At 37.8% G+C, this 72,089-nt stretch overlaps 3 protein-coding genes and 2 long non-coding RNA genes across 27 annotated transcripts; 2 read left to right on the top strand and 3 right to left on the bottom strand.

Annotated features, from left to right (window-relative positions):
• Positions 1-16,740: 16,740 nt before the first annotated feature.
• LOC110921928 (coiled-coil domain-containing protein 90B, mitochondrial) lies at positions 16,741-18,986 on the top strand. Of its 2 annotated transcripts, XM_022166254.2 has the most exons (7): positions 16,743-17,033; positions 17,722-17,853; positions 17,925-17,984; positions 18,053-18,129; positions 18,206-18,262; positions 18,523-18,589; positions 18,716-18,986. In XM_022166254.2, exons 1-7 carry the CDS (start codon positions 16,884-16,886, stop codon positions 18,833-18,835), a joined length of 663 nt encoding a protein of 220 aa, XP_022021946.1. In that variant the 5' UTR covers positions 16,743-16,883; the 3' UTR covers positions 18,836-18,986. The 2 variants fall into 2 exon arrangements, with proteins under 2 accessions (XP_022021947.1, XP_022021946.1); XM_022166255.2 differs by lacking the exon at positions 17,925-17,984 and having other exon boundaries at positions 16,741-17,033.
• Positions 18,987-27,768: 8,782 nt separating this feature from the next.
• LOC110920892 lies at positions 27,769-33,237 on the bottom strand. Of its 22 annotated transcripts, XR_002581961.2 has the most exons (13): positions 32,958-33,222; positions 32,651-32,732; positions 32,499-32,547; positions 31,897-32,092; positions 31,711-31,828; positions 31,561-31,640; positions 30,943-31,055; positions 30,731-30,861; positions 30,521-30,664; positions 30,260-30,445; positions 29,387-29,420; positions 28,271-28,373; positions 27,769-28,143 (listed from the first exon to the last, which is right to left on the bottom strand). It is a non-coding gene; the product is annotated as an uncharacterized LOC110920892 (long non-coding RNA). The 22 variants fall into 22 exon arrangements; XR_004885966.1 differs by having other exon boundaries at positions 29,387-30,445; positions 32,958-33,234; XR_004885980.1 differs by having other exon boundaries at positions 29,392-29,420; positions 30,260-30,664; positions 32,958-33,225.
• A 4,447-nt stretch (positions 33,238-37,684) lies between these two features.
• Positions 37,685-40,119, top strand: LOC110921111 (NADP-dependent D-sorbitol-6-phosphate dehydrogenase). The gene is made up of 6 exons (XM_022165381.2): positions 37,685-37,864; positions 38,457-38,551; positions 38,853-38,970; positions 39,036-39,168; positions 39,270-39,489; positions 39,760-40,119. Exons 1-6 carry the CDS (start codon positions 37,732-37,734, stop codon positions 39,988-39,990), a joined length of 930 nt encoding a protein of 309 aa, XP_022021073.1. The 5' UTR covers positions 37,685-37,731; the 3' UTR covers positions 39,991-40,119.
• Positions 40,120-41,567: 1,448 nt separating this feature from the next.
• Positions 41,568-42,796, bottom strand: LOC110922117. The gene is made up of 2 exons (XR_002582893.2): positions 42,505-42,796; positions 41,568-42,007 (listed from the first exon to the last, which is right to left on the bottom strand). It is a non-coding gene; the product is annotated as an uncharacterized LOC110922117 (long non-coding RNA).
• A 909-nt stretch (positions 42,797-43,705) lies between these two features.
• LOC110924758 lies at positions 43,706-61,576 on the bottom strand. The gene is made up of 2 exons (XM_022168750.1): positions 60,712-61,576; positions 43,706-46,140 (listed from the first exon to the last, which is right to left on the bottom strand). Exons 1-2 carry the CDS (start codon positions 61,574-61,576, stop codon positions 43,706-43,708), a joined length of 3,300 nt encoding a protein of 1,099 aa, XP_022024442.1.
• Positions 61,577-72,089: the final 10,513 nt, after the last annotated feature.

Raw genomic sequence — 72,089 nt, 5'->3', positions numbered from 1 at the left:
TAAGTTCTAGTTTAGTTAAATATCCAAAAGTCCAAAAATAGTGTCTGTTTAGTTTGTTCGGTTTTCTTCGGATTTACGTGAGGTTTTCTTGTTTTTGTTTGTGCCGGTGATCTATTAAGTGTATGCATTATACTCGAAATTCCGGGAAGTCATCACCATTAGTGTTCACAACCACAACAATTCTCGCCAACACCTACCCAACCTTCACCAAACACTACCATACCAGTTCCACCACAACAACCGCAATCTACACAACCTACCTCTACATCTCCAGTACCATCATTCTCAACCTTTTTCCCAAACTTTGATAACAATCAACCAACTTCCACCCAAACAACATCTCTTCAACACCCAACTACAACCCAGACCGTCAATTTACAGCAGTCGTATCCTTACGTTAGAATCATTCCTGATGACACTCCATCACCGATTCAAACTCAAGCACCTAATGTAACATCAATTCCGCTAGCCACTCGACCGGTTATTTCACAGCAAAGTCAGCCAATGCCAAATCTTTATAGATCAACCATCTATGATCAAGGAAATAACTCAGGTGATTTTGATGATGGCTATGAGGAATATGATAACTACATGGGTTAAAACGAGAGACAAGTGGTTAACACGGGTAGCTATGAGAGGCAAACAGTCGGATTGGGTGTGGCCGAGAGAGTCAATCAAGGGAACGTAGGGTATCAACAATATGTGCAACCAACGCCAATACAACAACAGATACCACAACAATATCATCAACCTGACCCACTCAATCAGCAGCCTGCTCCGAGAAGGCCGGTAGTGGACATTCCATTACCACCGCCGGCACCTCAGATGCAGGGTCAGGCAAGACCGCTGCCACGAAACTTACACCGACCGGTGATTTTACCAAAAGGAATTTCACATCGAAATAATCAAGGTCCAGTTCGAGGTATAGAGAGCCACTTCAGGCCTGCTATAGTTAACAACCCATCACCGGTTGTGATCCCGCAACTACAAGGAGGGCGGTCATTCGAAGTACGAACACAATCAATATCTAGTCTGCCTAAGTTTCATGGTCACGCACATGAAGAACCATATCTACACATTGCTGCATATGATGCACGCTACAACACAATCAGCAGCCAAGGTTTCTCAGTTGATGATGTGAAATTGGTACTTTTCTAATTCACACTTGAAGACAAAGCACAACAATGGTTTCATTCGCTACCATCAGCTTCGATCTTCACATGGGGCGAAATGCAGCAACAATTTTTAGATGAGTTCTATACTCATTTGCGTACTAACAATGCAAGGAAGGATATTCGAGCGTTTCGACAACAGCCCGGTGAGTTATTTCACGAAGCGTTCAATCGTTTCAAAATGATGCTCAAGAACTGTCCACATCATGAGATATATTTGTGGGAGCTCATTAATACATTCCACGAAGGCCTAACAGATGAAGATGCCAGGGATGTAAATTCAATATCCAATGGAACTTTTGGAATGAATTACGAAGAAGATGATTGGGAATATTTAGAAAGAACCGCAAGGGCATCAAAACGTAAGGCTCAATCTTCTAGAAATGCACGACAGTCGACAGTGAGAGCGGTAGAAAATCCACCGGAGGCAAGTGGTCAGTTTCCATTGTGTAGACATTGTGGAGTTCTAGGGCATATAGCGGATCAATGCCTAACCATTCATGGTAAAAGTGAGGATGTGAACTATGTGCAAGGTGGGGGCGGTGGAAGAAATTTCAACATGCAATCCAACACATATCACCCGGGCCTCATAAATCACCCGAATTTTAGCTATGGGAATACAAATAATCAGCTAAATCCGGGGTTTCAAGGCAACAATCAATCTGGTGGTCAAAGAAATTTCAATCAGAACCAATTTCAAGGTAACTTTCAGGGTGGCTACCAAAACGATCAAAGAGGACAAGTCGGGTCTTCTAACACTTCGGGGGGTAAAGATATGATGGAGATGTTGAAATCAATTCAGCTTGAATTACAAAATCAAAGGCTTGAGCTGCAAAACCGTGCTCAAAAGGATGAGATGCGAGATAAGGCCGTTCAATCATTAACCACACAAATGGCCCAACTTGCAACCGATGTGAAGGAGTTGAAACAGCAAAACGGGAAGCTTTCCAGTGACACTCAAACGAACCCCAAGCACGGGAAGAATATACCAGTCAGCGGGGTAAGTTTCGTTCCTAAAAACAATTTGAATGATAAATTTTTAACTTCTTCTGTTTCCCATGTGATTGCAGGGTTAAGTGGCGCAAATGAGGATGGAGATGGGTGTGATCCAGGAGAGCCGTCGTCCCGATTCGAGTTGGAAAGCTAAAAATCCACAAGGCGTTGTTGGATTATGGAGCTGGGATGAGTGTTCTTCCCAGTAGCTTGTACGACCAGTACGATTTTGGTCCCCTACAAGCTTGTGATAGTATGGCCATGTTTGCGGATGCGAGTTTAAAGCAACCTCGAGGGGTTGTAAAGGATGTGGTAATTTAGCTCGGCGAGTTCTACTACTCGGTCGATTTTATGGTGGTTGATTATGCACTCGCACCGACCTACGCACAACCGAAGGTAATTTTGGGTCGCCCGTTTCTGTATACAGCAAATGCACAAATCGACTGCAAGAATGGGATGGTAATTTTAAGTTACAAGAATCGTAAGCTGTATTTCAATGTATTTTTAAAATCTATTGCTTATGATCTTCTGAATGATGTGAGTCCCACAGGTGCTACTAATGAGATTGGTTCGAGTGGAGGTAATTTTTGCAGGTCGGAGTTAACAAATGGTAGAAATCAGGTAGATAAGACAAGTGTGAGAAAGAAAGCTGAGAAGAGGGAACCACCTGATGGTAGGTTTAGATGGGGTGACCAAGTTGAGCGAAACCCCAACCAAAGTGAGGCTATGATTCTCCCGAAAGCCTGGATGGATATGTACGAAGAGACATGGGAGGGGAAACGTGCAGCTGAACCACCCTGAATGTCAGGTATGGTCTGGCTGAAGACCTAAAACTTAGCGCTCTCGGGAGGCAGCCCGAGGATGTAGAGTATTGTACTTTGGTTTGTTTCGTTTTGGTGTGGTTGTGTTTTGACAGGTTCTTGATTCAATCATCACGGATGCAACAATTCAAGTATGGGGATGTTTTGCAACATCCCCGGTGAGATATCAAAGAATCTATTGAATGCATCTATTCCGGTTAAAGCACAACAGCCACATCACTACAGACACATGATCAGGTGCATGTGTTTATCTATCTTACTTTGTTTTTGGTGTGTTTTGTTGTTTTTGGTGGTGTGAACCTTTGTTTTGTTTAGGGGATGCGTTTGGTTTGTTTTGTGATAAGTCAGCCGCTCATTTAGGATTGTTGGTTTGTTTTCCCGAGCTATATTTTAAAAGCACCATACATTGGGGACAATGTATCCCAAGTGTGGGGATGTGGGAGCCCGGGAAGGGATTTGTGGATAAAGCTTTGAAGAGATTGAGAAGTGGTTGAAATCGACGAAAATGAAAAATATTGAAAATTTTGAAAATTTTAAAAATTTTAAAAATTTTTCATCGCCTTAAACAAGCTAATTGGATACGAAAACCTGAAGTTTCAATCACTAATAGGCTTCTTACCGGCAGTAGACTAGATTAGTCCCTTGTCATGGTTGTCCCTTTAAGTTTCATGAGAGTAGGTTTGACAAGTGTTTTATAGGACACGAGTTGAAAGGAGATGTCTATCTAGGGGCAACATGTTTTAATTGCATATGCTACATGTCGTCAACCTTTTTACCTTTTCTTGGTGAGATCTTGAGCCTGTAGACGGATATGATACATTATATGATGAATTCATTTGTTGAGTGCAGGCTACATGTTATTCTGTGTTAGAACTTGTGTGATTCGATGCATGCTGAGATTGTGGATTTGACATGTGCATGTATATGATAAAGGCATTAGGATTTTCCTGTTACACCCTTTTGTGTTTGTGTTTCTTCCGTGTTATTCAACAATTTCCCTTAGTAGCCCTGTTGAGCCTAACTACCTTTCGTTTGTTCGCCCACTGTTTATTGTGAAAAACTGACCGTGATGATATTGTTATGAAAAAAATGAAAAAAAAAGAAAGAAAAAAAATCGTTGTTATGTCCGTGTTCAATAATTGGGTCGAGAATAACCCAAAGTGTTAGTAGTTATTGTGAATAAAGTTGTCATGGTTTGGTATTCTTTTGTGTTCGCCAAATAAATATAAAAATCCAAAAATATATCCCTACCTTTACCTTTAACCCAAAACCCGAAAAGTCCTTTTGATGTGTGCCATGTTAGATGATACAGTGGAGGTGTGATTGTCATACAAGCATATGATTGCAGGATTTCATGTTTGCTTATTGAGTGTTTATATACTAGCACATTACACGCTAGTCCAGATATTAACCAGAGAGGAGAGTACATTGTGAGGGGTGTGTACCATGTGTTAATTGTAAACATGTTAGTTTTAGATAGACAAGTCTTAAGTTTTTAAAATTGCATCATTTGCTTGTCAGACTGTCAATCTCGATTGTGTCAATCTATGGGATGAGTATGACTTGGGACTGAACAGGTTGAATTGGTTAAGAGGTTTAAAGGTGGTGTTGCTATGGTGACTAGTTCTAGTTGGTTTGCTTGGGGACAAGCAAAGGCAAGTGTGGGAATGTGATGGAGAGGGTGAAACCCGAGCTTTAGAGTGTCTAAATATAATGATTTATGTGTATTTGATGTGTTTATTTGCTTCGAATGAAGTGACTACGAGAATTTGGTGTTTTGCAGGTAAAACACATAAATCGGTGTATTTACGATGGTTAAAGATGAAGTTGTGAGCATAGGATGGGATATTGCAGCTTGAGGATGAATATTGGAGTTTGTTCGGGTGATATGAAGGCTCACGAGTGGAAGGAGTATGCAAGAACAAAGTTCAGGGACCATTCGGTACTTAATTGGAAGTTGCTTTGTGCCTTAATATGCATAGAAACACTATACCATAGGCCACAGTGTACACCGTGACCCACAGTTCAGGACATCTGTTCATCAGTAACACTACACTGTGACCCTCAGCATACACCGTGACCCCCAATTCAAGGTCCCTGTGGTGCACAGCAACATTACACCATGACCTACAGTTGGGAACCGTGGCCCCCAGTTCAGAACCTCTGTTAGCGCAGCAAAGGTAGACCTTGACCCACAGTGTGGAACCGTGAGCCACGGAACGACGTCAACATCATGCAGTGGTGGTCGGGTCGGGTAAAACTTGAAAACCGGAACACAAATAACATCACATCAATTTTATCATTATCCTTTAACATGCAAGACTTGAGAGTGGGGCAGACTTTGAAGGAGACTTTTAGTCTTCGATTTTTAGGATTGGGCCGATTACAAGGTTTTAAAAAGTCAATTACATAATCATCATACATCACGCAGACTAAAGTTCTTTTGGGGTTTTGACATTTGGAAACTATCAACAACAAGTTGGACTTGGGGAGGCACAAGACAAAAGCCAAACTCACGTGAAGAGTGTGACAACTCGTAATTTCGAGGTTAGAACCGTTCGTTTCGTATTTATAGATCGAGTCTTATACTTATTTTTGACGAATTAGTTATACTTAACTAAATTATATTTTTAGTTCATACTATTCAAGCGATTAACTAGATACTAAATCTTTATCCATTTGAAACCGACTCGAACCATAGCCCATGTCTCGCTAGTTGACCCTAACCGTTTGAACCAAAACAACTGTCTTGCTTTCGATCAAACCCTCGTGTAACTCGAAATCCATGAGGTCGGAACCATAGCAAATATTATGTATTTCTAGTGTTTATTTATTGTTCATTAGTTTAGTAAAATAATAATAATAATAATAATAATAATAATAAACACAATATATCATAGTTGTAATATAATAGTTGTAATGTAACAACAGTGCCGACCATCATGATCCAGCCCAATCTTTTCAATTCTCGGCCCACCCCCAGCCAAAATTCCTTGTCTTTCGGCCCAAGCATTAATCAAACCGCCTCCATATCTTGAATTATATATTATGTACGTAAAGGCTTGTAAGGTTGATAACTAAAACCAAGAGGAAAAAAAAACCCTACACGCCCCTCCATAGAACCCTTTGTCTTCCTCACCGCTACTTTACTCGGAATCCCGCAACGAACCAGCCATCACCACCTTCTTCTCCGGCGAGTTCAGCCTCCACCGAACGCCGGTAAGATCATCTATCTCTCTCTCGTTCATATTTAAAGTTAGGAGACTTGTCACGGTGTCGTTTATATGGAGCCTACTCATGCGATCTACATGCTCGATGATATGTATGTGAATCTATATGAAACTGTTGGTTATGCAAAACATGTTAGGTGGAATCGTGAATGATTATATATGTATATACCTAATCGATGTATAGGTCATAATTAACTTTTTTTACGTTGCGAGTGTTTGTATATATATCATGATTAACTGTTCACGTTACGAGTGTTTATATACTTGATCATCGTAATGCCATAACTAACTGTTCTTGATTATGAGTGCTTGTGTATTTGATTGTATAAGAACTTCGGTTCGAATTCGTGCTAAATACATGAAAATCGCATGCGAATCAGTGTGTTAGTTGTAAACAGGAAGGGATATGAGTTGTGCAAGTGATGATATGGACATCGTGCTCGGTCGATAGTTGGTAGTTATAAAGTGTCTAAGACTTAACAAAAACATGGATATAATTGTGCATTACATACGATGAGAATATATATTTTTAAACATATAAGCTGCCTAATGTATACGTATGAATGGGTGTGCGACAGTGGGTGTACATTGGCTTGAATTCTTGTGCATGCATGTGTAGTGGGGTACTAATTGATAACAACGATTTAATGAGAATTCAATGATTAAACTGGATTGGGTACAGTTATATGTGTTTCAGTAATTATATAGCTTGTTAGCACTATCATAAACTTATATTTTTAAAAGTATTGGGTGTAAACAGTTTCTGCGCAGAAGGTTACAGCTGACTTGTGTCGACTGTAACCGGCTAATAATCTAACAAAAACTGAATATTCTTGAGTCTATAATGTGATATTTCGAAATATGCTTCAAATGGCGCTGGAATCATGATTTTTGGACATCGTTTACTATTTTAAATAATTTATTTCGTTTCAGCAATTTAAGCTGCGTTTTTTGCAGATTTCACGCGATATGTTTTATGACACAACTTGCTGCGTACTTAGATTTAGACCATGAAATTTATACTGTAGATGCTCTTAAGTGTTCGTGCAAACCTCCATCCGGAATTTCATCAATCGGACTTACGAGGAATTTTTAATGAATTTTTCCGTGGACTACAGTCAGAAGTGACGAATCTGACTGCAACCCAGTAAATGAATTTTATAAAACAATTGGTGATGAATTGGATCCCGAAATTTTGACACAATAATATTTGGATCGTTTAACACATTCTATAATTTTTTGGGAATTTTGTTGTGCACGAACTATTCCGGATAACAATCCGGAAACTGCCGAAAATACACTATATTGCTGAATTTTATTGAATTGTATTTTGAACCTTTTATGACACTTGTGTCGTCGCTAAACTATGTTGTGATAATTAGCATTGTATGATTAAATGTGCTACGTGCTAGATACGTGTAGGAACTTTGTGCCCTATTTGAAACTACTAATGGAATAACTGGTAATAGTACTAGGACGTGATTGACCGACCTTGACTGTTAGCTATTTTTAAGGGTTCAACCGAGCAATCAAAGGTGAGTTCACACTTTCCACAAGGCATGGGATTCCCAAGGGTTGGGAATGTGTAAAGGATTTATACTGAAACTGCGTGATTTCCTGGTTTGGGACACGTACCCACCCTCTTTATTGAAGGGTGACAACACGTGATGAGAATATAATCGGAACATGCGTAATCTCCTGGTTTGGCGATTGCGTACACACCCTCTTTACTGAAGGCTGACAACACGGATACTAGACCAAAACTCTCTATCATGAAGTCCCTCCTTTTTATATCGACTTAATCGCCGGGCCAATGGCGAGCGGGTCATTAGTTAGATAGCGCTATTTAGGTTTGACAAGCCTCACACCGTGCCGCAGAGGACGGGCGTGAACTAATGGATCTGGGCACTAGTCAATGATGATAGACATTGACGTCAGGGCACCAACTTACTTTAGTCAGTGGTCGATATGGTAAACGGGTCTAGTGGTTCACATGGGGAAGCCCCACTGGTTACGAATGCGTTTGGGAAACAGGGAAAAATGGGATAACTATAAATTACAAACGAACTCATGGTTTTTGAAACAACTTAACAATGAACACCAACTGTGAACTCGCTCAACTTTGTTGTTGACTCGTTGTTACATGCCTTGCAGGTCGTTAGGTGCGTAGATGGAGCTTGCACGAGGAGGAGAGGTCGTTGTGGGACATGGACTGTTGAGTTCCATGTTAAACTTATGAACTTTTAACTTATGTTTTGGGTTTTGAACTTTATGCTTCCGCTGATAACTTTAACTTGGTCGAATTGTTTTGACATCAATTATATTGATTGGATTGGACTTTTATTTACTTAATTTATATTATTCAATATGATTGGTGGCTGGATCCTGGTCAGTCATGCCTCCAAGCCGTGATACTCCGCGTGTGGATTTTGGGGGTGTGACAGATTGGTATCAGAGCCATTGGTTATAGTGAACTTGGTTTTAGTAAGGGAAAAAGTTTTTATTAAAATCAGACTATAACCTGTACAGTGCTCAACGATCCACAATGACGCTTCGCTCCACGTGCAAGACTCAACACTATAGGTGATACTATTCATGTTTACATTACCTACTTGTTAGATACATATTACATTGCTTATGGTATGCTTAGATAACGTAGCAACTACTATTTGAAAACCCTGTTAGCTCACACTCTTCTGTCATTCCACACTTGCGTATTGATACGACACACTTCTCACTTGTGTTCTCTTACTTGTGAAGATCATGAGTGGACGCGTTAACATGACACAAGCTCAGCTGACGGCTCTGATTAACCAACAAGTTGCTGCGGCACTTGCAGCCGCACAAGCAGGAGGTATACCCTGCAGTCGTAACTCACACTAGGATCTTTAGATCCTACACTCCTAAACCAACTCTTGTGTTTAACCTTGTCCTGCTCTTATGTACAATAGGTCAGATCGCTCAGCCACCTGCATGCACCTTCAAGACTTTCATGGACTGTCGTCCTAGTACTTTCAGTGGCACTGAAGGGGCAGTTGGACTCCTCCACTGGTTCGAGAAGCTCGAGTCAGTCTTCGAAATGTGTGAATGCCCTGAGGCTCGTAGGGTGAAGTACGCCACTGGTACTCTCAAAGGCGTTGCATTGACTTGGTGGAACGCACAAGTGCAAATGTTGGGGCTGGTAGCTGCCAATGCCACCCCATGGAACGACTTTAAGGAACTGATCAAGCGGGAATACTGTAGTCGTGATGACATCCACAAGTTGGAAGTGGAGTTCTTTAACCTGAAGATGACATGGTCAGAAATAGAGGCGTATACGAAAAGGTCAAACGAGTTGGCCATCTTGTGTCCAACTATGGTTTATCCTCCCATCAAGCGTATCGAGCTGTATCTCAGGGGTCTTGTGCCAGAAATTCAAAGCCATGTGACTTCGGCTAACCTTGCTACCATCCAGGATGTTACTCGTCTTGCTCATCGTCTCACTGATCAGGCAGTCGAGCAGAACAGGCTGCCCAAACGTATTGGCACTACCACTACTACTACTTCTGATACCCCCAACGACAACAAACGTAAATGGGATGGAGTCTCAAGCAAGGGTTCAACATCAGCTCAGTATCAGTCTCAGTAGCGAAAGACTAACGACTACAAGAGCCCTGGTCAGCAATCTTCTGGTAGTCAAGGGCGGAGTGGGTACAAGGGGAACCACCCCAAATGCAATCAATGTGGTTTCCATCATAGCGGACCATGTACTAAGGGCACTTGTCAGAGGTGTAACAAACCTGGCCACGCGGCCAAGGATTGCAGGAGTCTCTACCCTGCAAATCAGCGACGACAGAACCAGCAGCAAACTCCACAGAATCAGCAGCAGCAGCAGGGTAGCAACAAAGGATGCTTTCAGTGTGGTGCTGAAGGCCATTTCAAAAGAGACTGCCCCCAGCTGAATCATAATCAGAACAACAACCAAGGAAATGGGAACAACAATGGGGGTAACAACGACGACAATGGTGCTAGGGGACATGCCTTCGTGATCGGTCAGGGTGAGTTCCTACTTGACGACTTTTATGTTACTGTTTTATTTGATTCGGGTGCCGATACTAGTTACGTGTCTTTAAAAGTTTGTCAAATGCTTAATCGTACCCCAACACTTTTGAACACCTAGCACATAGTAGAACTAGCAAGCGGTAAAAGTCTAGAGGCCACACACATAGTTTAGGGTTGCAATCTTGTTCTTGCAGATTAGACCTTTTCTATCGACCTCATTCCTATCGTTCTGCGGAATTTCGGGACGAAATTCCAAACCAACGGGGGGAAGATGTGACACCCCAGGAAAACCAGGAAACCACGCAACCTATCTAGCTTCCTCAGTAACTACGTGCTAAATTTCGTGACGAAATTTCTTTCAACTTGGGGATGATGTGACAACTCGTAATTTCGAGGTTAGAACCGTTCGTTTCGTATTTATAGATCGAGTCTTATACTTATTTTTGACGAATTAATTATACTTAACTAAATTATATTTTAAGTTCATACAATTCAAGCGATTAACTAGATACTAAATCTTTATCCATTTGAAACCGACTCGAACCGTAGCCCATGTCTCGCTAGTTGACCCTAACCGTTTGAACCAAAACAACTGTCTTGCTTTCGATCAAACCCCTCGTGTAACTCGAAATCCATGAGGTCGGAACCATAGCAAATATTATGTATTTCTAGTGTTTATTTATTGTTCATTAGTTTAGTAAAATAATAATAATAATAATAATAATAATAATAATAATAATAATAAACACAATATATAATAGTTGTAATATAATAGTTGTAATATAATAGTTGTAATGTAACAACAGTGCCGACCATCATGATCCAGCCCAATCTTTTCACTTCTCGGCCCACCCCCAGCCAAAATTCCTTGTCTTTCGGCCCAAGCATTAATCAAACCACCTCCATATCTTGAATTATATATTATGTACGTAAAGGCTTGTAGGGTTGATAACTAAAACCAAGAGGAAAAAAAACCCTACACGCCCCTCCATAGAACCCTTTGTCTTCCTCACGCTACTTTACTCGGAATCCCGCAACGAACCAGCCATCACCACCTTCTTCTCCAGCGAGTTCAGCCTCCGCCGAACGCCGGTAAGATCATCTATCTCTCTCTCGTTCATATTTAAAGTTAGGAGACTTGTCACGGTGTCGTTTATATGGAGCCTACTCATGCGATCTACATGCTCGATGATATGTATGTGAATCTATATGAAACTGTTGGTTATGCGAAACATGTTAGGTGGAATCGTGAATGATTATATATGTATATACCTAATCGATGTATAGGTCATAATTAACTTTTTTTACGTTGCGAGTGTTTGTATATATATCATGATTAACTGTTCACGTTACGAGTGTTTATATACTTAATCATCGTAATGCCATAACTAACTGTTCTTGATTATCAGTGTTTGTGTATTTGATTGTATAAGAACTCCGGTTCGAATTCGTGCTAAATACATGAAAATCGCATGCGAATCAGAGTGTTAGTTGTAAACAGGAAGGGATATGAGTTGTGTAGGTGATGATATGGACATCGTGCTCGGTCGATAGTTGGTAGTTATAGAGTGTCTAAGACTTAAAAAACATGGATATAATTGTGCATTACATACGATGAGAGTATATATATTTAAACATATAAGCTGCCTAATGTATACGTATGAATGGGTGTGCGACAGTGGGTGTATATTGGCTTGAATTCTTGTGCATGCATGTGTAGTGGGGTGCTAATTGATAACAACGATTTAATGAGAATTCAATGATTAAACTGGATTGGGTAGAGTTATATGTGTTTCAGTAATTATATAGCTTGTTAGCACTATCATAAACTTATATTTTTAAAGGTATTGGGTGTAAACAGTTTCTGCGCAGAAGGTTACAGCCGACTTGTGTCGACTGTAACCGGGTAATAATCTAACAAAAACTGAAATTTCTTGAGTCTATAATGTGATATTTCGAAATACACTTCAAATGGCGCTGGAATCATGATTTTTGGACATCGTTTACTATTTTAAATAATTTATTTCATTTCAGCAATTTAAGTTGCGTCTTCTGCAGATTTCACGCGATATGTTTTATGACACGACTTGCTGCGTACTTAGATTTAGACCATGAAATTTATGCTGTAGATGCTCTTAAGTGTTCTTGCAAACCTCCAACTGGAACTTCGTCAATCGGACTTACGAGGAATTTTTAATGAATTTTTCCGTGGACTACAGTCAGAAGTGACGAATCTGACTGCAGCCCGGTAAATGAATTTTATAAAATAATTGGTGATGAATTGGATCCCGAAATTTTGACACAATAATATTTGGATCGTTTAACACATTCTGTAATTTTTTGGGAATTTTGTTGTGCACGAACTATTCCGGATAACAATCCGAAAACTGCCGAAAATGCACTATATTGCTGAATTTTATTGAATTGTATTTTGAACCTTGTGACACTTGTGTCGTCGCTAAACTATGTTGTGATAATTAGCATTGTATGATTAAATGTGCTACGTGCTAGATACGTGTAGGAACTTTGTGCCCTATTTGAAACTACTAATGGAATAACTGGTAATAGTACTAGGACGTGATTGACCGACCTTGACTGTTAGCTATTTTTAAGGGTTCAACCGAGCAATCAAAGGTGAGTTCACACTTTCCACAAGGCATGGGATTCCCAAGGGTTGGGAATGGGTAAAGGATTTATACTGAAACTGCGTGATTTCCTGGTTTGGGACACGTACCCACCCTCTTTATTGAAGGGTGACAACACGTGATGAGAATATAATCGGAACATGCGTAATCTCCTGGTTTGGCGATTGCGTACACACCCTCTTTACTGAAGGCTGACAACACGGATACTAGACCAAAACTCTCTATCATGAAGTCCCTCCTTTTTATATCGACTTAATCGCCGGGCCAATGGCGAGCGGGTCATTAGTTAGATAGCGCTATTTAGGTTTGACAAGCCTCACACCGTGCCGCAGAGGACGGGCGTGAACTAATGGATCTGGGCACTAGTCAATGATGATAGACATTGACGTCAGGGCACCAACTTACTTTAGTCAGTGGTCGATATGGTAAACGGGTCTAGTGGTTCACATGGGGAAGCCCCACTGGTTACGAATGCGTTTGGGAAACAGGGAAAAATGGGATAACTATAAATTACAAACGAACTCATGGTTTTTGAAACAACTTAACAATGAACACCAACTGTGAACTCGCTCAACTTTGTTGTTGACTCGTTGTTACATGCCTTGCAGGTCGTTAGGTGCGTAGATGGAGCTTGCACGAGGAGGAGAGGTCGTTGTGGGACATGGACTGTTGAGTTCCATGTTAAACTTATGAACTTTTAACTTATGTTTTGGGTTTTGAACTTTATGCTTCCGCTGATAACTTTAACTTGGTGGAATTGTTTTGACATCAATTATATTGATTGGATTGGACTTTTATTTACTTAATTTATATTGTTCAATATGACTGGTGGCTGGATCCTGGTCAGTCACGCCTCCAAGCCGTGATACTCCGCGTGTGGATTTTGGGGGTGTGACAAAGAGTTTATTGGACCAAGAATTTCTTTGGGGATCTCTTAGGGGCCCATGAGTTTGAGGAATACACGCATATCTTCTTTTGACGGCAGCTTTAGGTTTAGAGGGAGTTGGACTTGGGAACCATCAATCACAACATCAAATCCATCATCATCACCTTTCAACGAATCATCATCAACATTGACTTTAGTGGAGCCGCACACATCATCCAACATCACACAATTGAATCAATTACTAATTCATGTGGCTTGGAGATTGAGATTGGAGTTTGATTAATATTATCATTAATTGTTATATTATTATTACAAAGAGATGATGCTAATCATTATTGAAGCTTTCCCCAGTCAACCAACCAAGATGAGCGGCTAACTTTTTGTGGTTTCCTCCGGATGGAGGGTTTTGTAAGTTAATGAATATTATGTGTTTGATACAATCGTTTAACCTGGTGATCTAAGCATTCGATGCTTTTCACCATGGATTTGATTTATTGGTTGTAAACAGTTACGTTTATTTAAACCTTAATTTCTAAGCATTCAGTTCCCGAGAGTTCTAGTAATTGGGATATATTTGACATGGGGTTAGGGTTTGTAAATTGTAATTGATAATCATTCGATAACCTCCCGTTATGTATTGACCGGAGTACTTAGTCGTTGGTTATCACAATTAATTAATCAAGTTTAACACCTATGTAGGTCACGATTAAACACATAGTTGAAGTTAACTGCAAAACCTGAAATCTGGAGGAACCATCTTCCTTCCTATTGATTTAAATCTCAATTTTTATTTGTTAATTTAGATTCCTAAACAATCAAACCATCAATTGAATTTTACTTTTTAGTATTAGTTCATTAGAACTTAGCATCATAACACTTTCCACAATCCTCCTCTGGTTCGATATCCGACTTACCCTACCTACGTGGTTTAGTTGGTTTTCGCATGTCCTCAACGACATACATTACCTAGCATACCAAGTACATTATTTCAAAGACATTTACTTTGTATGTTTACCTATCATACCAAGTACATTATTTCAAAGACATTGACTTCGTATGTTTACCTAGCATACCAAGTACAGTATTTCAAAGACATTGACTTCGTATGTTTACCTAGCATACCTAGTACACTATTTTAAAGATATTTTACTTCGTATGTTTACCTAGCATACTTAGTACTTGGTTTCAAAACATTTTCATGACACGCTTACATTGTTCAAGACATATTGGTGCGTTGAATATACAATGATACATTCATTAACATTGATCACGCCGATCGGTAGTATGTAATGGTACCATAGGATTGGAAATCCCGTTCCCGCTTCCTAGGTTTGTTTGGAAGTGAACCCTAGGGAACGACAGAATTCGATGAACATTGATAGACTTTTGTCTTTATAAGGGTCTATCCGACAGTCAACAAGGCTTGAATGTATTCGCCAACAATCCTAATATATGTTTTTACAATAAAAGTAATGGTTTATAAGACATAACTTTTAATTTAAACAAAACCCTTGTTTATTCAAAGACATTGTTTTATACAAGACATTTTGGCTATTCAAAACATTATTTCATGTGGCTTAAACAAAGACCTTTTTGTTTACCCTACAAGACATTGGTTTATACATGACATTTGGTTTACACAAGATATTGTTCATACATAACATTTTTTCATACAAGGCATTGGTTTTAGTAAGTGACTTAGATAACGAGGCGTGTGTAATATGATAAAAGCATGGTGGATACGCCGCTGGTACTTTCTATATATAAGTGCTTTTATTATATTACATATCATAGCGTTATCTAAAGCACTTCAACAAATACACGACATGACATGGTTTTATACAATACATGACACATTTATACACAACATGACATACTTTTATACAAGACATATCATATTTTATACAAGTCATTTTCATTTGGTTATTTATTTAACCATACATCATTTCTTTTAAATCATTTGATTTTCATATGATTTTATAAAAGAAAACACTTTTATAAAGGTTCATGGCTACTCATTAGTTAAACATTTCTTTTAACATTCAAAGCCATGAATCTTCAACACGAAATCTATGTATCTCACAGGCATTTTTATGCTGCCGTACCTATTTTCACATTTGTTTCAGGAGCTAATGTTTGATATTGAGCATGCTTCACTTAAGCGGACTTGGGCCTTAGTGACTTAAAATTAAGAAAGACAATTTAATTGATGTTATGTTTTCCGTTTAACCCAAGACAATGTAAACATTACTTCTAATAATACTAAACTTTAAATGCCATGTGTTATGAAACAATAATTCTGTTACATGACTCCCCGATTTTTCCGCCGTGGTTTGTTGTTTTACGCGGTCGGGGTGTGACAGTCTTCTTTCATGTTTCCCAAAATAATTTGAAGGCTCACAAATTTCAATATCATTTTAGTGATTTTCTGAGTGGTTGTAACCTTCATCTGATTTTGAAGACGATAACTCGTTATATATATTTTTATGTATCAGCCTGCGATTTCTTCTAGAGGGTTCAACGATATGTTATAATACCCGATATTAAATTAAAAATGTGATACGATACACCACGATATGCTATAATACGTTAAAAAATAATAAAGATCATAAAACTCACTAAAACAAAAATAACCAATAATAAACACCAATAACAAACCCAAAACACCAAAAACCAAACACAACACACCAAAAAATAAACTTCAAAGATTCAGGGTCATAATAGCATCGTATAGACCTATACAATGCGTATTAGGCCAGCTGCCAAACAACACCTGCAAGTCTGCCATGTCTTTTACTTTATTCAACACGTATCGTACAGTGTTATACGATACGTATTGAAAAAGTAAAATGTGCGAATAGATAATCAGTTGTGCCAATAGAATTCCTCTTTATTTATATGAAAATATAATTTGTTGTTGATAATATTTAGTTTTATGTTATATAATAATTAATAACTTGTTCTCCAAACAAACCAAGGGTGAGATTGATCGATTGTTTATTATTCTGACAGAAAGAAACCCTAATTTTGTAATTCATGTCGATGGAAGTTACAAGTACCTATTGATTGATTAATCCAGGGAATCGGCATTGAAAATGAAGCAATTAGGCATCATCATCATGAATTCAGGATTCCAATGGAAAAGCATTAACACATACGGTGTGTTGTCGAAACAGAGGAGATATCTCTCCCAGATCGTAAACCCTAACGGCATACGTGTCTGTCTCGTTGACACATTGGCTTTGGTATGTTTTTTGGTTGTAAGGAATCAGATTAGGGTTTGTGCTACTTTATGATTGATTATTTTTAATGACATTTCTCATTTTAATTAGATTAGATTAGATGCCATGATGTAGTAGCAGTAGCAGTGTTTGGCTTGTTGTTTCCTTGAAATCCTCCTATATCTAACTTTGGTAAATACAAGCTGAAGCTGATACCCCCTCCCTTTCTAGACCATGTCGGCCTAGCTGATCACATAAGGTGCAAGTGCTGGCTTCGTTTCAAGTAGCATTAATATCTGTCTTACGATTATTTCGAATCTATTAGAGGCTGTTTGTTTACATCTTAATGAGGCTCTTAATGGTTCAGACTTCTTACTGGTTCAACACTACATGCAGATGTCTGAATGGTTCAGACATTTGCCTCTGAATAGTTAAGCATTATACAGAGTTTGAATGGTTAAGACCTCTAATCTGAATTGGTCAAACATTTGTCTCTGAACAGTTAAGCATTATACAGGCTCTTAGTGGTTTAGACCTATTACTGATTCAATACTTAACCATTCAGATGTTGCCAAACAGCCCATTCGTTGTCAACTGGAGGTGAAACGGCCGCCCTTTTGAACTCTTACCCATGAGCAAGTTTAGACTCAATTTGTTTGGCTGACATATTGATTGTTGGAAATGACTCTTTAGAAATGGGATGTTGTTGTAGGTAAGGAGTTTAGAAGCGCAAGGAGTCCCTTCCAAACAGGCGGAAGCAATAACATCTGCCATTACCGAGGTTCTTAATGACAGTTTAGAAAATGTGTCTCATACATTTGTCTCCAAAGCTGACATGCAAAAAGTAAGAAATTCTTCCATTTTTTTTAGATTTGAGATGTACCATGTACGTACATGTTTAATTTCTATATGTAGACAGTGATGCTTCAAGAAGCACATCTCTCCAAGTTTAAATCTCAAGTACAAAGTTCCCAGGTACTAAGTTTGATCTATCAGTAAAGGGGCTGCTGAATCTTCAATTTTTTTAAACTCAAATGATGCAGGAGCATCACTTCTCGATGTTGCAACGTGAAACTGAAAAACTGCGGACTGATATAGAAAAAATGCGCAGTGAACTACGGTTTGTTCTTTAGATTTGTATCATACTTACTTTTTTGCCCGCAAAGTTGGTAACACCGTTACTCTCATTCTTGTAGATATGAGATCGACAAGGTGACTGCAGGTCAACGTTTGGATTTAAATCTTGAAAGAGGGTAAAGCTTCTTGAATTCTACGATGCATCCTATTAATTCCTTTTTCAAAAACAACTCTAGTGCAAACCACAGCTTTCACTTCACCATAACAATATTGCTTTTGATTTGCAAACGGAAATGTGAAATCGCAGATTCACTCATTTCCTCTGATAAAATTTTAATATGACCATTAAATTTCTTTTCTTTTTTTACACTCAAAGCTCAAGCTTCAAGGTAAGGGTATAAATTATTTGATATTTCCATTTTAACCATACGTGCAGGCGTATTCGTGATGAGCTCGCCAATCAGAGTGCTGAAACAGCTAACCTCACTAACAAGCTTGATCGGGTAAGTATTCACAAATCACATCTATGCCTTGCAAAATAGGTTAAGACCAAAACCGATTGGGTTAAAACGGGCCGTTTTAGGAAGAAAAAAAAGTATAAAAATCATGAATATTTATATTGTAAACAGGAAATTCATGGATTAAGAGCCCAATTAGAAGCAGCAAAGTATGATGTCATCAAGTATTGCATAGGAACCCTGATATCCATATCTGCGGTTGGTCTTGCTGTCATTCGTATTTTGGTGTAGCCAGTTATTTGTTATCTTTTGAACAGGGGTACCCTTGCTTTCTAAAACGGACTTAATTGATAGTTTAGATTACCCGATTCTTAAAATGTATGCTTATGGAACCAGATATTCTTTCGTAAAGCATTATATTGTCATGACATTTTTGTACAAAGATATTGTGAATATTTTATCCAACTTTACCTATCAAATGCCCTTTTAAAACTTGGACCATAACTGCATATTTTAGTTATTCACATTTGCATAACCGAACAGACCACATGGTTTCGGTAATTAATTTACTTTCCTTCAATTTATCAATCCCAAGCAATAATATGCACCTTTTTTGTGGGGATTTAAACTATTACTTGTTTCTTTGCTATATTTTTGTTTCATTGACAAACTCATCGTACATATTCCCATCACACTACTGATATGGGTGTGTGTAAGCTCAACGAAACAAACAAATATAAATAAGGCTTAAACATGGTTTAATATTTTCTAAATTCAACTCTTACCAATTATTATAATAAATCATCATCATCATTATCATACTCACTATATCCCACCAATAGCAAAGCTAATGTAGGGTCTGATGAGGGTAAGATATAGACAGCCTTACATCTACCCCGTAGGAATAGAGAGGCTGCTTCCAGTGATACCCTCGACTCGATAGTAGTTTTGCATCAAGCCTTGGACATAAGGCACATAACACTCAGCAATTAGGACAAAAGCCGATTAATATATAAAATTAAATTTACTCAACCCGTACAATACATGGGGTTCTTAAAGATATAACTTTTTTTTATTATATAAGAGTGAATTTCAAGGATTGTCCTTTATCTTTATACTCATTTTCAAGCGCTGTCCTTTATGTTCAAAATTGACGAGTTTTGTCCTTTGTGTTTTCATATCATACACGTTTTGTTCTTTAGGCCTAACCCAGTTAGTTTTTTCAGTTAAATTTGGTCATGTGCTTTGCACATGAGGGCATTTTTGTCAATTCAAAGGTTGTAGAAGCTTTGAGCTGTAAATCTGCCGTTGAACTTACCTTTGAATTGACAAAAATGCCCTCGTGTGCAAAACACATGACCAAATTTAACTGAAAAAACTAACTGAGTTAGGTCTAAAGGACAAAACGTGTAAGATATGAAAACATAAAGGACAAAACTCGTCAATTTTGAACATAAAGGACAACACCTGAAAATGAGTACAAAGATAAAGGACAATCTTTGAAATTCACTCATTATTTAATATATAAAATTACATTTATTCAACCAATGTAATAAACGTGGTTTTTAAAGATATATTGTTTTATTATTTGGTATATAAAATTACATTTATTCAACATGTGTAATAAACGAGGTTTTTAAAGCTCTATTTTTTATTATTTAATATATAAAATTACATTTATTCAACCCGTGTATTACATGGGGTTCTAACCTAGTTTTAATTATAACCACATCGATGCTACGAATACGAAACCTAACATAAGTACTATAAAATATATTACGAGATAATTGATAAACTAACAGAAAACACGGTTGTTGCGCTGTAAATTATCGCCCCCTCCGAATGGCGCGGGAAACTGACCAGTTTATATAAATTTGTATACTTATAATAAAGAGTTAAATGCTTGGTTGGTCCTTGTGGTTTGCAAAAATTTCAAACTTGTTCCTAGTGGTTTACTAATTACACGCGTGGTCCCAAAAGTTGTCAAAAATGAACTCGGTTGGTCCCCTGACCAAACCTCTGTTAAATTTCTCAGTTAACTATATGTGAAATGACTATATTACCCTTGAACAATTAAAAGAAATAAAAAAAAGACTCATCTTCTTCAACCTCCCATCCCCTGTTCTTCCCCCTCTCTTTAAAAACAACAATACATACAGCCTACAATCGCATACACTTAACAATCAACTCAATACACACAAACTGAGTAATAATAATGCCATTTTATAACCGATATGTATACCCAGAGTAATATAAAATGAAAACGTGAATAACGAAACCCTAAATTCGAAATCCCGTCAATCGAGTAACACAAACGAGCAATAATTCAAGTTCTGAATTGATTCAATTAGAGAAACTAAGTGATAATCGAAGAATTGAATGAATTGAACGATAGATCGGATCTTACTCTCCATTGAAGATGTTCTTCTGGAATGCCGGAAACGGTGCCGATTTCTCCGGCTTTCTACTCGATAGATAAAGCATCTGTGGAGAATCGATTGATGAGTTGAGGAATCAGTGATAGGTGAGCATTGGTTGTGTGGATTCCGATACGACGGAGAGAAGTCGCCATTTCTGTTCTCCGTTTAAGGTTTGGGGGCGTGATGGAAATATGAGGAAATTATACCCTGATTAAAGGTGTTAATGGTGGCATGGGATGGGCTGGGTTGGAGTGTGATTGTTAATTGAAGGGTGGGGGTTGGTTGGGTTGAAGGTGACGGTGGAGGTGGTGGTGATGGATTGAAGTTGGAGATGGTGGTCTGGTGGGTTTTAAAGAGAGGGGGAAGAACAGGGGATGGGAGGTTGAAGAAGATGAGTCTTTTTTTATTTCTTTTAATTTTTCAAGGGTAATATAGTCATTTCACATATAGTTAACTGAGAAATCTAACAGAGGTTTGGTCAGGGGACCAACCGAGTTCATTTTTGACAACTTTTGGGACCACGCGTATAATTAATAAACCACTAGGACCAAGTTTGAAATTTTTGCAAACCACAGTGACCAACCAAGCATTTAACTCTATAATAAAAAAGGTATAAGGGTGTAAGGGGCACTCCTCTAAGGGGAGAGTGACCTCTCTTACACACACCCAATTAGCACGCGCCACGTCAACTCCCCCCACACCCTCAATTTGATGGCGGCACTCCTCTCTTGGGAGACTTGTTTTCTTATTTTTTTAATTAAGTTGAAAAAATCAAAAAGAAAAAAAAGAAAAAAAAGGAAAATACTTGATTGGTTGAATCAATGGTGGGCCACCCTCTCCCTCTCTCCCTTCATGCGGTGAACACCCACCGCTCCTCACTCTCCGCTTACGCTCCCCGAGGGGTCGGCGGCGGTGTTCCCGCTCGGGGACTCGCCTCACCGAACCCCTCCCCGCAAAACGCCCCGGACACCCTAATGTGTAACGTGTAAAGATGATATACAAATAGAATAAAAGGTTATATAATAATAATAATAATAATAATAATAATAATAATAATAATAATAATAATTATAATAATCTACTACTCCTAATAAAGCAAAACAAGCTTAAGCCACATGGCATTAGCTTAAGCCATTACTTGCCACGTGGCATTTGCTTAGACCACATTTTTTTGCTTTTTTCGCCAAAACCATCCTCCTTAGCTTCTTTAATACGCTTCACTTCACTCCAAAACCCTAATACCCATCTCCTGCATCCGGTTCTTCCTTCTTCATCGATTGATCTTCGAAAAACATAGGTATGTTATTTTTTTCCCTCTTTGATTTTTCTTTGTCATTGTTAAACACTATCTATTTCTTCCTTAAACCCTAGATATCTTCTATCGATCTTTAATATGTTATTTGTAATCTCCTGAACCCTAGATTTCTTCATCTTCAATCGCGAGTGGAAGCAACCAGTCCTTATTATGCGGCGTATAAGGTATGTATCCGTGTTTTCAATTTACTTTTTGCGGCGTTGTTGGTGTCTGGAAGACCTAGCCGCCGCCTCTTCTTAGGGTTTCAGTGATTTCTAACTTATGCATTCATCAATACCTATATTCATTTCTTGAGTGCTTCTGTGATATTTTTCAAGATTTATTGCTTTTTGAAAGATGAGATCCATCACTGTTTTCTCCAAACGATTCAACAAATAGGTAACAATTCTTCAAATATCGATTCATGTTTGATAATGTCGCTTCCTGTTTGATGTTCTCTATCATATGTTCATCTTTAGGTTTTTCGATTAAATTCACGTATTGAAGTAGATTTTGAGCAGTTGTCAGAGGTGACGTTGTTTGCTGACACTATTACAGTTCAACAATTGGGAGTGATGATTTGGCATACCAGAAAGGTTATAGTACAGATTATTGTTTAAGCTTAAGCAATGTTTCATCCATCATTCTCTATTTAAATCCTTAAAATTGTGATGTCTTTGTTGACAACAGGTCCTTTAGAGAGCTGATCATTCTTCCAATTGATTGCAAGCAGGTTCGTTTTCCATAGATTTGGTGTTATTTTGAGTCTTCTTTATCGTTCTTTAGGTAAATTGTTTTGATTGATTATTTCAAAATTTGAATTTTTGAAATTTATATCAATTATGGATACTTATCAAAGTTGTCTAAATTGTAACGTATTTCCAAATTTATCAAGATAACTTATATTAAAGTTTTAATTGCTTCCAAATTTTGTGTTAGTTTCCATAATTTTCGACAATCACATTAATTTTCAAGTTTCTCAGAATTTGTTCTTCTTCTTTTTTTGTAGATCATTCCACTTATTCTGCAGGTATGTAAACTAGATTACATTGTTATGTATTTTAAATGCTTAATCACACTTTTTTAATCATTTTTCTGTATTTTTTGTGATTGATTTTTTTTTTCACAATCATTTAGATATTGATTATATTATGAATATATTAACCTTATTGGTTTTGAATTTAAGTTTGAATAATATTTAATTATTTAGGTAAATTGTTTTGACTGATTATTTCAAAATTTGAATTTTTGAAATTTATATCAATTATGGATACTTATCAAAGTAGTGTAAATTGTAACGTATTTCCAAATTTATCAAGATAACTTATATTAAAGTTTTAATTGCTTCCAAATTTTGTGTTAGTTTCCATAATTTTCGACAATCACATTAATTTTCAAGTTTCTCAGAATTTGTTCTTCTTCTTATTTTTTTTTTTTTTGTAGATCATTCCACTTATTTTGCAGGTATGTAAACCAGATTAGATTGTTATGTATTTTAAATGCTTAATCGCACTTTTTTTAATCATTTTTTTTTTGTATTTTTGTGTTGCTGGTGATAATTTAAATTTTTCGAATCTAATCTTATTAATGGATCTATTCTTGATGTCCTTGAAAGAGTGATGCTCTTACTGATTTTTTTTATTTTATTTTTTGTTTTTTTATGATAAACCCTAATTTTTATGCAATTGCAGGAGTCTGAATCTTCTTCGAACACAAGAGGTAAGTTTAATGTTATCGTAGTTTTGGTGTTTTTTGATCCGGTATAATGATAGTTTTCATCATTTTTGCTAATCTCTATAATTTTTAAGTTATTTTGTTTTTTTTTTTTTTTGGCAAATCAAACTATGATATTTTTTGAAATTTGAAAATCTTTGTTTTTTTACTAATAAATTTTGTATTGTATTAATATGTATTAATGATTCTTTTGTTTTGTTTTTTTTTTTTATTTTTTCATGGTTAACCCTAAATTTTATGCCATTGCCGGACTATTAAACTTCGTCGGACATGTTAATCAAAAATTTTAGTTTTATTGTTTTTTTTCCTATTTTTTATCCGGTATAATGTTTGGTTTCATACTTTATGCTCATTTAATTTTGGCTGTATTTTTTAGTTACTAATAAATTTGGTATTGTATTAATTTCCGGAAAATTTGTAGTGTTTCTATAAATAAATTCATTTACATTTTTTGAAACCCCTCCTTTGTTTGTTTTATATTTTTTTCCCTCTCTTATGAGTTTGTTTCTATGTCGGTTGGTTTTGTTTGGCAAGTTTAGACTTTCCTAATAAGTTTGCTTGATTTACGGGATTGGATATTAGTGATTTGATTTTCAGATTTTAAATTTTAAATTTTGAAGTTAATCATTATTTTAAATTTACATTTTGAAGTAAACCATTATTGTATTTGATTTTAAATTTTCAATTTCGAAGTCAATTATTATTTTAAATTTAAATTTGAAAGTTTGCCATTAATGTGTTTGATTTTAAATTTCGAATCTGTAAATTGAATTTAAATTTGAAAAGTTAGATTTTCCTAAGAAGTTTGCTTGATTTACGGGATTGGATATTAGTGATTTGATTTTCAGATTTTAAATTTTGAAGTCAATCATTATTTTAAATTTAAATTTTGAAGTAAACCATTATTGTGTTTAATTTTAAATTTTGAACGCTTTGAAATCTTGATGTTTTTTTATGAGATGCTTTGACTATATTATTTGTAATTTTAGGGATGCTTCGAGTCTTCTTCGACTATTGTTTTTGTACTCGAGTTGCATATCTAATTCAAATTGTGTTTTGTAATTTTAGGTGATGAGCTTCTTTCAGACTCCTTCCCCTACAAGGAACTCTTGAATGGGATCCTATGAGAAGTTGAAGGAAAGGTATATCTTGCACCGTTCTTTATCTATATCTATATCTATATCTATATATATATATATATATATATATATATATATCTTAAATGGGATCCTATGGGAAATTGATCTCTATTCGATTAACTGATGTATATTCTTCTCCTCACCATTTTGTTCCATTAATCAACTCATGTGTGCTCTTATGTTTGATACCCGATCTTATTCCAGTGATTAATATCCGCTTGAGTAACCCAATCCGAGTCTGATTTTTTTCGTTAACGATTCAGGTAAACTTTCCCGATTTGGATTTTCTGCAGGCTAATCATCTAAATTAATTTGTTATTTTTATGGTTTACATCCTAAACCCCAGTTTTACAGTATCTCATGATAATCTTTCTTCGTTTTTTAGAATCTGATCAAATTGGGCCATAATATGAAGAAATGTGTTTAAGCTACGACATGGTGTGAATAGCATTATGATTGATATTATAAAAAAAATAACCATAACAGTTTCTCTTCCTGTAATTTTGTATAGCATTATTTATAAAATGATTACAGGTATGATAAAAAAATACAAAAGCTGCTCTTCCTGTCTTTTGTTCGCTTCACGTATCTTCGCTAAATCAATATGTTGGAAGGTTTGTGTATGTAGAATTAGTCTGGAGACGCCCATGAAAAAAAAATGTCGATTTATATTGTATTTCTCATGACAGTATGAAGGCTATGGTTAAGGATAAATGATAAGATCTTCAAAGGGGTCGATGCTTTTCAGACTAAAATAGTGCAAGACATTAAGGAGGCTACTCTCTGGTGGATGATTAACATATCGATAGGCGTCAATCTCTCAATCTGGTCCACTTTCTCTGGTTTAGACTTTGGTTAGTGTATGTGTATAGATAATTTTTTTAAAGTGATTGGATGTGTAATGGGGTAAAACTATTTTGGATGTATCTTAGTGTGTTTTTTGGAAGCTTAATTGTTGTTTGTATGCCTCTTTTGGTGATTAATAAAGTTTGGTTTACTGAAAAAAAAAAGCAATTTCAACCGTTTTTAACTAACGGGTGTTTGCTTTATATTTATCTCTAATTGCTCAAGTAGGTAAACTTTGAAAAATTGTTTAAAGACGGACTTATGATTAGTTTGTTTGTGTTTATTTTATCTATAGATGTCAAAAGATATTTAGAGGATAACCTGTGATTAACTCAATTAAAACAGGTTGTGATGAAATGAGTCTTTTTTTAAAAATGGGTCTTTTCAAAATTGGTGAGGCTGTGGTATAAATGAAGTTTTTCAAAATCATATTAGATATTACACACTCATAATAATAATATTGAGGGTTGAATGTATGTGACCCTATAAATATAGAGGTGTACTTTACTTTAATTTTTTTTTTCTAGAGTTAATTACTGTTTTCGTCCCTGTGGTTTGTCAAAAATCACTATTTCAGTTCATTAGTTTAAAAATTGCGATTTCAGTCCTTGTGGTTTCACTTTCGTAACCATTTCAGTCCACCTCCGTTAACCCCATCCATTTATTCTGTTAAGTACATGTGAATTGACCATAATGCGCTTATTAATAAAAAAAACAAAAAGATATCTAAATGAGTTAATTACTGTTTTCGTCCCTGTGGTTTGTCAAAAAATCACTATTTCAGTCCATTAATTTAAAAATCGCTCAGTCCCTGTGGTTTCACTTTCGTAACTATTTCAGTCAAGTCTCCGGCATCACAACCCCACCCTCTTAATGTCCGGCGACCCATTCTTCCACCCCAATTAATATCTTCCTAGCAGCATCAATTAACACAATAACTTTGAAAAATAATGCTTAATTACCTAGACATTTTCTCTTTCTAAAATACAAAATTAAAATTTTCGAACCATATATGTAAAAATAGTGCCAGACTTCTACTTCTACTGAAGCAATGGTAGGTCGAACCCTACAATCGAATTTAAGTCCATATGTCATACAAGAATAAAATCATATAAATCCAATAATAAAATCATATAAGTCCATATTTAATTAACACAAAGGTAATTTAGGTATTTCATTAAAAACTTAACGGTAAAATAGAGGGTGTTAGGAGACTGGACTGAAATGGTTACGAAAGTGAAACCACAGGGACTGAAATAGTGATTTTTGACAAAACACAGAGACGAAAACAGTAATTAACTCATTTAGATATCTTTTTGTTTTTTATTAATATGGGCATTATGGTCAATTCACGTGTACTACTTAACAGAATAAATGGATGGGGTTAACAGAGGTGGACTGAAATGGTTACAAAAGTGAAACCACAGGGACTGAAATCGCAATTTTTAAACTAATGGACTTAAATAGTAATTTTTGACAAACCACAGGGACGAAAACAGTAATTAACTCTTTTTTCTATTATAGAAATTCCAATGTGATGGTATTTTTGTTGTTTCCTCTATTATTTTCTCTATATAATATAGAATAGAGGTTCCAATGTAAATGCTCTAAATATTGACGTTTATTTTACACTAGTGCTAATACCCGCGAATTTCGCGGTGTTGAAAAATGATATGTTTTTTACTTTTAGAAAAGAAATTACATTACTTATCATAAAGAAACTATACACGTGAACTTATTATCGAAATGAGGATGAATATTAAAATAAAACGAAGCATCGAACTATATATGTAACAAAATCGAAAAGATAAATAAATGAAAAAAAATACTTTTTTCTGGTTTGACATATAATTAGTCAAAACCTTCTAACATTCATGAGATTCAAAGACCTTTTAGTGTTGCTCCTTTTAAGTCAAAGATAAAAGTAATAAAAAACATCTACCTCTCTAGTCTTGTTTTTTTCCAGCAAACAAAATAACTATATTAAACCACAAGGCCTAGCAAGCTGATATACAGAAAAAGACGGCTTGACACAAATATCCCAACAGATATTAGATTAGACTGCTAGCATCTGTTCTTTATCCAGCCAAAAGATCTCGCGACAATCTCTTCCACAATAACATTGGTCGATCTCTTAACCTTTTTGGAAATCCTGGCGTTTCTCTCCTTCCAAATAAAACAAAAAGACTTGTAAAACAAAAAGATCTTCCAAAGTTGGTTTAACGGAAAAAAAAGGACTCAAAATTTTGGAGAATATGTAACTACCCAAAAAAAAAAAGAAACAGATACTCACCGTCTAGACTGATTGAATTAGGTTGATTTTTAGGTGGATTAGGCCTATGTATTGTTACTTATTTGACATCCACTTGTAGGTTCTTGTTTCTCCGGTCATGATCCTGAAAAGATTAACCATACACATCAAATAACCATATTTTATGTCCATAATAGTTGAAACAATGAAAAGAGCATGATACACATTACTTTTTACGGTTAAGGGCTCGCTTTTACGTATCTTTCCAGTAATTCGTTTTAAAAAATAGTTCCAATTTAGATCCAGTTCAGAACCTTAAAATAGTTAAACATCAGTACTATTTCTAGTAGTTACATTTACTTCAATCCTAACTACGTACAATTTTAGTCTTTTAGATAAACAAACATGATCTTTAAACAACCAAGCCCACCCATAACTATAAACATGCATGCAAATAAAAAAAACCCTAAATTTCATGAGAAAAATACTATTTTCAGCAACTTCTCTCTCTATACATATTATATGGTTAATTGTTGGTCTTAGCGTTATGATAATTTAAAGATTGATGTATATAACTGAAAATGAAAGACCCATGTTGGCGAATCAAATCAAACCCATAAATAAAGCTAAAAATGCCAACTTTTTTTTTCAAACAGAAGTTGAAGATTACAACTATAGATTGATAAATATAGCTGAAAATGAAAGATCCATATGAAAAACATATAAAATTTGTGAATCAAATCAAACCCATAAAGAAAACAAATACTAAAAAAACAGTAATAAAAATTGTAATCTGAGCTTGATTGCGGCCACAAAAGCAGAGAGCAAAGCAAAGCCCTTAACCGTATGCCACACATTTTCTCTTATAAATGGCATTTCATAAGCATTAATCACATCTAATATGCACAAAAGAAAAGACCCACTCTCAGAAAGCCCCAAACCAACCCATTAATATCAATAATCCTATAATTCGTGACTGATATACTTCAAATCAAGACCAAAGAAAAAAAACCCCAAAAAAACCATCAAGATCATGGCTAATTGATACTAAACGATGATAAAGCACTCAAGATCAACTAACACATTAGGTTAACTGGAAGAATCGAAAAATAAGCTTACTAAAAAGGATTAATACTTCATCTAGAGATGGAATCGTACCTGACCTTGATGGATTTTGTGTCATATTAAAAACCTACAAACACAGATTACATCAAAATAGCATATCAGATGATATATAAACAAAGATCGAAGAAAAGAACGATGAGATGAAGTTGTTTATTACAAATAAATCGAAGAAATTAACAGGAAATCCGAATATTATTCGATGAACATATACCTTGGATCTTGGATTGTTTGATTGGAAAAGAATGATAAAACCCTAATCGCCCTTGGCGTCTGTGAGAATATGAAGAATAGGGAAAGAAAATGGCCGGGTTGTTTGTTTATATACGAAAACCCATTTGACCCGGATGGATGTAAACGGATCCCGTGTGACCCTTCACATAATCCATCATATTTTTACATTTATAAACTAAACGGATCAACCCGCGAACCCGAACCTGACCTGTTAAGCTAAACGGGTTCGCGGGTTCGACCTGAAAATGACCCGAACCCATTTAGGGTAAACCCAAACCCAAAAAAATTCGTGTTCGTGTCGTGTTTTCAGGTTGTGTAAGAAATTCACACCCCTAAAAAAAGCTGAAAGAGTATAGTTTTGACCCACATTTAAAATTACCCTTTTTAACCTATATTACACTCAAATCTTTATAAAAAAAAAATAATATTCTAAATTTTTAGAGAAAAGAATTTAACAAAGTGTTTGTATGTTGGCCCAACTCAAACCTGATCATTTTGAACCACATCTAAAATTATTCTTTTGACCGACTCGTTCATTTTTCCACCTTTATGAGGATGTATTTGTGCATTGAAAGATTACCCATATTTGGAAAAGTATTGAGACTAATACTTAAGATAAAAATAATGCAAAACGCTTTACAACCATCCTCATAATATGATTGAGACAAAACTTACATAATTTTAAGGCTAATTAAGCCATCTAGATCATTGCCAAATGACGTTAGCTTATTGAAACTCAGATTCTTGTCCTTTTAAGTACAAAAAACTTCTTGATTCTTGGTTCTTAGATTTGAGTCATCCAATTCTTGATCGCTCCAATAGAGACTTTGGTAAATAGCCAAGTTCCCCTTAAATCCCAAGCTTACATAAAAAATAAAAACAAAAACTTGGAGATCATTTCTAGAAAGAATTTGAGCATACTTGGATAAGATATACCTATGGGGCCAATTCATTAAATCCTCTCCAGAGGGTTTAAGTAACAAATCAATAAAAATTGGCATTGGCATTACGTAGAAATGTAGGGGCCAGGTTCTATGGTCTATACTCTGTCTCTAACAAATCCATGTGTTTCAATAAGGCCTAAAGTTGAGAACTGCATCAAGAAAGCATGTATGTGAATTAAATAAAGAAAAAAGAAACACATACCTGCAAGAGCATAAATCAACAATCTCTAGCATAAATCAACAATCTCTTTGCTATTGACAAAAAAACAACTCTTCCCCTTGCTCATTTTATGAAGAAAGTTAACCAAAGCAATTTTCCATAAAAATGCAAACCTATAAATATGTGTACCTTTAAATAATTATGATCTACAAATGTTAGTTATTTCATCTTGAATTATGTTCCTTAAAACTCACTTTTCTATCAACTTTAACTCTTTAAGGATAGGTTTATTATCCATGTAAAAAGCTCCCATTAGCTAGAATACAGGGATCTCTATAGCAAAATTGAATGGTGTGCGTAACGTGACCTGCAATTAAAAATATCATATTCATAAAGATATATACTAATATAGTGATACATTTAACAAATAATGAGGCAAGCAGGGTCATGGGTCAGGACGTGTTGTTTCAAAACACATCTTGGTTTGGGTGAGAGAACGTGTTTCAGCAAAAGTCAGTACGCAGACATTCAGTATTTTTCACAAAATCATCAGATTTATCTAAGCCAAAACTCTTAAAAAATCAATTCAAAAAAATTTACTAATATAAAAGATTAAGTTTACAGATTTCAAGTTGAAAGTGTATAGTTTTGACCCACATTTAAAATTACTCTTATTAAACCTATATTACACTCAAATCTTTAAAAAAATAATATTCAAAATTTTTAGAGAAAAGAATTTAACAAAGTGTTTGTATGTTGGCCCAACTCAAACCTGATCATTTTGACCCACATCTAGTATTATTCTTTTTGACCGACCCATTCATTTTTCCACCTTAATGCAATTCTTACATAATAAAAGGACAATAAATTACCTAATTGCGTTGCTGTTTTATCCAATCCAACAATTTCAATTCCATCTCGCTGTTCAAGTAGTCCCTCAACTCTTATACAACTGCAAAAACCAACTAAGCATTGAATCAAACACCTTACCTACATAAACATGAACTTCTTTAACTTCTTACTTTGTTGCGCCTTGCTCATACTTTTTCATGAATGCTCAATTTAGGCTTCAAATTAACTGTTATATTCTCAAATTGATCAAAAGTAATCCTTTTTTTGCACAATTTCGCAATCAGAAACCTAGAATTCCATCAATTAACTGTAAAACTAAAAAAATGTATAATAGGAACATAAATGAAGCAACTTACGTGCTCCCATTCAGAGAAGGACATGGGTCACGGATCACACAAATTGCTACAAAATGAACTTCCCAACCAGCCGTAGTGTTGAACCAAGTAATCGAGATTCAAGTTTTGAGATAGTGTGGAGTAGAGAAATGTGATGCATTCAATTTATGCCACAGTGGTTCTGGTAGGTTATGAACCTGCTAGAAAAATCAGAGATCTGTGGAACTAAAATCATCAGCCGCGCCTTTTTAAACCAAAATAAATAAAACCCATTTTCTTGCCCTAATTACAAAAACATAGTTTTAAAGAAAAGATATATTATCTTATAAATGCACTAAAACACCCCCTTAATCCCAAATACATATACATCAAAATGATCTTTGAGATCAAACCTAGTATTATTCTAACAAAAATTGATCTGGACTTTGTTAATAAATCATAAATTAACAACAATTTCTCACATGTCACATACTTGCTGATAAATTTTTCAATGCAATGATAACTATTTTCATATAAATTATAAGTTGAAAATAACACCAAATCACAGCAATTCAACATCAAAAACTGAAAATCCACTTGAACTGATCTCGAATTAAACAAATAGGTCAAAAGTGTGTGCATACCTTCCATAGCTCTGAATTAGGTTTTGTTCGCTAAGCAATCTCAATCCATCTTGCGTTATATATGGTGAAATTCAATGTTGTAAAGTTCTAAATTAAGAAAAATCCAAGAGATTTGTGACGAAGATTTTGTAATTGAAATCATATAAACTCACCTTGATAAGATTTTGGCAGCGCCATTTCAGACAGAGGATAATTTTTTGGATTAGGTTTTGTGAGGAAAATAAGGAATCGTACCTGCTAGTGATGTGTGCTATCAGAGATTGCAAAATAAACAAAAATGTTAAAAAAACATACACAAAGATAAGTCTAATCTGAGTATTATTAAGAGGTAAATATTAGGGTTTACATGAAGACGGAAAGAGGCAAAACATATCTGATTATCAATTGTTAAAATCATATCGATGAGATACAAAAGTTTATGGATGAAATACATAGAACAACATATAATTAAGCAGATACCTGAATAGATTAACCTGATGGAACATTGGATTTTATAGGCTTGGATGGAACGACAGATTGAACGACTGAAGGATCCATTAGGTTTTGGAAGACATCGGCAGAATGAAGTGCGAATGGATGCGATTGGATGAGAAGGATAGGTGCGAATAAAGTTGCAGAAACCCTAGGATGTGAATGAAGATTAGAGATCGAGAAGAGACGTATGATGGAAGGAACAATAAGTGACCCGAATTACTTATTCGGATCCCGCGTCGGGTTTCACATCAAAGAAATCAAGAGATTAGAAAAATGGCGGGAAAATGAGAAATTGAGGCCCTAGTAGGTGGACATGTGTCCCCTAATTAAGGCTTTTATTAGGTTGTATAGATTCTTGCTTTTGTATGTTTTTATGGCTCTTTACAACAAGAAAAAGTTTAAGAAACCAATTAAAAATTTATGATGGAGAAAAGGAAAAGATGATACTTTAGATCTTAAAGTGTTATTTTTATACTTTTATTTGTTATAAATTAAATTTTCCTACCCGGAAAATTTTCGAGTTATAACCTTAATTTTTTCTATAACAGTAAAAGGGATTTATAGCAAATCAAGTGTTGGAGGGTAGCCAACCAGTTGATATCTCTAAGAACCCGTTTGAGTTGTTCTTTGTAACATCTCGAAAATTCACTAGAAATTTATTTAGATGAACCCATTACTTAAAATCTTTTTTCCCGAATGAACATATTGACGGGTTGCGCGGGTAAGACTTTACTTTTAATTAAGATGATAAATAAGTTGGATACTTACAACTCAGTTTAAATGAAGTAAAGGGGGGTCGTTTGTTATCATTAAAAAGATGGTTTATGTACTTTGGAAACTAATCGCCTACATGGAAGAGTCTAGGGACCCAGGTGCAAATGTGGACTTTTGAAATGAGATAAATGATAATGACCTAGGGTATTGCAGCCGCAAAAACAAGAACTAGAGAGTGAGAGGGAGTTCGAGCGGAGAAAATGCGGTTAACGAAGAGAACTTGGCTTCCGATTGATTCTTTATTCGGTTTGTTTGCATGGGTTGTTGGGGTGTTGTTCGGAGGAAACTTTTAGGTCGTGTGGGTGCATGATGGTAATCAACGGGGATCGCCGGTGTAACCGTTGGTGATCGTAAAGTGGTAGTGGTAGTGCTAATGGTTAATGACGATGATGATGCTCGGTGATGGTGGGTAGTGTAGCGGTGGTGATGATGGGTTCTAGTGGCAACATAAGGGTGTCGTGGGATGGTTGTGATGAGGATGGTTGAGGTTGTGAAAGTAATGATGGTGGTATCGTGTGGTGGCGGGTGGCGTCAGATGAGTTGGATGCGGACCGATTTAGTGCCTGTGAAGGTGTGATGTGGTGACGACTATTTTAGACGGAATGGTTGACTCGAAAAGATACCATCACAAGATTCGTGATTAAGGTTGAGTGCTTGGTGGACGCAACAAGGGTTTTGAGGAAATGATGAACATTGTTGGAGAGCCGTACACGATTGATGTTGATGATGATTGTTGGTGCGGTTCCGTTGCTCGGTGAACCTTGTCGAGTAGGCGAATACGATTAGAGTTTGCATGGAAATTGTAAGGTCGCACTCGAAATATCGAGATGTTATCAGTTGTGCATTAATTTGAGTATGATGATTTTGTATGGGGATGAAAAGTGGCTCACTAATGTTGATGATGTGAAACTGTGGAAGTTACACTAATGGTTGGGGTATTCGACGCATGGGTTTGTGATAATGTTTTAGTTTGGGTCGTTAAGGGCAGGTTGTACAGGATGTATGTGGTTGTTAAAGGGTTTCGTTAGGGAACGTTTTGCATGAATTGATGTGTGTGCATAGAACTTCGATAATTAAAATAGGATGATGAGGGGCAACGATGATGGTTAAAAATGGTGGTGATACATGTACACACAGAAACTATTATGGCTGGATTTAATTGGTGTCTAACGTACTTATGGCCAGAGTTACGGCTTGGAATGATTTTATTATAAAGTTGAATTAGTAGGTTGAGCTGTGTGTGTGCTTGCTTCAAATTTGGAACGAGACAGATGTGAATTTAGTTTTAGGAAGCAAGCTACCACACAACTTAATTAATTAAGCACACAACTACACACCTCAATTCTCTCACCTATATTTTTAAGAATTTAATTTGCGAACAACGTTTGGGTTGTTACTATGTTATCATATGGGAGAGTCTACTGGGTTTTAGTAACGTTATTCGCGTGGCGACTTGTTCGTATTCGAGTACGTGATTGTGGGACGCCGGCTTACGGATGGAAAGCTTCGCCACTGGTGAGTTCTAATCCCCTTTCTCTTAAATATTTTCGGGGCTAGCATACATGCTTTTCATATGTTTTCATACATGTCATGAGTTTATATATTAAAGAGTTATGCGACAAAAATGTTTTATAAACATTTTTTTTCACAAACAATATTTTTGTACGACGTAGTGATTAATCTGGCTTCATTAGTCCTGCATAGGCGTATGTTGTTTTACTTAGTGATGTCGAGGTCGTATAGGTATGGGGCGTGGTAGATGTTGATATTTAAAGCACTACTTGTGTCATGATAAATTTTATTCTATCATAGGTTTCTAACCTTAATGGTAGTGAGATTGTGAAGGTAGTAGTTGTGGAGTAGTTGACGTGCTGTTAACATTGTATGTGTACATGTGTCTTATGTGAATTAGCATCCTTGAGGTGCTTAATGTTGGTTACTCGTGATGGTGGCGTTACCTTTGGGGTGACGTCAGGTCACGAGATGTTGGTTACTTGTGATGGCGGCGTTACCTTCGGGGTAGCGTCAGGTCACGAGATGTTGGTTACTTGTGATGGCGGCGTTACCTTCGGGGTGGCGTCAGGTTACAAGATGTGGGTTACTCGTGATGGCGGCGTTACCTTCGGGGTGGCGTCAGGTCACGAGAAACACCCTTGTGGTGTTTAGATGATTAGCCCTAGTGGCAACGACGGACCCTTCGGGGTTAATATGCTGGTGACGGACTCTTCGGAGTCAAATTGGAGGAGACGAAACCCTGATGAGGGTGCCCTGACGAGGGAAAATGATGATAGCCTACGGGCAACAAATGATGTGTTAGGTTCCCACCTTATGTGCTTATGTGTTTCACGCTAGTTAAATGGTGGGTATGTGATATTATTTGTGTAGTTGACGAATGATGTCAAATGATGCGGGTGACGAATGATGTTAAACCATGTAGTCGACGGATGAGGTTAAGTTACAATTGAGTTTTAGAACATTAGTTGTTATGTCCTAGATACGAATCGGTTTGGTTAATCGTCCTATGAGTTAAGATGCATATCGGGTCGTCTTTTGATGTTTAAGTGATCTGATCCAAATCGGAGAGGATTACATGTAGGATGATTAGGCCTAAGATATGGTTAGAGTTTTGGTTACGGGTTGGACCCGTTAAACTTTAAAAATGATGTCAACGTAATTTAATAAACGCTGGTGTTTTTGCAAAGGTGGTGGCTTGGTTTTCAAATAAATCATTTACGATGTGTTTTAAAATCCTTAACTTAAACTATTAGAACCCACTCAGCGTAGCTAACTTTTGCATGTGTGTTAGATTGTTTTGCAGGTGTGTGATTCGAGTCAGTGTTGCTCTTGTCCAGCGGATGAGATTACTTGTGTTAGGGTGGAAGGCATTCGATTTGTTAGAAACTAAATAACATTTTGAGTTTTTATTTAATCATGTACTGTTTTAATTAAAATTTTCCGCTGCGTATATCGAGTAAAGTCTTATTTTTAAACAGTACACTGTGATGTGACCCGACTATAGGGCACCCGGTTTGGGGGCCTTACATTCTTACACTTAAGTAAGAATCTAATTTTTTCAAATTAATTTCATGTATATAAAACAGTAATTAACTCTTTTGAGTTAATTACTGTTTCGTCCTGTGGTTTGTTAAAAATAACTATTTCAGTCCATTGGTTTAAAAATTGCGATTTCAGTCCGTGTGGTTTCACTTTCGTGACCATTTTCAGTCCCTGTGGTTTCACTTTCGTAACCATTTCAATCCATTTATTCTGTAAGTACAGGGACTGAAATGGTTACGAGGTGGACTGAAATGGTTACGAAAGTGAAACCACAAGGACTGAAATCGCAATTTTTAAACTAATGGACTGAAATAGTGATTTTTGACAAACCACAGGGACGAAAACAGTAATTAACTCTTTTTAATAATCTGGCAATAGAGCTTTAAATTCTAAGTCGTCCTGATTGGAATTTGATAATGTCAGAGGATGAATGCGATAGTGGAGTTCGATAATAGCATACCTTGTACCTACAATCAATTTAAATTAGATAGTTATAAAAGACTCCAGTTCGGTATGAGACGATCATGAACATGCAGTTATACATAAAGAGAGATGTACATCCTATAATATAAAGAAGACATCATGAAAACATCATGAAGGTTTAGTTGACAAAAACTTAATTTGTAACGAACATTATGTAGATGTACTATTGGGACGTGCTCAACTGTCTCAAAATATTAGGCTTAACAAATCACACTTTAACGCTTCTACGTTTAAATTATTTTATGTGTTTAGTTGGTGTTTAGCAGCTCGCGGGGTCTTAGGCTAGTAATAATAATAAATAATTACTAAGCCAATCTTGTTCCGATGAATCTCTACCGTTGGATGAAGGAAGAGCGGTATATAAAATGAGGCAGCGGCAGTCAAAGCTCAAGGACTCTCTCTCACTCTCTCTCTCTCTAATAGTAGCATCAATCACATAGAAGAAATGGCGATTACCCTTAACAGCGGATTCAAAATGCCCATAATCGGATTGGGCGTCTGGCGCATGGAGGGTAAAGATATCAAAGAGCTCCTCATCAACGCCATCAAAATCGGCTATCGTCACTTCGATTGTGCTGGTCTCTCTCTCTGTCTCCTCCGCAATCATCTTTCTTTTGCATTCTAATTTTATAACATCTGATCTGTAGTCCCTGCTTCTTAATTGAGTTAGGGATGGTATTCATGTCAAAATTGGTTCTTATCCTTTAAAACAACTTCATCTACTGTATGTATGTAATTCATTAGTTGTTTTGAGGGTTTGTATTTGTGTTTATCGTCTAAGTCGATTTGAATTTGAAATCCGATCAAGCATGCTTTCTATTTACTTTTACATCTATATGATTGATTACCGTGTGTATAATATGGTAATAGTATATTTGTTGATTACTGTAATAAAGCTTTTCAGTTTTGCATAAATGATGTTTAAAGCCAAAATGTTTCTCAATATATTATACAGAGTCAGTCAGGGGTGCAATTGTCTAGAACTAGAAATCAAGACATATTGTGCTTTCAGATTATTTTAAAGTAAATTTCATTTTTGAGAAGGTTGGATGTAAACTTGTTTTGTCTTTTATATGTGGTATTCTTTTTTTTTTTTTTTTTACAATACAGAGCATTTGAATTTTGATACAACAGTTATGTGTTTATTAAATTGGATTTATATTCTTGCAGCTGACTACCAAAACGAAGGGGAGGTTGGGGAGGCACTAGCTGAGGCATTTAAGACAGGATTGGTGAAGAGGGAGGATCTTTTCATTACTACAAAGGTATGCGCTTTGTTTCATGCAATTACAACTCATTTATATCAAAATCAGTTAAATACGTAATGTTCTTTTGAATACGGGTGGTCAAAGGAGAGCTGCCAATTATCAACCTGTTTATATCAAAAGCAGGCGAAATTACAACCGGTCGAACAATGTTGAATGTGTATTCAAATCCTAACTTCTAAATTGTTTTATTTATAAGAAAATGTAGTATTAGTTTTAAAATCACCCAAACCATACTCAAATGTTAAGTTGTTTAAATTTAAAAAAATGGTTACGGATTTTTTTTTTTTTTTGAATTCAGTTGTGGAACTCAGATCATGGACATGTTGTGGAGGCTTGCAAAGCCAGCTTGAAAAAGCTTCAACTAGACTATCTGGATCTCTTTCTTGTTCACTTTCCCATTGCAACAAAGCACACTGGTATTAATCATGATGCTCTTTGATAAATTTTATTAAAAATAAGAAAATGTGGGTTTTGTTTATAGGAGTTGGTACAACTGCAAGTGCATTGGATGAAGAGGGTGTTTTGGATATTGACACCACAATTTCGTTGGAGACTACGTGGCATGCCATGGAACAAACGGTTTCCATGGGATTGGTTCGTAGCATTGGGATCAGGTTAGTTATTATTATTGCATTCTTTTTACCATTCATAACTTGGTTTATCAGTTATTCATACAATGAAGGGAATACTGTTTTTTTTTTTTTAAATTATGCAGCAACTATGACATTTTCTTGACCAGAGATTGCTTAGCTTACTCTAAAATAAAGCCAGCTGTAAACCAGATCGAAACACATCCTTATTTCCAGCGCGACTCTCTTGTTAACTTCTGTCAGAAGCATGGAATTGCAGTTACAGCCCACACTCCCCTTGGTGGCTCTTTGGCTAATACAGAGTGGTTCGGTTCGGTGTCTTGCTTAGATGACCAAGATCTCAAAGTAAGTTTGATTTTCAGCTTGAAAATTGATCGTGATTAGTTAAGATTTTGAAAAAAAAGTAAAATGAGGTAGATGCAGCAAATACAAGTTGAAACCGTCAAAAGTGATTGATTTTTGTCAGCTCAATCTACCATTTTTCAAAACCATTCTTATCGCTACAGGCCAGGGCTTTAGTTGAAATCTCATATAAACTGTCATAAATACTACCACGTCAAACAAGTTTCTAAAAGTCAAAATGGTGGTTGACAAATTGGTTTTGTTTGTGATCAGGGCTTGGCTGAGAAGTACAAGAAAACTGTTGCGCAAGTGGTTCTGCGATGGGGCATACAACGAAACACCATAATCATCCCTAAATCATCGAAGCAAGAACGACTTGAAGAGAATTACAAAGTGTTTGACTTTGAGTTGACCAATGAGGATATGGAGTTCATCAAGAGCAAGGATCGGAAATACAGAACCAATAACCCTGCTAAGTTTTGGGGGCTCGATCTTTATGCTTAAATCGTTAGTCCAAACTCAACCAAACTGGATTGGAACTTTTGTGATCACTTTTCTTCTCACCTCACCGTCTAAGATTTGATAATACCTAGACCCTATCTTGCAATTTCTGACATAGCTACATTTGATCTACTTTATGCCTGGGCAGGCCTCAATTGGCTTGAATTGGTTCAGGTCACATTGGGTTTGCGGGAAAATGATTTTGAGTTGGTTCGGGCTAAAATCACTTTGGTTTGGGTCAAAAATGGTTGGACTAAAATTAACTTGAGTTGAAAGAAACTGTTTTTTATATAGACTGTAGAGATCAAAATACGTTTACTTACCAACCTCGATGGTTGTGGTTAGGGTGGTGTCGGTGGTGCCCTAAATTTGATAGGTGGCGTCAACAAACAATGGTTGTTGTTTCTTGCCCATTCAGATCTTTTTAAGTTATCATCGTTCTAACAAAGGCTCATCTCGACATATTTAACCCAGTCATTGGCTATGAGGGTGGGTGGCAACGACGTGGTGGGTGGGTGAGTGGCGGTGATGGTGGGATAGATGCCAATGAGGGTGGGTGGCAACGAAGCGGTGGGATAGATGCCAATGAGGGTGGGTGGCAACGAAGCTGTGGGTAGGTGCGACGCGGTGAATGTGAGGGTGAGGGGGTGTTGGGTGGTTCAATGGGTGGTGGTCGGTGAGGCGGTAGCAGCGTTAATGGTGGACTATATGTCTATATATGGTGGTAGTGATGGTGGGGTAGTTGAGGTCGGCAGCCAGGGTTGTAACAATTAGGGGCGTAAACGAGCCAAGCTCGTATAAGTTTGGGTTCGGCTCATTTAACTTCGAGAGTTGGGGCGCAAACCTGGCTTGCTTATGTTTATTTCCGTAGCTCGAGTTTGACTCGTGGTTAGTTTTTCAAAACTTTGACTTGTTAATTATTTTTTAAATGTTTTGTTTATTTAGTTATATTATTTAAAAAAGAAATAATGGATTTTAATAATCCCAACTATTGTTCGTTGGCCGGTAACGGTCTCAACTTCAAAAATTTCCACTAGCGGTCCCATCTTTTTACATATTGGCCCTTCAATGGACCCTGACTAATACAACTCTAAAGCTGTTAGTCTCCTTTCGCCAGAAAAACGTTTTTTAGACGACCGACGACTAACAGCGTTAGAGTTCTGTTAGTCAGAGTCCATTGAAAGCCAATATGTGAAAAGATGGGACCGCTAGCGGAAATTTTTAAAGTTGGGACCGTTGCCGGCCAAGGAACAGTAGTTGGAATTATTATTAAAATCCAATATTCTTTTAAAAAAATTCAACTTAACATGTTAATTTTTTTTTAAGTTTTGGCGTTTTTCCTTATAAATATATGTAGAAGCATTTTAAATAAAAAAATTATCAAAAACTAAAAATATTTAGAGCTTTTTCTTATAAAATGGGTATAAACTATTCCAATAAAAAATCAATTTTGTAAAAAGAAGTTAGCCTTTTTTAACTGTTTTTTAAACATCTTTTCATATTTTTAGTTTTTGATTTTTTATTAAAAACTAGTTGTAGGATCCGTGTGAACACACGGGTAGGTTTAATAACGATCGAAATCAAACACTAAAAAACAGATTATAATATATCATTTAAATTGTTTGCGTTTAGTTACATATCTTTATAAAACAGTATGTTAAAGACAGTTTAATTGAAAATTGATTATAAAGAATGACTATACATTGATCTTGCTTTCACAAGGTCTTCTAAACCATGTCTTCCCCTTCTTCTCATCATCTAATAAATCCTGGAGGGGAAGATAAACAGCTTGATTGTAGAGCTCTAGAAGACCTTAGAGTATAACCTTCACATAATGCAGCTGTACAGTTAAGATCAATGCCTTCCTCTAATCTCTTGACTTTTAATCACCTTCAAAATGCTAACGCTTTCTTTCCGGTTAGGTAATCTATCTCAAATGGTTGAGGAAGTCGACTAAATATTGCTTTTTCAAGCTCTGAAGGACGATTAGTTGCACCAAAAATCATCACTCTAGCATTCTCTACATAAACCAAAAATCCCAGATTTAACCAAAAAGCTACATGCCTAAAGGGATACAAAGGACTAAATTGCGTTAAAAAGCTACAATCCATCTGTAGAGCACCTTTAACTTAACCTAATCCCGAGTAATATATACACATCAGTTCATCAAATCAGTAGTAATCCAAACTAATATACATCAATTCATCAAATTCGTACTAATCATAACTAATATACATCAATTCATCAAATCGCCGTAACTAATATACACATCAATTCATCAAATCGGTACTTCTGATCTCAAACAACGCAAAACACTAAAAAAAACCCACCAAATAAGCAAAAATCGCAGGTCAGATGTTCAGATCAAACTAATCATCTGTAGAGCACCCTTAACTTAACCTAATCATGAACGAAGATGACGAAAACAACAAAAATTAACCAAAACTAACATCTAATTCTTCACAAAAACCACATGAATCGTCCATAAAACCAAAACTAAAGAGAGAATTGACTAACCTTTGGCGAAATCTGAAACTATTTCGATTGGTTGACCGAACAATAATCGCAAATTTCGAAGATCAAAGCTTCGTTAGGGTTTTACAGAAAACTGGTCAAACCTCATGGACATGAAAATGGCATTTTACTCAAAAAAAGAAAAAAATAAAAAAGAAAAAGAAACTTCAGTTCGAATAAAGTAGTATGTCAAGCATTATGTATTACTGTATATATTCTTTCAAAGTGTTTAATTTAGTTTTTGACATTCTAAAAGGCTAAACTCCATATTTGAACCAACATTATCGACTTCTGAAATACCAAATTTGCCCCCTACAAGAGATAAAGTATGAATATTTTGGTAGATTATTCACTAACCTATCTCTGAGATATATCATTTCGTCATGAATCGAAGTGATGGTATCTGCAAGTTTCTTCAGCTCATATTCCATTGCCTGAAAATAAGCAAAAATGCCAAAAAAAGGAAATGGTAAAAAACAAAACTTCAATTTCATCCCATTTATTTATGAATGGGTCAACTCGGGTTCTAAGCAGTTAATGCGGCAAAAAATCGGATATCGGTTAAGGACCGATATTTGAGGTATCGGTTATCGCGGTGGGATATCTGTAATTTTAATATCATGCTGAATTTACATATATAGCAATGTAACACTAACAATTCAACTTTTGCAACTTGCAAAACACTATAATTGTAGCAAGTAGGAATTGATTAAGACTTAAAACACTAACATTCAACACTAACAAAATCCTAATCTCCGTAGTTTTGGTGCATTTTGTTGCTGTGATAAAACCTTATTATTTAACCTCTAAATAAACATTATACTTTAGATACCTCTATGCTAGTGTCATCATCTCCGAATGGAACTTTGACTCGAGCACATCCGGTAGTCTCTTCCATTACGAATGTTTTGCTGGCATTGTGCACACTCTCTGCAGCTTGTAACAATTGCATACAGCGTAACGGGTCATCTAGGGGTGTTAAATGGGTCATGTAATGTTTTTTTTTTTTTTTTTGGGTAAAGGGTTACCCCGGTTAAATTTTATTACCACCAAAACCAAATAAAACCAGTGAAGGCAAAAAACACCCACAGTGCTCAAGTATGACATGCCATACAAGAGAAGTCACGCGACACTAACAAACAAATCGCACTATCAGTACTACTCGAGCCTTTCAACTCTAATACAATATAACACAAACAACTAATCAGCCACAATCGTCATCCGCAACTAGCAACCCTCGGGGTAAGCTCCACTCCTGCAAAACACGCTCCGTGTGGACAGAATACCGAAACCTCATAGTGTGTAACTTCATTCGGACCGTAGACAAGACGACCTCTATAAGCTGTTCTTTTGTTCTCCTTTTCGGTGTGAAAGGTCTTCTATTCCGTTCCTCCCAAACAAAATAGACTGTTGCACCAACAACCAGCTTCGCAATGACATTTGCAGCCTTTTTTGAGTTAGCTATACTCAACAGATACTCAAAGATATCATTCCACGAATTCTGAATAGCGCCCATGCCAGCTCTTCCCCGAACACCATACCAAATGTTCTTGGCTTCATCACACTCAAAAAACAAGTGCTCATGCGAGTCAGGACCCCTTGAACACAACGAGCAACATAACAGGTTAAGATTCATATTACCCGGGTTCCATCGACTCATGACATCATGGGTTTTCAATTTTCGTAAAACAAGCAGCCATAAGAGAAAAGAGTGGCGAGGTATAGCTTGAGGAAACCAGACTATACTCGCCCATTGAACCTCATTATTCGAATGCCTCAAATCCTCCCACGCTATTGACGTAGTAAACTCAGTTTTCCGACCGCCATTTGTACACCAAACCAACCTATCATGATCATTCGCGTTTAATTCCGGAACCTGCAAATCGATCAAACCCGGAAACCGAGTAAACCAAGCCTCCGGCCACACCCATTCACCATTAATGCATACATCAGCTACACACGAGTTCATATCAAAACCCGCATTAGCAATGGTTCTAGGAGAAATAAAATTACCAAGCGGACACATAGCCTCCCATTTATCAAACCAAACACTTGTGTTCACCCCATCTCCAATGTTCACCCATAAATTATTTCGGATACTTTGTCGAAGCCCTAACATCTTACGCCAGCTCCAGGTTATGTTGTTTTTTACTGGAACATCCCAAAAGTTTCTATCGCGAATACGGTATGCATGAATCCACTTGACCCATAACAATTCCCGGTTCAAAAGCAAACTCCAAATGTGCGCCACCATTAGAGCTTTATTCATATCCCCGATCCTACGGATGCCCAACCCCCCTTCAGATTTTGGCAAGCAAACCATTTTCCAGTTAACCTTAGCTTTACCTTTAATGCCATTACCTTGAGCCCAAAGAAACCTCCGCATGCGTTCCTCCAGATCATTGGTGATACGTTTAGGGAGAATAAAGATTGAAGCCCAATAAACATGCAACGAAGATAGAACCGATCGAATAAGCTGTAACCTGCCCGCAAAAGATAAACTTTTATTTTTCCAATCAGTAATTCTAGCTTCCATTCTATCCACCAAAACTTTACAATCTTTGTAATAGAGACGAGACGATATAAGCGAAACACCAAGATACTTCATTGGAAGAACCCCTTCCTCAAATGGCATAATAGCTAAAATACGAGCTTTCACAGAATCCGCCACGTTACCGAAAAAAATCGTACTCTTTAGCAAACTAGGGACAAGACCAGACATGTTCTTGAATTTATCCAGCGAATCCATAATCACCCTAGCCGATTTCGGGTCCCCTCGAGCAAACAAAAATAGGTCATCCGCGAAACAGAGATTAATAATTCTTTGCTTTTCACATTTAGCATGATACCTAAAATCCATTGATTCCATAACCTGCTTCTGAAGAACCAAGGTCAATACCTCCATCACCAATGTAAAAAGATAAGGGGACATAGGATCACCCTGACGCAGACCGCGTCTTCCTTTAAAGTACCCGTGCATATTTCCATTAATCGCTATAGAAAACGATGTGGAAGAGACACAAGCCATAACCCATTTCACCATTTTCGAATGAAACCCAAACCCCACTAACGCTTCTTCTAGAAATTTCCATTCAACCGTATCGTAAGCCTTTTGGATATCCACCTTAAACGCACATCTAGGAGGACCTATATTGCGATGATAATTATGCATAAGCTCCTGGGTCAACAGGATATTATCAGAAATTCTTCTGCTCGGCACAAAGGCTGATTGGTTTATACTCACAATATCCCCCAATCCTTCCTTAATTCGGTTAGAGATGATCTTACTGATGCACTTGTAAAGAGTATTACAACACGAAATAGGTCTAAAATTAGTAATGAGAGCCGGAGTCGGTACCTTCGGAATTAATGATATCACGGTATGGTTTAGCTGCTGAAGAAGCCTACCGTTGTTAAAAAATTCCCTAATCGCTTTGCACACTTCCTCACCAACAATATGCCAAGACTTTTTGAAAAAGATAGACGTATAACCATCCGGGCCTGGCGCTTTGTTTCCCGCAATAGAAAACATCACATTCTTAATTTCCTCATCTGTCACATTACGAACCATAAAGTCAGCCTTATCCACCGAAAGCTTCTGAATAAATAAATCTGGAGACGGTTGAATCATTGTATCGGCTGTAGTGCCAAAAAAACTCCATATAATGATCTACCAAAGCTTTTGGCACATCACTACCTTCAAATAATTGCCCCGCAGCATTGCGTATTGTGAAAATCCGACTTCGATGATTCTTAGCTTTAACAACATTATGAAAGTATCTTGTGTTAGAGTTTCCCAACGACAGCCAGTCGACCTTCGATTTCTGTTGTAAAAAAGACGCTTCTGTCACACCCTGGCTTTGCGGAAGCGTGGTTAATTTGGTGTGACTTCTTAATACCATAGCTTAATCATAACAAGCTATATGAATTAAAATATGCAAGATCATCCATTGATAATAAAAATATTAAACATTGTCTTAACGGGTTAACACCCAACAACCACAACTTGTCTAAACATTACAAATGCAAACTTAAAATAAACATGATTCAAGGACTGTGACTTGTCCAGGAAAGAGTCACAAGCCTCGAACCCTGGATGACCTCGGGCCTAATGCAGCGGAAAACAAGCCATACCGCGCCAGATCGTTAATTCCCTGAAATACATGTAAGTTGAAAAATCAACAATAATGTTGAGCGAGTTCATGCGAAAGTGCGTAAACAAACCTTTATCTTTATCAAAAACCTGGTATGTAGCAAATAAGGAAAAAGAGATCACCAATGGTTTGCAAGGCCATTGATATGTGTGAAGTGCAAGTAGGGATGACTCAAACCTAGCGGATTTATGCGTCGGGCACTAAGTCACCCCGAGGTCCGTTATGCTGGACCTGGGGCTGGGCTCGCTACACCCAAATAGATCTACCGCTCCTGTCCCTCGGTCCTACTACGAGGATTAATGGCCTCAAGTTGTGCCTACCCACTCACATGATCTGAGTAACAAACCTCCTTACGCTAACCATACCATGTATAAACATATTCATAATCATTGTAACATGTATTTCACCCCCGCAGTTTATAAAACTGAAAACAGTTAAGAGAAAAGGGGGACATGAACTCACAGTGAGTGCGTCACAATACCAAGTAATCCAAATATCCAACTGCTGCGCAACGACCTACATGTGCTAATTCTATTAGACGGATGGCCGTGCTTTAGCTTTGTAGTTTAATTTTTCGGGAAACGGTTAGACAACCGTTCCGTGTATATACTTGGTAGAAAATCTCCTTCCCAAGGATGGGGGAATTAATACATGTGCGTTTATAATATTAAGTCTCACTTACTATATTTTATTACTCGTTCTCAAAATATATTTATTTTTCTTAAAAATAATATATTTTCTCTTTACATAGTACTTTCCAAAATAATACGTTGACAACATATGCGTTTATGAATATTTCCGTATAAAGCTTAAGTTACGTTTTGGCGAATAAGTGGTAATAGTAATTACCGTTGTAACTTATATGTTTGTCGTGTAGGCGTTGGTATTATTTTGGGTTCAACAAAGTTAGTAAATATTATTTTTACTCAAAAAAAATAATATTTATACATTTTCACAAAATAATCATAAACAGTGTTGTGAAAAATATATTTATCGAATAAATATTTATCACGTTTAGTTTTTGTGAAAATCCCACCTCCGATTATTTAATAAATAAAGTCATGGCGAAATATAGTTTGAAAACATGTCAAAAGTAGTCTAACACTTGTAAATATTTCTAAGTGTTATATTTTTAGAAAATTTCGCCAGAGTTTCCCCTGTAACTGGAGGTGGCCACGCTTTCAAGCGTATCATTTTCTTTTACAAAATCATTTCAACAATTCTTCAAATCAACCAAATCAATTTCCAACACATTAGACAAGTTTCGACACTTCAAACTTGTAGACTAGTATGTAAAATCGCATTATTACATGAACTTGTAGTTTTTCTAAAACTATTGTGTAGATCTCGTTATATTTAGTGGATCTATATATATAATAGTTTAGTCTTGTAAAAACCCCGTTTTTAGAACAAATCATCCTTTACAACTTCCCGACAATTTTTATAAAAATTGTTATTTTGTCGGATCTTTCGTTTCACAAGTGTTCATACACTTGTAGTTTATAAAAATCACCTTTGTAAACATGTTATCCAACTTATATAAAAACATGATTTTCTCGACACTTGGTTCTACGAATATACCACTTGTACATACGTAGATCGGCTCGTTTTAAATACTATTTTTCATGTCAAAACACTTTTACACAAGTTCATGTTTCCCGTGTGGTGGAGTTTCACCTTTTAACCCTTGTACAAAAGAAACAAGTGTATGTCAAGATTCGGGATCTTAACAAAGTCGGGTTAAACGATGATAAGAGCCACCACATCGTAGATCGGGCCTCAACAATCAACATATTCAAATACTACGACATTTACACAAGACATGACCTTTTATCCAATGATTTTCATGTTTTAGTAGACTTTTTAGATTCGAAAGGTGGGTTACCGACTTTTAACCGTTAAAAATCCTTTTAACCACTTTAGATACGTTCAAGAACAAGTTTTAAATGTTATACCTCTAGCTCGGGGCTAGGGAAGAATCTAGTCGGAAATGACGTGGATAATAGCAAATGCACGTGGTCCTCCAACTTCCGCTTGCTTCACAACTCCTAACACGAGATCCCCAACACTTGAGTACACTTGGAATGGCAAGACGAGAACCGAAAAATGGATGGATGGTTGTGGTGGTTCACGGCCGAGAGAGGGAGAGGGAGCAAGAGAGAGAGTGGAGTTGGGTGGTGTGTGTGTTCTATGTGTGTGAGAGTGTGTGTATTTATAGAGAAAAGTGAGATCATCGCCCAACGGTTTCAAGTCGTCTAGATATCCACGAAACTAATAAAATAATAAAAGCTTGTACCCTCTAGTTCCAAAGGGACCAAACCGGCCCTAAGGGGGGTGGGGTCACCCGGTTGGATCTTGATCGTACAGTTAGAGTTTAGTTTGGTTAAGTCGGTTAACTTTAGGGACTAACCCCGTTAGTTGTTTAATGCGTTATAAGGCGGGTGTTAGGGTAATCAGGGACCCTAACTGGCTCAGAAAAAGGCTAATAATATTTCTGGCAATATTTTTATGTTCCGGGTATAGTCCGGTTGTTCGGTCGGATAGTAATCCGTTAAAGTGCTTAAGTAATCCTTTAAGCGTCGTAGATAATATTTTTAGCGACACAATTTATTCTGCAAAGTGTCAGGAATAATCCCTCATGTTTTTGGCACTTTATTAGTTAGCTAGAAGCTAGTATGTAAATAAAAGTGCTGTGTTTCGTGCTTAAAATACGTTTTTGGCACATCCAATCTCTGTATCTTATTCCTAGAGACGCAATTATACAACCCTTGTATTCCTACACACACTATGGGTGTAGTAAAATATTTCTGGCTCATACAGGCCTTTAGAGGCAGTGTCTGCCTGATGCTGGCTATATCAGCATGTCAAATAGGTTATCCGTTCAAATGCTACTGTGCTATTGTGCATCATGTTTGTCACTAGAGTTCAGTAAGTAAATAATGTAGTGACAGAAATCAAAGTATGATGCAGATATGTACAAGTATCAACAATCAAGTAGCAGTTTATCAGAAATCTCAGTTAAGCACAGTAATTAGGCAACAATTAACAGTTAATTAAGTCGTACGGATACTTGGTTTGGTGAGGGTTGTCACATTCTCCCCCCGTTAAATAAATTTCGTCCCGAAATTTTAAATTCTGCTTGTAGAAGCAGGGTTCTCAGGAAATAAGTGGGGGTATTTCTCTTTCATTCGGTCTTCATGCTCCCAGGTGAATTCAGGACCATGTCTAGCATTCCAGCGAACTTTGACGAGCTTGACACTGCTCCGGCGGGTCTTGTTAACTTTCCAATCCGTGACCTCGACAGGTTCATCAACGAAGTGGAGCGTGTCATCAATATGAATTTCGTCGGTAGGAATGGCAACGTTAACTTGAGTTGGACTTCTCTTCAGATTGGATACATGAAATGTATCGTGAACATTATTCAGTTCGGCAGGTAGATCCAACTTGTATGCTACGGTCCCAATTCTTTCCAAAACCTTGAAAGGACCAATGTAGCGCGGATTCAACTTCCCACGTTTCCCAAATTGTGCCACACCCTTCCAGGGTGATACCTTCAACAAAACCATATCCCCAACCTCAAACTCCTGAGGTTTCCTTTTCAGATCTGCGTAGGTCTTCTGACGGTCACGAGCCGCACTAATGCGATCTCGGATTTGCGCAATCTTATCTGTAGTTTCCTGAACTACATCGGGACCTACCAGTTGTCTATCACCTGCGTCAGACCAACAGAGCGGCGACCTGCACTTGCGCCCATATAACGCTTCGAATGGCGCGGCACCAATACTGGTGTGGTAGCTGTTGTTGTATGAAAATTCAACCAGGGGTAAATGCTTATCCCAGCTACCGCCTAAATCCATCACACATGCTCTCAGCATGTCTTCCAACGTCTGAATCGTCCGCTCACTTTGGCCGTCGGTCTGCGGGTGAAAAGCAGTGCTCAGATTCAACTTTGAGCCAAAAGCTTCCTGGAAGGATTGCCATATCCTCGATACGAACCTCCCATATCTATCAGAAATAATCGAGAGAGGTACTCCATGGCGTGTAACAATCTCTCTCATATAGATTTCAGCCAATTTGCTTGTATTATCCTTCTCGCGGATAGGTAAGAAGTGTGCTGACTTCGTTAAGCGATCCACTATCACCCAGATAGTGTCATGGCCTTTTGGCGTTCTTGGCAACTTTGTAATAAAATCCATGGAGATTTCTTCCCACTTCCATTGGGGAATTTTCGGTTGCTGCAGAAGTCCTGAAGGCTTCTGGTATTTCGCCTTAACTTTGGCGCAAGTTAAACATTTGCTCACGTAAATAGCAACATCGCCCTTCATCCTAGGCCACCAGTAATAATCTTTAAGATCCTGGTACATCTTATCCGCTCCAGGGTGGATAGAGTACCGCGACTTGTGTGCTTCATCAAAGATAACCTCTCTTAAACCACCAAACAGAGGAACCCAAATCCTTTTCTCAAAACACAATGTTCCTTCCCTGTTTGGCACCAAAATCTTCTCCATCCCACGGAGATATTCTCCCTCAAGGTTTCCCTCCTTGAGAGCTTCCTTCTGTGCTGCACGAACGCGTGAGGAAAGGTCGGTCTGGATTATCATCTCCATAGCCCTAACCCTTATGGGCTTGATTCTCTCTTTACGACTTAGGGCATCAGCGACCACATTCGCCTTCCCTGGATGATACTTGATCTCGCAGTCGTAATCGTTCAACAACTCGACCCATCGTCTTTGCCTCATGTTCAACTCCTTCTGGTTGAATATATGCTGGAGGCTCTTGTGATCTGTGAAGATCGTACACTTCGTACCGTAAAGGTAGTGTCTCCAGATCTTCAAAGCAAAAACCACTGCGCCTAGCTCCAAATCATGAGTGGTATAGTTCTTTTCATGCACCTTCAGTTGGCGTGATGCGTAGGCGATAACCTTTTGGCGTTGCATCAACACACAACCCAATCCTTGACGCGATGCGTCACAGTATACCACAAAATCGTCGGTACCTTCCGGTAGAGCTAAGATCGGCGCGTTGCAAAGCTTATCCTTCAATGTCTGAAACGCTTCATCCTGTTTGATTCCCCAATCAAACTTCTTATCTTTCTGCGTGAGGAGTGTCAACGGTTGAGCGATCTTTGAAAAGTTCTCGATGAACCTTCGATAATAGCCAGCCAAACCCAAGAATTGCCGAATCTCGGTTGGCGTCTTTGGCGTTTCCCAGTCTTTGATCGCCTCGATCTTGGTTGGGTCCACATGAATTCCATTTCCATTCACCACGTGCCCAAGGAATTGCACCTCACGTAGCCAAAACTCACACTTAGAGAACTTGGCGTACAATTGTTCCTTCTTTAGTAGCTCCAGAATGGCTCTAAGATGCTGCTCGTGCTCAACCTTCGTCTTTGAATAAATCAAAATATCATCGATGAATACGATCACGAACTTATCCAGGTATGGCTTACAAACTCGGTTCATCAAATCCATGAACACTGCAGGTGCGTTTGTCAAACCAAACGGCATAACTAGAAACTCGTAGTGTCCATATCGAGTTCTGAAGGCTGTCTTTGGGATACTCTCCTCCTGTATCCGTAGTTGATGGTATCCAGATCGAAGATCGATCTTTGAATAGAAGCTTGAACCTTGAAGTTGGTCGAACAGATCATCGATTCTTGGCAGGGGATACCTATTCTTGATTGTCAGCTTGTTCAACTCTCTGTAGTCAATACACATCCGAAAACTACCGTCCTTCTTCTTCACAAACAAAACTGGAGCTCCCCAAGGCGAGAAGCTTGGTCGGATAAAACCCTTGTCTAACAACTCTTGAAGTTGTGTCGACAGTTCTTGCATCTCAGACGGAGCGAGTCTATAAGGTGCCTTAGCCACAGGCGCGGCGCCTGGAACTAAGTCGATGCGAAACTCCACTTGCCTTTGAGGTGGCAAGCCAGGCAAGTCTTCTGGAAAGACTTCTGGGTAATCCCTCACGACAGGGATGTCTTCGATCTTCGGCTCAGCAGCCTTCTTATCCACAATGTGTGCTAGAAAAGCAACACATCCTTTCCTCAAACACTTCCTTGCTTTCAGGCAGCTAATCATCCTTAACGGCGTCTCACGCTTCTCCCCATGAACAACAATGGTCTCACCATCATCGGTCGGGATACGAATAATCTTCTCGTGACAAACTATCTCCGCTTTATTACTCGATAACCAATCCATCCCTACTACCACGTCGAAGCTTCCCAACTGGACTGGTAGTAGATCGAGAGCAAACTCACGCTCTCCCAGTTCGATTACGCAACCTCGAATCACCTCGTTAGCTTCTACTAACTTCCCATTCGCTAGTTCGATCAAGTAAGGAATATCTAACTTACTAGCGGCTAAACCAAGCATGTTTCTAAATTCTAGCGATACGAAGCTATAATCGGCACCAGTATCAAACAAAACGGATGCATAGCGTTGGTTTACAGGGAACGTACCAGTGACAACGTTGGGATCCTGGCGCGCTTCCCTGGCTTCCATGTTAAACACTCTTCCGCGTGCCTGGTTTAATTCTGGGCAATTCCTCTTGTAGTGCCCTTGATCTCCACAATTAAAACATCCGGGTCTCTGCCCGTTTCCACCATTGTTTCCAACTTGATGGTTTCCCTGGTTCCGATTCATGGCGCCCGCTTGGTTAGCATTATTGGCACGGTTCCCGTCACCTCCCAGGTTTCCTTGTGGGCGGTTCCCAGTACCACCACGGTTGTTCCTATTCCCATTTCCTCCTTGGCCTCCCCGGCCAGCATTTGCCCAACAAAAATCTTTTGTATGACCAGTCTTCCCACATGATTCACAAACTCTCAGGCTGCAACGACCAGAGTGATGTTTTTGGCATGAGTTGCACTTGGGGTGTGCACCCATGTATCCCTTCCCTTTCTTTCTACCACCAGCTGAATCCTGAGCTGGCGCACTCGATTCTCCCTTCTTAGCCACCATCCCGGTGCTCTGCTTGAAACTCGAAAACTTTCGCTTATTACCACCAGATGACTCCACATGAGTCTCTTTCTTCTTGGGCTCAACCCCATCAAACTTGTTCAACCGAATCGCCTCTTCGGTGAGAGCCACACTCAGATCAATGGCTTCTGTGATGGTTGCAGGTTTGGAAGAAGTCACCATGCTGATTATCTGAGGAGCTAATCCCCAGATGAAGCGTTCAATCCTTTTGAACTCGGGTGTAACCATGTAGGGTACCACGTGTGACAAATCGTGGAACCTCTGGACATACTCAGCTATCTTGGAACCTTCCATCTTTAGGTGCCAGAATTCGGTCTCTAACCTCTGAATTTCAGCACGAGAACAGTACTTCTTGCGCATGAGCTCTTTCAACTCTGTCCAGGTCAGTGCGTAAGCTGCGGCTTCGCCAAGGGTCTGGACCTGTAGATTCCACCAGGATAGGGCTCCATCCACAAATAGCCCTGAGATGTAAGTGACTTGCTGATCCACAGCGCACTTGCTCATGCGAAGTACGGACTCGGTCTTCTCTGCCCAGCGGACGAAAGCAACAGCACCACCTGTGCCGTCGAAGTTTATGGGCTTACAGTTCAAAAATTGTTTGTAGGTGCACCCTGCACATACATTACATCATAGGAACGGCATTAGCATCTGCTAAAGGAATCCATTTAGGCCATGGTATGTCTTAATGAGTTAGGGTTACCATGAGGAGGATTTTGGTTGCCGTTGATGTTCGAGCTACTTCCGCTTGGTCCTCCTTGCGAGGCAGCATATTGAGCAATGGCGGCAGCAATAACTTGCTGTAATTCGTCCTGAGTAGTAGGCATCGGCTGAGGTTGTCGTCGTGGCGCCATCTTCTAAAGATGTGTACGTTGGTCAGGCCATAATAAAGCGTACGTATATAGTAATAATAATAGCTCTTAACATCTCATGTTATCAATATATCACACACAACATCCCATGTCCCAACATCCCATGTCACAAATATCATACCTACAACATCCCATGTCCCAACATCCCATGTTGCAAATATCATACATACAACATCCCATGTCCCAACATCCCATGTTGCAAATATCATACATACAACATCCCATGTCCCAACATCCCATGTTGCAAATATCATACATACAACATCCCATGTCCCAACATCCCATGTCACAAAACATAAATAAGCAATCAAGTGAATCAGATATGGTGAGAATACGGCGATTGTTATATATATCGAGACCATAATGTGGTAAGGGTATCAGTACGTCACTGTATCATACAATCACAAATCAAATAGGGGCTACATCACCCCCGTCAAAAACAATATCACATCAGTGTCACATACATCCAGTACATCAACAAATATCAACAAAAATCAGTATCGTCAGATGGTCTCCAAAAGGCTGTGCAGTCACAATCGCGGTCGTCTCACCATCGCCTACCACTATGGCACCAATGAGCCCTATGCGGATGGGGGTGGAGGAGGGGGAAAGTGAGCGTAAAGTAAGCGGCGTAAATGAAGCCAATCCTCCTCCATCGCCTGCTGAGTGCGAATAACAGATGCAATCTGCTGCTCCAAGGTCGTAAGTCGGGCAGCATAGTCAGGAGGTAATGATCGAAAAGGCTGAAAAGATGAAGATGTCTGACCAAGATATGGACCAAAAGATAGCTGAGCTCTCTCGAGCTCCTGGAGTCGCTGTGTATGGGAATCATGTTGATGGACAAAGGACATCAAGACGTCCTCTATGGTATGTCCCATATGGAATGGATGATATGGATCAGTAGGTGGCATCGGTGAGGAAGATGACCAAAGCAGTGGCATGCTGGTGGGATCGAATGGTGCTACATGAACAGAGGATGGAACAGGTGTCATCTGAGGTACGAAGGGCATAGGCATCGGTATGTGCCCAAAGGGGTGGGCTGAAGAGCCCTCTCCAGGCCCTGCTGGAGGTACAAATGGTGGGATCTGAAACGAAAACTCAGTATGATGTGCCTCAGTGTGATGTGGTGGAAGTGGTGGAACATCCTCGTCAGCCGGTATCCAACCGTGCTGAGCCTCCTCATCAGGTGGATCCATATGCTCTGCAAATAAAGCGTGCTCAGGCTCAATGGGTACAGGATCAAAAGGAGCAATGACAGGATCAATATGATCAACATGATGGTCAACAGGGACGTCAGCAATCAAAGGAGGGTCAACAAAAGGATCAACAGCATGATCAGCAGCTAACAAAGGGACATCATCAACAGGAAGATCGCCAACTGGCGGGTCAGCCAAAACGGGCTCAACAGGAACGTCAGCATGTACCAAGTCATGCTCATGCACAGGATCGAGAGCAGCTGCCTGCTCTGGGGCTACGGCAGGCTCCAGGTTGTCAAAAGCCATGTCAAAATCAAACTCTGGATCAAAGGGATCGATAGGATCGACGGGATCATCAGGGTCCTCCATATGATGGTCCATAGGAATATACTCAATGTCGCGATCAGGATCAAATCCTGGAGGAAAAACGGGATCGGAGTCCTCAATAACGTCGTGCTCAAATACAAGGCTCGGAATGGGGGCGGCAGAAGATGCCTGATCAGGGTCCGAGTCATGAACAAAATGCTGAATGCTCACCTCGTGAGACGAAGCAGAAGCCACAGACTCAAAGGAGTCTGGGACCGGTGAGTGGACGGGCGAGTCTCCAGCTGGGGCATCAGCAATCATCAAGAGACCGCCAGCGGGTAAAGGGGCTGCATCAGGAACCTCGTCCTCAAAAGGCTCGTCCTCGTAGAGATCAATGTCGCCGTCAGCCTCGGCGTCTAGTAATAGCTCGTGTGCTGGATAAGAAGCAAGAGGAATCGGAGCTGGAATCACAACAAGGGGAAGATACTCAGCAGGATCGCCATCAATAGGCTCATAGGCACCCTCGGGTAACGCGAAGGGCAAGGAGTCATCAGTATGCTCGTCAATGCCGTCGGGTAGAGCGAACGGCTGGAAGTCATCATCATCCGTGCTCGTGTAGTCTGAGGTATGCACCTCATGCTCCGATGACACAATGTCATCCGACACTATGGGTAGAGGTCCAGTGGTATCTGAGTCTCCGGTGCCTGATGTATCCATGTGTCTGTAACACAATCACAAGTATGCACAAATAATCAGTAAATCAGGTAATCACATAAGTTACCAAATAATAGTCACATAATTCTCCTAGTCCCACTAGCCTCCCAGCCTCCCAGACTGTCCTTCCTAGTCCCACTAGCCAACTTTCCCAGCCTCCCAGACTGACTCCCTAGTCCCACTAGCAAACTTTCCCAGCCTCCCAGACTGACTCCCTAGTCCCACTAGCAAATTCTCCCAGCCTCCCAGACTGACTCCCTAGTCCCACTAGACAACTACCTCGATCCATTAGATCGAGCCTCGGCCTCCCAGACCGAGCCTCTGTCTCCCAGACCGAGCCTCAGCCTCCCAGACTGAGCCTAAAAATAATAAATAAAATATGCTCAACATTTGTTTATAAAAAGGTTTTGGATCTGGACTTAAGTGGTATGCAGTAAAAATGTTTTCGTGAGAGCCCTAGTGATCATAGTCTAGACTCGAGAAGGAATCCTAGTTCGCTATGATCAGAGCTCTGATACCAAGCTGTCACACCCTGGCTTTGCGGAAGCGTGGTTAATTTGGTGTGACTTCTTAATACCATAGCTTAATCATAACAAGCTATATGAATTAAAATATGCAAGATCATCCATTGATAATAAAAATATTAAACATTGTCTTAACGGGTTAACACCCAACAACCACAACTTGTCTAAACATTACAAATGCAAACTTAAAATAAACATGATTCAAGGACTGTGACTTGTCCAGGAAAGAGTCACAAGCCTCGAACCCTGGATGACCTCGGGCCTAATGCAGCGGAAAACAAGCCATACCGCGCCAGATCGTTAATTCCCTGAAATACATGTAAGTTGAAAAATCAACAATAATGTTGAGCGAGTTCATGCGAAAGTGCGTAAACAAACCTTTATCTTTATCAAAAACCTGGTATGTAGCAAATAAGGAAAAAGAGATCACCAATGGTTTGCAAGGCCATTGATATGTGTGAAGTGCAAGTAGGGATGACTCAAACCTAGCGGATTTATGCGTCGGGCACTAAGTCACCCCGAGGTCCGTTATGCTGGACCTGGGGCTGGGCTCGCTACACCCAGATAGATCTACCGCTCCTGTCCCTCGGTCCTACTACGAGGATTAATGGCCTCAAGTTGTGCCTACCCACTCACATGATCTGAGTAACAAACCTCCTTACGCTAACCATACCATGTATAAACATATTCATAATCATTGTAACATGTATTTCACCCCCGCAGTTTATAAAACTGAAAACAGTTAAGAGAAAAGGGGGACATGAACTCACAGTGAGTGCGTCACAATACCAAGTAATCCAAATATCCAACTGCTGCGCAACGACCTACATGTGCTAATTCTATTAGACGGATGGCCGTGCTTTAGCTTTATAGTTTAATTTTTCGGGAAACGGTTAGACAACCGTTCCGTGTATATACTTGGTAGAAAATCTCCTTCCCAAGGATGGGGGAATTAATACATGTGCGTTTATAATATTAAGTCTCACTTACTATATTTTATTACTCGTTCTCAAAATATATTTATTTTTCTCAAAAATAATATATTTTCTCTTTACATAGTACTTTCCAAAATAATACGTTGACAACATATGCGTTTATGAATATTTCCGTATAAAGAGTAAGTTACGTTTTGGCGAATAAGTGGTAATAGTAATTACCGTTGTAACTTATATGTTTGTCGTGTAGGCGTTGGTATTATTTTGGGTTCAACAAAGTTAGTAAATATTATTTTTACTCAAAAAAAATAATATTTATACATTTTCACAAAATAATCATAAACAGTGTTGTGAAAAATATATTTATCGAATAAATATTTATCACGTTTAGTTTTTGTGAAAATCCCACCTCCGATTATTTAATAAATAAAGTCATGGCGAAATATAGTTTGAAAACATGTCAAAAGTAGTCTAACACTTGTAAATATTTCTAAGTGTTATATTTTTAGAAAATTTCGCCAGAGTTTCCCCTGTAACTGGAGGTGGCCACGCTTTCAAGCGTATCATTTTCTTTTACAAAATCATTTCAACAATTCTTCAAATCAACCAAATCAATTTCCAACAAATTAGACAAGTTTCAACACTTCAAACTTGTAGACTAGTATGTAAAATCGCATTATTACATGAACTTGTAGTTTTTCTAAAACTATTGTGTAGATCTCGTTATATTTAGTGGATCTATATATATAATAGTTTAGTCTTGTAAAAACCCCGTTTTTAGAACAAATCATCCTTTACAACTTCCCGATAATTTTTATAAAAATTGTTATTTTGTCGGATCTTTCGTTTCACAAGTGTTCATACACTTGTAGTTTATAAAAATCACCTTTGTAAACATGTTATCCAACTTATATAAAAACATGATTTTCTCGACACTTGGTTCTACGAATATACCACTTGTACATACGTAGATCGGCTCGTTTTAAATACTATTTTTCATGTCAAAACACTTTTACACAAGTTCATGTTTCCCGTGTGGTGGAGTTTCACCTTTTAACCCTTGTACAAAAGAAACAAGTGTATGTCAAGATTCGGGATCTTAACAAAGTCGGGTTAAACGATGATAAGAGCCACCACATCGTAGATTGGGCCCCAACAATCAACATATTCAAATACTACGACATTTACACAAGACATGACCTTTTATCCAACGATTTTCATGTTTTAGTAGACTTTTTAGATTCGAAAGGTGGGTTACCGACTTTTAACCGTTAAAAATCCTTTTAACCACTTTAGATACGTTCAAGAACAAGTTTTAAATGTTATACCTCTAGCTCGGGGCTAGGGAAGAATCTAGTCGGAAATGACGTGGATAATAGCAAATGCACGTGGTCCTCCAACTTCCGCTTGCTTCACAACTCCTAACACGAGATCCCCAACACTTGAGTACACTTGGAATGGCAAGACGAGAACCGAAAAATGGATGGATGGTTGTGGTGGTTCACGGCCGAGAGAGGGAGAGGGAGCAAGAGAGAGAGTGGAGTTGGGTGGTGTGTGTGTTCTATGTGTGTGAGAGTGTGTGTATTTATAGAGAAAAGTGAGATCATCGCCCAACGGTTTCAAGTCGTCTAGATATCCACGAAACTAATAAAATAATAAAAGCTTGTACCCTCTAGTTCCAAAGGGACCAAACCGGCCCTAGGGGGGTGGGGTCACCCGGTTGGATCTTGATCGTACAGTTAGAGTTTAGTTTGGTTAAGTCGGTTAACTTTAGGGACTAACCCCGTTAGTTGTTTAATGCGTTATAAGGCGGGTGTTAGGGTAATCAGGGACCCTAACTGGCTCAGAAAAAGGCTAATAATATTTCTGGCAATATTTTTATGTTCCGGGTATAGTCCGGTTGTTCGGTCGGATAGTAATCCGTTAAAGTGCTTAAGTAATCCTTTAAGCGTCGTAGATAATATTTTTAGCGACACAATTTATTCTGCAAAGTGTCAGGAATAATCCCTCATGTTTTTGGCACTTTATTAGTTAGCTAGAAGCTAGTATGTAAATAAAAGTGCTGTGTTTCGTGCTTAAAATACGTTTTTGGCACATCCAATCTCTGTATCTTATTCCTAGAGACGCAATTATACAACCCTTGTATTCCTACACACACTATGGGTGTAGTAAAATATTTCTGGCTCATACAGGCCTTTAGAGGCAGTGTCTGCCTGATGCTGGCTATATCAGCATGTCAAATAGGTTATCCGTTCAAATGCTACTGTGCTATTGTGCATCATGTTTGTCACTAGAGTTCAGTAAGTAAATAATGTAGTGACAGAAATCAAAGTATGATGCAGATATGTACAAGTATCAACAATCAAGTAGCAGTTTATCAGAAATCTCAGTTAAGCACAGTAATTAGGCAACAATTAACAGTTAATTAAGTCGTACGGATACCTGGTTTGGTGAGGGTTGTCACAGCTTCATCCCGAACAGCCTTCTTATACATCTGAAGAACCTTTTCTTGATTCAACAATAAGTCATCATTACCCGGGCTCGTTACCAACTCCAACTGGCACTCCTCCAACCGCTTCCTCATCATTACCACTTTCTCATGCAGATTGCCTTGGCTATAAAGAAGTTTCCTTAACGGACTCTTCAAAAGCTTAAGCTTCGACGCCACCTTATACATGGTATGCCCCGAACATTCCGTTTCCCAAACCTGTTTAACTTCTTCAAGAAAACCCCTCTTATCAGCAATTAAGTTAACAAATTTAAACGGTTTCGCTTTATCCCGCTGCACATTTGGAAGAGTAAGAATGCATGGAGTATGATCCGAAATTCTGTAAGGCAGAAATCGGGCCCCCGAATTCGGAAAAACATCCGTGAATTGCACATTCCCTAACACACGGTCAAGCTTCCTGAAAATTGTATTACCATTCCTCTGTTTGTTGGTCCACGTGTAATGAAACCCAGAGCTATTAATATCAAACACATCAATCTCATTAACACAGTCTTTGAATTCCCTTGTCCCAATATTCGTCATAGACGAACCCGTATAAGTATCATCAAAGGCTAGCGTTGCGTTAAAATCCCCCATTAACACCCATGGTTTACTTCGCATAAAAGAATGATGGCCACAAAGATCATCCCATAACATACGCCTCTCTCTGTAGTGATTTTCCGCATACACAAAAGAGCAAAAAAACGACTTCTTATCCAGCTTAAATATAATCTGCGTATGAATCACCTGATTTGTTTGAGCAAGAATCATAACATCCACTTTATGTCCATCCCAACCAACCATTATTCGGGTACCACCCACACAACTATTAGCATTAGAATGCCATTGCCAATCACTACAAACCTTCCTACAAACATCCGAAACGTTAGAAACATCCACATGAGTCTCCATAATCGCACAAACCTGAAGATGATTTTCATTGATAACTTGTCGAACCTCCTTTTGTTTAAGGGAGTGGTTCAAACCCCTTATATTCCAAGCACCGATACTACCCACTGGAAACCTCTTGTCCGGGTGTGCTTGGACCCTCAGATTTTTTTACCTTCCTTTCTTCCATCAATGAACTTCGGAATCTCAGCAAGAAGATCATCTAGAGAAACCTCATCCGATAGAATCTCATCTCTTCGCCCATTACTGTTTTCTTTTTTTTTAATCGGGTCCCCATATTTGGGTGGATTACCGTTAGGAACATCGCCAATATTACCCTCCTCCTCATCTTGTAGCGCATCAAAGGAATTTGAAAGCTGAACTTGAGCCGTAGACGAAGAAGCCCTATCCACTTGGGGTTTAGCTTGAGTTTTAACAACCGGACGGTAAACCATCTTGGGCTTTTTGTTGTTAATTTGGATCCCCTGCTGGCCACCTTTCTTGTTCTTCCCTTTAAAATCCCGAAAGCCATCAGCATCCATCTTAACCCCCTCATCAGCAACCTTTATCGGGTTCTTCGGGCAGGATTTATCATCATGCCCAAAGACACAGCACCCAGCACACCTAATCGGTTCCCAGTCATACTCGATTTTAACCTCAGTCGTCATGAAACCATTGCCTTCCAACCCCGGGATCGCAACCTTGACATTCTTTTTTAGATCACAGTCAGCGTGAACCTCAATAAGGGCTCTAGCAAAACTGCTTCTACCCCAGGATTCAGCACACATCGAAGCCATGTATGAGTCTAACATCTTCGGATCACCCACTTTAGAAGCTAGCAAACTCAGACCATCTTCAGTAAAGGCCGCTAGAGGCACATCGTGCATCTTCACCCACACTGGAATAGTCTTAATATCTTCTTTAACTAAACTCACCGATGGAGACCATTCATTCAAGATAATAGGGACGTTCCGAATCATCCATCGACCATCTTCCAGTAATTTTTCCAATCCCTTCTTTGAGTTGAACTTAAAGAAGAAAAATCCCTTCGCATTCATCATTAATCGGTTTAGACCATATTTCGCCCAACTGTTTTTAGCAAAGTATTCCACAACAGGAAACGCCAAACGTTTACCCAAGAGATACCCGTATAACGTGTTAGCGAATCTATCATTTACTTGTTTCACCGACTCAACCGGAATAACAACATCCACACCTTCCATGTTAACATCCAAATTCATCTTTCTGAAATTCACTTTCACTGGTTCCTTCTGATTCTGCACAATCTTCGCAAACGAAACAGGTTGTGAGTCATCAACACCCGTATTCACCAAGTTACTCGAACTAGGTTTTGCATGGGTTGCATGGGTGTTTGTTGTGGCAGCCGAAACCCCATCTCCATATCCCCACGTAGCATCCAATTCCACAGGTTTCGAAATCTCAAACAAACCATCTATCACCGATGCATTAGTAGTAGAATACATACCACGTCTCGGCAACAAAGGGTTTCCCTCAATATTTGTTACTCGCAGGCCAATACCACGAATCGGTGGTGTGTTATCCTCATTCCCAGGAGTGCCATGATCCAAAGGTTTAAGCCCATCACTTTTACCCTCCATGCAAGCAATAAACCCTAATCAGCCGTCAAGATCAAACTCGATCACTAAATACAAACCTAATTCCCAAGATACTTCAACCCGTACTCCTTTAAACCCTAGAATAAAAAACCTCAACCCTTGATCGATTAAAATGGTGTCATCAATCTAGCTAAGTTAATCTCAGTTAACCGCAATCAATGGCTACCAGATTAATAAATTAGGGTTTCAGTAGTTATTGCTAAGGCGGCGATTTTCAAGAAACAAAAACCCTAAGTCATGTAATGTTTGCGGGTTGGCATGTGGAACTCAAAAAATTTGACACAAACCCTAACACTAACACGACCCGTTTAACCCGAATTTAATTTTTATCATATATTAATACTCTAAAATTAAAAATTATAGATATATAGGGGAGGGTTTAAATGAGAACGCTAAATATCGCGAGAACCGTGAGAACGTATGAAAAAACCGCAAAAACTTGGTCAAAAACATTTCAAATTCAAAATATCTTTTCACTTATCATTATTATTCGAATACAATGTTAAAATTTAATAGCTAAAAAGGATATGGTCAAACTGGTTAAAAATCGCCTTATGTTTATGTTTAATTCAATCTATTCACATACACACAAAATAATCATAAATCTCAAAATATTTAGCTTTATCAGCTCTATCTAATATTGAGAATTTTACTGTTGTCTTCATTTTTTACTTGTCTCGATAGAGACGTTACATACAGTTGTTTTTTATGAAACCAGTTCTTTTAAATATATACCAAACTCTCAATAATGATTGTCATTGGACCCTATTAATTGTCTTTGGCTTTTGTAAAATATAACTTGAACCTGGATAATGCAAAAATAGTGAACACTCATATATGCATATCATAGTTACCTCAACAATGTCATTCGGATGAATCAAATACTACTTCCTGGATAAATTTTCCGACCACTGAAACGGCAGAGCTCTCCTAGCAACAAAAGTAAAATTAGAACCAACTCCTATAAGAACTACAATCTTTGCATCGTAACGAAATTTTCCCTCAATGTACTTCAAAACATCCATATATTGAAAAGGTTGTAAATCAACAACAACTTGATGAATAAATCAAATAGAGGTGGCAAAATACAACCCGACAAAGGTGTTGGTCCAGGTAATGGTTTAAATGGGTAAATAAAATTCATTTGTCTAGAATGGAGATCTGCTTTGATACTTATAGAGTTACAGTCCTCATAAACCCACATATAACAACTGGGCCTAGCAAACTTGTGGACTATACACAACACTCATTTGAATACCTGCCCAAAATCTTGTAATATATATAATCAAAATGACTTTGGGCCGTATCAACAGTGGCCTAATAATTCCATTTAGAGCCAAGTCCGTAATCTCTATTAGTATTCCAGCCATTATGATCATCTAAAATCCCAAGTACCCCACTTCTATGTTGACCTTGCGTTGACCTCTCACTTTTAGGTCAACACCAACTATAAAGTCAACGCTGACTTTTTTGTCTACATTCTATTGCAGGTCATTTTGTATAATAATCTTAATCTTGTCTACACACTATTTTGTACATACTTGGTTCTAGGGTTCTCACCAAGTAGTACCACAACATATTTTTTTATGAAATTAGTTTCTTTGATTTTGTATATACCTGAACGATGGACAAAGTATTTATGTACAAATGACCAAATACGTGTAAAATCAAGGCAAGTAAAAACAATCGAGCATCAATAACACTATGTCATTGCATCAATCGTGTGTTGTAAAACCCAGATAACTTGTAGAAATGGATCGAATAAGCTCAGATCAAAACTGAAGCAAGTGAAAAAATAAAAACTATTTACCTAACAATCAAATTCAGTAAGACAAAGGGAATTAAAATAACACAAATCGATGAGAAACGAACCTGGTTACAGCCGGTTGGAAGAAAGATCGACTCTCAAAAGGATCTGTTGTCAACAAATAATCAACTCCTTCCTCCTTCTTCGTTATTATAACAAACTCCTTTCAGCTTCTATCTCAGAACCGTCAATGCCAAACACCAACAAAACATGCTACTTATGATTTAATCGGTTCTCTTACAACCCAGATTCAGATTTTGTTAAAAACTCTATGTTTCAATTTTGATTGCAGATTTAATTCGAAAAGGTGTATACTGATCGATATCACAAAACTTCGATCCGAAACGAATCAAAAACTCGATCAAAATAGTTCAAACCTCATTCGTTTCGCAGACTAACGTGCAATCACCATCAGACAATTCAAATCATCTTTATCTAGCAATCAAATTCTGTTTGCAAACAACAAGATATCAAAGTCAGATTTGTAACAATGATACGTGTATGTTGATGACTTCGAATTCAAATCTGATATGAAACCTTTTTAATCTTTGTTACAGTTTTACATTTTCAATAAGATTTCCAAGACTTTGTGATTAAAATGTCATGATTTGATTCAATCTCAGTCGTTAAAACAATCCGAAATAAATCATACTCAGATTGAGATTCATTGAAATAAATCGAAACCAATCAGAATGTTCAGAATACGATTCAAACAGATTAGAATCATGTTGAAAATCAACTAAAAGTCATTCTTATTCACTGAAAACAGTTCAAAATTTTAAAACGACACACCGAAACGAATCGAAATTCACAGAAAATCAATTAATTCAGTCCGAAATAAACCGAAATTCGATTCGATTACACCGAAACTCGTCTGATGAAACAGGTGCCCACTTCTTCCTTCCATCTCTACATAAAATTCAATCCTTAAACTAAATAATAAAAATGAAAATGTTATCATCCCATGAAATTAATTTGAACCAAGAATATGTGAGAGTACATACCTTGTTGTGTAGATCCTTGCAGCAAAGTGAGCACATGCTTTTATTTGACCCATTAGAGATGAAAACAAAACCCAAATCAATCCATTTACATGTTCTACCTTTAAAAATATTCTAATATCTGGGTACTCATTTGAACAGCTTCTGACGGAATGCTTAGCACCTCCAGCAATTTCTCTATAACAGCATGGACTTTAGGATCATCTTGTTTTCCAAGAACCGTTATAATAGAACTAAAAAAAAATAATGACAGAAAAATAACATTAAAAAAATTCCTTTTAAGAGATGGCTGATGAAACAATATTAAACCTGTGATAGATGTTTCGCTAAAGCTCCAGTAAATATGACCACGCCTTCACGTACCAAATCATATTTTTCTTCGTCTGATGCCTAAAAGTTAAGTCAATAATCTATCTGTGAGTACATTTAATTAATTTGATTAATTATGAAATTTAAAATGTACACAGACCTTTCTGTTTAAGTAGTTTTCGAATAAAGGAAATAACAATGAGACATTATCCTTTCCATGTCTGTCAATAATCATGATACCGGCATTGATCATTCTTCCTCGAACAACAGCGTTGGTATCAGTCTGTAGTTGACATCATAAAAACAAATTCGAATCAGGGTATGCACTATATTAAGTAAATTATAGTTTTTGCTTGTTATACTACCAACCAACACTCAAACCATCACACAATCATCCAAAACCTCTAAACCTTTCAAAACTTTTAAAAACAATTAAAATTCACAACAAATGCATATAACAATCAACAAAACCCTAACCTCAAGAGCAGTGTTTTTCCAAAACCATCACACAATCATCCAAAACCTCTAAACCTTTCAAAACTTTTAAAAACAATTAAAATTCACAACAAATGCATATAACAATCAACAAAACCCTAACCTTAAGAGCAACGTTTTTCCGGTTCTCGTATAACTTATCGCCGAGATTCCGAAGACTGGCAGCCGGAATTGCTGTGAATGCGTCTGACATATCGGACGATTTCAACTAAACACCATATACCTCACTAAAAAGTAGCATTTGCTACATTCTACAGGTCGATTCGAAAATTCCAATTCATAGCAAACTCAAAACACCAAGTCCAACGGTTACATTATGAATCAATCGCCCAATTTGAAACCCTAGAAATCGGAAAACATAAACACTAACCTCAGTAGCACAAACTTAAAACTGAAAGGATGAGGAGAGTAACCTCGAAGATCTAATTCACGGTTGACAGAACCCTCAACACCAAATCTCCGGTCAACGATGAGGCTGTAACCCCCGATTTGATCGCCATTTTTAGAGCTTGATTTGTTGATTTGTTCAGAGTTAGGGCTTCGATGTTCTTCCGAGTTGAAGAGAGAGAGAGAGGGGTGTGAAGATGACTATGGTTTGAATTTTGAAAATGAAGGCAGGACTATATTTGAGAGAGAGGAGGATTAAAATTATGATTTAAATTTTGAAATTCCCTCCTAAAAAATCAGTAATTTATCTTAATAAAAAACGGAATTATGACATCAGCATGTACATGTGGCATAGCTTAGGAGTTGACACATAGGCAGTTTTACATCAGCAAAAAGTCTCTTATTATATATAGTATAGATGCTTATACATATATTATAAGGAAAAGTGCAGAATGTTTTTAAAAAAATTGACTATAACATATTAAGTTGAATTTTTAGAGTGTTTTGCGGTTCCCCACATTATATATATATATACATATATATATATATATATAGAGAGAAAGAGAGAGAGAAAGTGTACTGTACAATATTCCTTATCGTACATTACGTACGCTACAATCTCAGCCGTCAGATCATCTTCCCGTATTGAAATCGCATGTTGTTTTTTTGTAACAATTTCGCATGTGATAATTTTTGATGAAATCGCATGTTATTTTTTTAACAATTTCGCATGTGATAATTTTTGATGAAATAGCATGTTGTTTTTTTGTAACAATTTCGCATGTGATAATTTTGATGAAATCGCATGTTAAAAAACAACATGCGAAATTGTTACAAAAAAACAACATGTGATTTTCAATGCGGGAAGATGATATGACGGCTGAGATTGTAGCGTACGTAACTGTCACACCCCGACCACGTAAAACAACAAACCGTGGCGGAAACGTCAGGGAGTGTCGTGGCAGAATTATTGTTTCATAACCATGGATACAAAAAGAGTTTCGTTTTATTGATAATATTAAACGTTAACATTGTCTTAACACATAACAAACAAATTACATATTGACTATCACTGTTATTATGTCACTAAGGCCTTGTCCAGATCCTATATGACACATGCATCCTAGAAATCAACATCAAGCATAACACCTGAAACATATGTAAAAACAAAGTCAGCAAAGAAATGCTGGCGAGTACATAGGTTTTATAAGAGTGTCGGATTCATGGCTAGTTTTCATGTTGCAGTACTTTATTAGACTATAAGAGTCAAAATACAAACCTCGTTTTGAAAAGTGTATTGCAACATAATTTTACCAACTCAAATCAAGTGGGTTATAATTTATAAAACCTCGTAGCCATGATTCTTAACCCAAAAACATTTGTTTTAGAAAACCAATTTGTAAAACAACTCGTATTAACTTGTTAGTAAAACTCGTATGGTTTATATCCTTTTGAAAACATCGTTATTTGACATCGTTTCAAAATCGTTTACCCAAGTGAACTAAATAACGCCACGGTATGTAATATGTTGAAAACACTTATATATAAGAAGTACCAGCGGCGTATCTACCATGTTTTCACCACATTACACCCGTCCCGTTATCTAATCACTTAACCAAAAACCAATCGTTTATCCAACTCGTTTAACTTGTTCAAATTGTTTCCAAATCGTTAACTCGTTTAAATCATTCTCGTTTTAATTGTGAAAACTATTCTTGGTCATCTCGCTAATAACATTCAAACCTTCGTGACTCGACTAACTCGCTTCTTGCTTCTCGCATTAACAACCCACCAAAGGGTAAGTTAACTATCATCAGATTCAGTCGTTACCCACAACCCCCACACATAACCATGGGTGCAGTATGATAACGAGATTTGTCAGATCCTATGGTACCATAACCTAATACTGGTCGGCTTGATCAATGCTAATGAATGTCATTCGTTAGGTAACTACAACCAACAAGTTTGTTCACTTTATTGAAATCGTTATTAATTTAATATAAACCATTTTAATCGCTTTTGAAAAACCATCGTTTAAACCTTGAAAATCCTTTAACATATGAATCACCCCAAAACAATTGAAAACAGTAAAATAGGGGAACTATGTACTCACATGAAGTGCAAAGTATCCTCAATCAAAAGAACTTCAACAAACTCAAGTAAACCAGAGAAATCAAGCAGCACCTAGTAATCGAATCACTATATAAATAATTGACACCTAAATCAGAAGATCGGATAGAATGAAGTCTTGTAAACCAATTGAGTGTTGGAACTTATGTGATATGGTTTAACAAGGCCTACATCCTAAAATGAAACCTATCCTAAGTACTTACGACCCATTACGGCCTATTAGGTAGCTTACGCTACTTTAACGCGTCGTGCGTGCAAATGCGCGTTCGAGGCGTCTAACTGGTCCTTTGACAAGTATTATATGCCTAACCATGTTGCATAATCAGCTATGTGACAAAAGTTTAGGTTTACATATGTTTAAAGTTCAATTATGCATGAAAAGGGCATTTTAGTCATTTACCTAAGGTATAAAAATTACCTATCATACAACTAATTAACCTAAGTGACCATAAGGTATAACCTCAGAAGGTTATTCCCTATGCAACTATGGTCACTAAACATGTTTGGTCGGATCCTAGTGATCCACCAAATGGGTCGTGTTCGAAAGTCTAAGCGGGTGTTTAGTCCGCTTGACTTACGACTCTACACAAGCACTAATCTAAAAAGTGACGAGCTAAATATGTTAAAAACATGTTTAGTTAAGTTAAAAAACAGGTTTGGTATCAAAACAAACAGTTTTGATACCTAAAAGTAGTTTGGTTACAAAATACGCGAGAATACGCATTTTGGACGAAACTACGACTCGTCACTGAGCCTAGACAACGTGGTAATCAGTAGGTATAGTCACTAGGGACTATAACCATCGTGATTACGCTCACGTTATGTAGTTCAAACGAACTTCGCATTGACCATAAACTGGTTAATGCAGAAAGTCAAACGCAGTTTGACTTTTAAGCTAAAAAAACGCATAAAAAGAACGAAGGAGTACTTACAAAGGGTCCACGCAAGTTTTGATCCGATTTACCCTCAGGTATGAAGTGTATACTTCAACTTAGAGGGCCAAAATCAGATCAAATGTGGTTTGGGAGTGAAGTGGGCGGTGCTATTTATAGGAAATATAGAACCGTTAGGATCGTTTATCGGGAAACGAGCTTCGATCTAGGCCGTCCAAGTGTGCCCCTTGTTTTCTAATACCATTGGAGCCCCTAGTATGAGCCCATGTTATTGCAAAAACCATTTGCAAGTGGAAAAATGGGTTGGAAATGGCTGGAAACAGCTGGAAAAAGATTATGTGTAGATCTGGTGTTCCCACGCGGCCTGCTTAAGAGTCAGGCTTTACGCGGCCCGCCTGAACTCTGCAGATCAACAACAACTTTCCATCTTTACAGTTTCAGTCCCTGTTAGTGTTTTAAGCTCATTTTGACCCATTTAAGGCCCGTTTGGCCAACTTTAAGGGCCTACAATGATGTCTAAACATAGTGGACATGAAACATGCTCAAAAATATGCTGGGTGTCAGTTCGTTTGGTCGTACGATCGCGTTATTCGCTTAATTACGACGGAAGTCGTAACGGACGCAAAAACGATCCAAATTAAGTGACGAATGGAATTTCCTTATGCCAAACACTAAAATAAAATATTTTAATGCTTACATAAATTTTTGGATGTCCGAATATATTCAGAATGAAAGATATGCGCGAAATGCAAACTTGTGCACTTTTTGACGCTTTTAGTCCCTATTGATCAAATAAGTTTATTTTAGCATATCGAACCCTTCAAAGCCTATTTCTAAGCTATGTAAAGGATATTTAGGGTATGTTTAACTTATGATCAAGTTCTGGAATGTTCGTTACTATACAAATCGGTATAGTTTTGCAGTTTGACACAAATAGTCCCTGCGATTGAACAAACTTGATTTCAACACACCAAACCATCCAAAACTTATTTCTAAGTTATGTGGAGGTTATTTAAGGCATGTTAAGCCTATGTCACTATTTCGGAGTGTTTGTCGCGTTATACTGACTGCGTTTACACACCAGTTTGCGTATAACCTTCCAGAAAGCGATTTAAAGCTTGAAATCGGAATCGAATCAAATTGTAAAATCACCAAACACAATTACACATATAATAACACCAAAACACATATAATAACACCAAAACACATACAATAACACCAAAGCACATTATTTTATTGATAACTGACATTGTTTTACATTATACATCGATTACAGAACACAATTGTCACAGTCTCCCCTACTTCAGGAAATTTCGTCCCGAAATTTTAACTTGAGGAAGCTTGTGAAAACAAATGCGGATACTTCGTCTTCATCTGGTTCTCACGTTCCCAAGTAAACTCTGGGCCACGTTTGGACTCCCAACGAACCTTGACCAATCGAATCCGTTTGTTCTTCAACTGTTTGAAAGCACGGTCCGTTATCTCCACTGGTTTCTCGACAAAGTGCATCGTTTCATCGATTCGGATTTCGTCGAGAGGAATGTGAAGATCAGCGTCAGCTAAACACTTTCGCATATTAGACACATGAAAAGTCGGGTGAATATTTCCATGCTCTGGAGGTAGCTCTAGTCGATAGGCAACCTTTCCAATTCTTTCCACAATCTTAAATGGTCCCACATATCGAGGTGCAAGTTTTCCTTTCTTTCCAAATCTCACCACTCCCTTCCAAGGTGACACCTTGAGTAGGACACGGTCTCCGACTTGAAATTCTAAGGGTTTGCGTCGCATATCCGCGTAACTCTTTTGACGGCTTCGAGCTGTCACAAGATTATCGTGAATTTTCTTGATTTTGTCTGTTGTTTCTAGAATGAGCTCAGG

The sequence above is a fragment of the Helianthus annuus genome, chromosome 17, assembly GCF_002127325.2.
Source record: "Helianthus annuus cultivar XRQ/B chromosome 17, HanXRQr2.0-SUNRISE, whole genome shotgun sequence".
Taxonomy (NCBI): Eukaryota; Viridiplantae; Streptophyta; class Magnoliopsida; order Asterales; family Asteraceae; genus Helianthus; species Helianthus annuus.
Note: the sequence above shows the minus strand (reverse complement) of the source record. Positions and strands in the feature narration are given on the sequence as shown.

Coding starts and splice junctions, on each gene's coding strand:
- LOC110921928 (XM_022166254.2), top strand. CDS start 16,884: ATGAAGCAATTAGGCATCATCATCATGAATTCAGGATTCCAATGGAAA. Junction 17,985..18,052: donor CTCAAGTACAAAGTTCCCAG/GTACTAAGTTTG, acceptor CAAATGATGCAG/GAGCATCACTTCTCGATGTT. Junction 18,590..18,715: donor TCACTAACAAGCTTGATCGG/GTAAGTATTCAC, acceptor TATTGTAAACAG/GAAATTCATGGATTAAGAGC.
- LOC110921111 (XM_022165381.2), top strand. CDS start 37,732: ATGGCGATTACCCTTAACAGCGGATTCAAAATGCCCATAATCGGATTG. Junction 37,865..38,456: donor TCGTCACTTCGATTGTGCTG/GTCTCTCTCTCT, acceptor ATATTCTTGCAG/CTGACTACCAAAACGAAGGG. Junction 39,169..39,269: donor GTTCGTAGCATTGGGATCAG/GTTAGTTATTAT, acceptor TAAATTATGCAG/CAACTATGACATTTTCTTGA.
- LOC110924758 (XM_022168750.1), bottom strand. CDS start 61,576: ATGGAGACTCATGTGGATGTTTCTAACGTTTCGGATGTTTGTAGGAAG. Junction 46,141..60,711: donor GGAGTTGGTAACGAGCCCGG/GTAATGATGACT, acceptor TTGGCACTACAG/CCGATACAATGATTCAACCG.